The 72,089-nt window shown below is 35.3% G+C and overlaps 3 protein-coding genes across 5 annotated transcripts; 1 reads left to right on the top strand and 2 right to left on the bottom strand.

Moving 5' to 3' along the window:
- The first annotated feature begins 49,341 nt into the window (after positions 1–49,341).
- On the top strand, positions 49,342–53,709 carry LOC109793959 (putative E3 ubiquitin-protein ligase ZFP1). Of its 2 annotated transcripts, XM_020353432.1 has the most exons (7): positions 49,342–49,502; positions 49,754–49,836; positions 50,798–51,617; positions 52,329–52,726; positions 52,855–52,938; positions 53,061–53,228; positions 53,345–53,709. In XM_020353432.1, the coding sequence occupies exons 3-7, from the start codon at positions 50,828–50,830 to the stop codon at positions 53,489–53,491; spliced, it is 1,587 nt and encodes a 528-aa protein (XP_020209021.1). In that variant the 5' UTR covers positions 49,342–49,502; positions 49,754–49,836; positions 50,798–50,827; the 3' UTR covers positions 53,492–53,709. The 2 variants fall into 2 exon arrangements, with proteins under 2 accessions (XP_020209021.1, XP_020209022.1); XM_020353433.3 differs by lacking the exon at positions 49,754–49,836 and having other exon boundaries at positions 49,344–49,502.
- Positions 53,710–56,776: 3,067 nt separating this feature from the next.
- Positions 56,777–60,009, bottom strand: LOC145952805 (uncharacterized). Its single transcript, XM_083065817.1, has 6 exons — positions 59,493–60,009; positions 59,282–59,408; positions 58,912–59,193; positions 58,725–58,826; positions 58,145–58,617; positions 56,777–57,954 (listed from the first exon to the last, which is right to left on the bottom strand). Exons 1-5 carry the CDS (start codon positions 59,873–59,875, stop codon positions 58,150–58,152), a joined length of 1,362 nt encoding a protein of 453 aa, XP_082921943.1. The 5' UTR covers positions 59,876–60,009; the 3' UTR covers positions 56,777–57,954; positions 58,145–58,149.
- LOC109802631 (uncharacterized) lies at positions 59,949–67,488 on the bottom strand. 2 transcript variants are annotated; one of them, XM_083065815.1, is made up of 8 exons: positions 67,023–67,488; positions 66,685–66,750; positions 65,936–66,023; positions 64,324–64,395; positions 61,539–63,833; positions 61,158–61,448; positions 60,977–61,076; positions 59,949–60,902 (listed from the first exon to the last, which is right to left on the bottom strand). In XM_083065815.1, exons 5-8 carry the CDS (start codon positions 63,809–63,811, stop codon positions 60,093–60,095), a joined length of 3,474 nt encoding a protein of 1,157 aa, XP_082921941.1. In that variant the 5' UTR covers positions 63,812–63,833; positions 64,324–64,395; positions 65,936–66,023; positions 66,685–66,750; positions 67,023–67,488; the 3' UTR covers positions 59,949–60,092. The 2 variants fall into 2 exon arrangements, with proteins under 2 accessions (XP_082921941.1, XP_082921942.1); XM_083065816.1 differs by lacking the exon at positions 66,685–66,750.
- Positions 67,489–72,089: the final 4,601 nt, after the last annotated feature.

The following is a 72,089-nucleotide window of genomic DNA, read 5'->3' as shown; positions in this document are numbered from 1 at the left end:
AATTCATAATAAATATATCTATTAATGGCTATTCAATTATTGATCTGGCATTATCTACATTAAATCAATTATTGCATTTATTTGTCTTAATTGTGTGAAAATCAAATTATCACACCACTTTTAGTTTGGACAGGTATAATTTATAACAAACTACAATTCTCTTATTTTTTAGATTTTTTTATTATCAAAATAAAATATTTTAATTTTCTGCAAACATTTAATCATTTTATTACGTAATTGTTCTAATTTAACCAAAATTATCAAGTTTAAGTCTTAAGTATTATAATGACTTAGTAGGTTATTACACTTACTATAGTTTAGTTATTACGTAGCAGAAAAATTAAACAATAATCAACTAACTTAGGTTTATCATGTAATAGTCATCTGGATATACATGCAATAGTTATATGTATAGACTATAGAAAACGTAAAACATTTTCTGCCAATCAGAGTAGAAACATAAATCTTTTAAAATAGTCATATACACCTTATACATATACATATATACATACATACATATATATATATATACATACATACATACATACATACATATAACATACTAAACTATGCACAAAATAACTCCATCACCGATCAATGCCTCTAAACAATTACTATGCCACAACAACGTGACATCAAAAAAGCCCTAAAAAAAACACTCTCCATCAATCAGACAAGTCTATCTGTTAATTTAATTTTGTTTTACTCTCTTACCAATTATGATCATTGCAGCTCCAATCATAAAGAAAATAAAAGGTAAGTTTGTGAAAAGAATCAACATAACATCAACAGAGTAAATTGATCACATAAGCAACTTAAATAACAACATATGACTATCTCATAGTCATAACTTCAATTATCACCAACTGTCACACATACAACTTTCAACACAACATGTAGCAACTTTAGCATATCACGTTCTCAACATTAACATCAAAGGTCAATTTAATGTGTCATCACACATATCAACCACAGAGATCTCTTACAATAGAGGCGAGAGTTTAAGTTACTAGACCCTACCGAACCACGACATTTGACTTATAGGAAAAGTCATGACCTATGAAACAAACATCTATAAATGCCAATAATTTTTCAGAAAAAGGTTACGAACTCAATTGTGAAAAATTATCTTTACAATCACTTGGCCAAAATCATTTGCAAATATTATCGAAAGAGTTCTACTAGATCAAGAAAGTGTAAAATCCACTCTTAAAAGATAGTTGTTCTACTTCATTCATTTCATCTATTGATCTGTAAAGGAGAAAGTGTTGTTCTCCTTGGTGGTCTGTGATTCTCAACACAAGGAAAGGGAATTCCTAAGTGTTGGAGAATTTGAGTCTTGTAAAGGTTACAAGCATAGTGAAAAATCTCAAGTGGGAGACTTGAGGACTGGATGTAGGCAATGTTGGCCGAACCAGTATAAAATCAAGTTTGCAATTCTCTTTCCCTATACTTTTAATTTTGATTGTGAAGTTTTTGCACCATTACATTCAAATTGTTTATGATATTGAATTTATAAGAAAGAAGTTAGAAAAACTTAAAAAGAGAAGAAAAATTAGATAACTTAATTCACCCCCTCCCTCTTAAGTTATACGAGGCTACTTGACTAAGAAGTGGTATCAAGAGTAGGTTTCTTGTATAAGGCTTAAAAGCTTCAAGATTTGAAATGGCCTCATCAAATTTGTTATTTCCTGAAGGAAACTCTATTAATAGACCTCATATATTCAATGGGGTAGGGTATCATTATTGGAAATCTAGGATGCAAATTTTTATAGAAGCCATAGACTTAAACATATGGGATGCTATTGAAATTGGTCCTTTCATTCCCACTATTGTAGTTGGTCATGAAATAAAAAATTTGCCCAAAGATCAATGGAGTGAAGATGATAGAAGAAAGGTTCAATATAACTTAAAAGCCAAAAATATACTTCTGCTTTAGGAATTGATGAATATTTTAGAATTTCAAATTGTAAGAGTGCTAAAGAAATGTGGGATACACTTGAAGTAACACATGAAGGCACTAATGATGTGAAAAGATCTAGGATAAACACTCTCACTCATGAATATGAATTATTTAGAATGAATCAAAATGAAAGCATACAATACATGCAAAAGAGATTTACACATATAATTAATCATCTTGCATCTCTAGGAAAAGTGTTTCTTAATGAAGATCTTGTTAACAAAGTTTTGAGATGTTTGAGTAGGGAATGACAACCGAAAGTGACTGCAATTGCTGAATCAAAAGATCTGACAACCATGCCTCTTGCCTCATTGTTCGGAAAACTCCAAGAACATGAAATGGAATTAATGAGACTGAATCAAAATGAGGAAAGTGATAAAAGAAAGAAAGGGATAGCACTCAAAACATCATCATCTATTCAACAAGAAGATGAGAAAGAAGAAAATATTGAGGAAGATGGTTTAGAGGATGATGAGGATTTCAGTCTCTTTATAAAGAGATTCAACAAATTCCTTAGAAACAAAGGAAACCGAAAAAGATTCAACTTCAACAATAAGAGAAAAGGAGAAGACTCTTCTTCAACCCCAAAATGCTATGAATGTAATCAACCAGGACATTTGATATTAGAATGTTCAATCTATAAAAGAAAGATGGAAAAATCTAATAAGAAAAGTTTCAAAGAAAAGAAGGGGAAGAAAGCCTATATCACTTGGGAAGAAAATGACACAGATTCTACAAGTGACTCTGAAAATGAAGTTGTAAATTTGGGACTTATGGCCAATGACTACGAAAGCGAAGAAGAGGTAACATCTTCTAACAATGAAATCTCAATCTCATTTGATGAACTTCAAGATGCATTCAATGATTTACATAAAGAATCATTTAAACTTGCTAAATTAGTATCATCTTATAAGAAAATAATTTCAAAATTAGAAAACGAGATTTCAAAATTAAATAATGAATTAGATAATCTCAAAACTGAAATTAAGATGATTAATTCTAAAAATGAAAAACATGAATTTAAAACTAAGTTAGATACTAATAAAGCAAATCATCCATGTTTAACTTGCAATAAATTTAAGGAAGAAATTAGTAATTTAAGAAACACTCTTGCAAAATTTACAAATGGAAGAAATAATTTAGATATAATATTAGGAAAGCAAAAATGTATGTTTGATAAGACAGGATTAGGATATAATCCTCAAAAACAACAAAAGAAGAACAAAAATTTCTTTGTTCCCACACAAGTTACGAGTTTTCCTTTAATAACATGTTTTTATTGTGGGAAGCAAGGTCATAATTCTTCAAATTGCTATATTAGAAAGAATTTTAACAATCTCAAGAATTTGGTGTGGATTCCAAAAGGTTCTTTTGTTAATACTAACATTAAGGACCCAAAGAAAACTTGGGTACCTAAATCAATCCTTTCTTTGTCTTGAAGGATTCTAGCAACCAAACTTGGTACATTAATAGTGGATGTTCCAAGCACATGACAGGAGATACTTCAAAATTTATTGACTTCACTCCTAAGAGAAGTGGACATGTAACCTATGGAGACAACAACAGAGGAAAAATACTTAACATTGGAAAAATTGGTACAAATTTCTCAACCTCCATAGAAAATGTTTTACTTGTAGATGGTCTTAAACATAGCCTATTAAGTGTTAGCCAACTTTGTGATAAAGGTTTTTCAGTATCCTTTGATTCACAAAAATGTCTAATTGAACACAAAAACGATAAACAAGTCAAGATAGTGGGATTTAGAATTAACAATGTATATAAAATTAAAATAGAAAATAATCCTAAACATTCTCAATGCCTCATGAGTAAAAATGATGAATCTTGGTTATGGCATAAAAGAATTGCTCACATAAACATGGAACACTTAAATAAATTAATCTCTAAAGATTTAGTAATAGGATTACCAAAAATTAAATTTGAGAAAAATAAATTATGTGATGCATGCCAAAAAGGAAAACAAGTGAAAGTATCTTTCAAACCAAAGAATATAGTTACAACCACAAGACCCTTAGAACTCTTGCATATGGGCTTGTTTGGACCTTCTAGAACTATGAACTTTGGTGGAAGTTACTATAGTCTTGTCATAGTAGATGATTTCTCTAGGTACACTTGGACCTTATTTCTTGCTAATAAAAGTGATACATTTGGTGTCTTTAGAAAATTTGCTAAACTAATTCAAAATAAGAAAAACCTTAAGATTGTCTCCATTAGAAGTGATCATGGAAAAGAGTTTGAAAATAAAGATTTTGATTTATTTTGTGAAGAAAATGGAATTGAACATAACTTTTCTGCACCTAGAACTCCACAACAAAATGGAGTAGTAGAAAGAAATAATAGATCATTAGAAGAATTAGCAAGAACAATGCTTAATGATTCAAAACTCCCCAAATATTTTTGGGCAGAAGCTATCAACACTGCATGCTATACTATGAATACAGCCTTGATTAGACCTATTCTTAAGAAAACTCCTTATGAGTTATTCAATGGAAGAAAACCTAATATTTCACATCTTCACATTTTTGGATGCAAATGTTTTGTACTTAATAATGGAAAAGATAACTTAGGAAAATTTGATGCTAAATCTGATGAGGGGATATTTCTTGGATACTCTCTAAATAGTAAATTGTTTAGAATATACAACAAAAGAACTATGACTATTGAGGAATCAATACATGTTGTATTTGATGAAACTAACCTTGTTTGTCCAAGAAGATATGTTATTGATGAAATTATAGAAAGCTTTGAAGATACTCATATTAATGATCAAACTCACAAGGATGACAAAGATAAAGAAAAAGAGGATTCAACAATCCAAGAAGGTCAAACAAACATCAATCCTCAAAGAGAGTGGAGAATCTCAAGAAATCATCCTCTTGAAAATATCATTGGAGATATAACAAAAGGGGTAATTACTAGAAACTCTCTAAAAGAAGCATGCAACAATATGTCTTTTGTTTCTGAAATAGAAGTTAAAAATATTGATGAAGCTTTAAATGATGAACATTGGATTAATGCTATGCAAGAAGAATTAAATCAATTTGAGAGAAATCAAGTATGAGATTTGGTAAATAGACCCACTAATCATCCCATTATAGGAACAAAATGGATTTTTAGAAACAAACTTGATGAACATGGTTTAGTCATAAGAAATAAAGCTAGATTAGTTGCTAAAGGTTATAATCAAGAAGAAGGTATAGATTATGAAGAAACATATGCACCAGTAGCAAGACTAGAAGCCATTAGGATGTTACTTGCCTATGCATCAATAATGGACTTCAAATTATACCAAATGGATGTTAAAAGTGCTTTTCTAAATGGTTTTATTCAAGAAGAAGTTTATGTAGAACAACCCCCCGATTTTGAGAACTCAGAATTTCCAAACCATGTCTTTAAATTGAAAAAGGCTCTTTATGGATTAAAACAAGCTCCTAGGGCATGGTATGAAAGACTTAGTAAATTTCTTTTGGAAAAAGAATTTACAAGGGGGAAAGTTGATACTACTCTCTTTATCAAAAGAAAAATGAATGACATCCTTTTAGTCCAAATCTATGTTGATGATATTATTTTTGGAGCTACTAATGACTACTTGTGCAAGGAATTTTCAAATGATATGCAAAGTGAATTTGAAATGTCCATGATGGGAAAACTAAATTTTTTCCTTGGACTACAAATAAGGCAAACCAAAAATGGAATTTTTATTAATCAAAACAAATACGGTAAAGAATTGCTCAATAGGTTTGGAATGGAGAATGCTAAATCAATGGCAACACCAATGAGCACTACTTGCTACCTTGACAAAGATGAAGTGGGAAAATCCATAGATGCAAAGAAATATAGAGGTATGATTGGATCTCTCTTATATTTATCTGCAAGTAGACCTGATATTATGTTCAGTGTTTGTTTATGTGCTAGATACCAATCTAACCCTAAAGAATCTCATTTGAGTGCTGTTAAAAGAATTATGAGATATTTGTTAGGAACCATAAATCTAGGTCTATGGTATCCTAAAAACATGCCTTTCAATCTAGTAGGTTACTCCGATTCTAATTTTGCTGGGTGTAAAACTGATAGAAAGAGTACTAGTGGAACATGTCATTTTATTGGTTCCGCTTTAGTATCATGGCATAGTAAAAAGCAAAATAGTGTTGCTTTATCTACTGCTGAAGCAGAATATATTGCTGCTGGAAGTTGTTGTGCACAAATACTATGAATGAAACAACAACTATCTGATTATGGTTTATCATTAGATCATATTCCAATTAAGTGTGATAATACCAGTGCTATCAATCTCTCTAAAAATCCAGTTCTTCATTCTAGAACAAAGCATATTGAGATAAGACATCATTTTCTTAGGGATCATGTTCAAAAAGGAGATTGTGTTCTAGAATTTGTTGAAACAAAGAATCAATTAGCTAATATATTCACAAAACCCTTACCAAAAGAAAACTTCTTTTCAATTAGACAAGAATTGGGGATTCTAGACTATTCTCACATTACTTTTTGACTCTATAGTAAGAAGATACAATTTTAAGGATTGTAATCGATTACAGGGTCAGGTAATCGATTACCAGAGGGAATATATAAATGTTTTGAAAATTTAAACAATTGTAATCGATTACAAGGGCAGGTAATCGATTACCAGAGCGTATTTGCTTGTTCTGGCACACATGTAATCGATTACTCATTTGTGTAATCGATTACCATAGCGGGTTTCACTTTCTATGTAATACCCATTTTTTTTATTATTAATTATCAATGGCATTTTCGTAAATTTTTTAAAGGTATAGGGGTATTCTTGTAATTTTATTACTGATGGCATTTTCGCAATTTTAAAAAAATTTAAGGGGTGTTTTGGAAACTTGGAACGGGCCGTTCCAAAAGCAAAACGGGCCGTTCCAAGCTTAAAAATTATACTAAATTTTTTTAGTGAGAACGGGTCCAGAACGGGCCGTTCCAACTGGGAGTACGGGCCATTCTGGAGGGAGAACGGGCCGTTCCGGAAGGAGAACGGGCCGTTCTGGATGAGTCTCGGAACGGGCCGTTCTGATTTTAGAACGGGCCGTTCTGCTTTTTGGGAACGGGCCGTTCCGATTTTGGAACGGGCCGTTCCAGTTTAAAAATTTGCGTACATTTGAAAGATTCGGAACGGGCCGTTCCGAATTCAATACGGGCCGTTCCGGGTGACTCTGGTTGCCTATAAATAGGGGCCAGGGGGGGTGAAGAAAAATATACTGAGGGAAGTGAAAATCTTAGAGAAGAGAGAGAGAGAGAAAGAGAAGGGAGAAAGAGAGAGAAAGAAAAGAAAAGAGGGAGAGAAAGAGGAATCCAGTAGAGGAGGTTCTGCCAGGGGAGAGAAAAGAGGAGGGAGAAGAGGAGATTCTGCCCGAGTTTCGGTCCTTGCTTAAGGAGAGAGGTGGAGGTTCTGCCCGAGTTTCGGTTCTTGTTTAAGCAAGAAAGAGGAGAAGGTTCTGCCCGAGTTTCAGTTCAGGTTTATCCAAGTAAGGGTAGTGCTTATAAAATTAATCTAGTATATATGAGCATGATAGGAATAGTATAATTTTAATATGCTATTTTATGTGGAGATTTTCATTTCATATAGTATAATTTGGATCAATTGATGGTTGTTTTGGATATTTAATTATTTATATTATTATTATATTGACAAATTGGCATGCTTATGGTTATGTTTAATTATGGAATATGCTATGTGTATGTGGTTTGGAAAAGTAAATAGGACTTAAAGGAGTAAGGTTATGGTATGGATTAGATCTCTTGGTGAGATCAGGATATAATCTTTGGAAAAATATGGAATTTGGGAATCCCATGGTGAGGATTCCAATGTGGAACTTTTCCAAAGGTTATATAATAAACCACTTCAGATGTTAGGTGGATTCTGAAGTACTCCTCTAAGTATTCTATTTGCTACCGGTATGGGTCTAGGCCGAGTCATACCGATGGATGAGGTGGCCCCACCAGGGTTACGTGACGACGTAATCCAACTGTATATTTTTCATGAGAGGTTAGGCGTGGGACATGGGTTGCTGACATGTTTCACCGTATCAACACTTGGTTTGGATGGTGTTGAGGCCAACATTTGGTTTGGATGTGTTGGTTACATCATGGATTATACAGTGGTGTGACTTTGTTTTGGATATGGAATATGTATACATATGGTATGGATTGTATACATTGGTTATGGATTATTTTATTATCATAAAATATGTATACATTGGCATGGACGTGTATACATTATATTTTGGGTTGGTCTATATTTAGCTTGAAAATGACTTGTTGGTCTGGATAAATACTGTGGATAAATATTTGTTTAATGATATTTTATTATGATGTACTATGATTGGTTTTATATGTGCTAACCCTTATATTTCCATGATGTGGACTGTGATGATCTCACTATGTGGGGGAGCAGATCAGGTATGAGGCTTTGGGATAACAAGGAGTCTTTTGGATAGCTGCTTTGAGAAGTGGCTAGGTTTAGAGCTTGACCAGCACCTAGGGTGTCTTATTTTGATGTTTTCATGACATTGTAATTATATTATCTTTTTGGATTACTGTATAACTTTACTAAGGATGATGACTCTGCTATAGAAGATTATATTATATATTTTGGAAACAATTTATATGTTATTGTATAATTACACTCTAGCGTAGCTGGCTTTTGCTCTATTTTCTTTATTTTATATTATTTTATTTTGGTTGGTTATTGATGTGACGGCCTAGGGTGGGTCGTTACAATTTTGGTATCAGAGCTGGTCGAGTCTCTTTAGGGTTTGTGGGAAATGGTCTTATTATGTTTCTGTTGAGTGGAAATAGATTTTTTTGAAAGGAATTTCTTATGTGTTTTAGTGTAAACTCATGGGTTCCTTGATCTTTTATCTTTATTAGGATGGTTGGTAGGGGAAACCATTCTCATCCTTCTTCAGGTGTAGATGAGCGGCAGATTGCTCAGGCTATGGAGCTAATTGCTGTTGCTATTGGACAACAGAATACTTTGTTGACTCAGATGGAGACCAACCGGGCTGCAGCTGAAGCAGCTAGGACTGAAGTACCTGATGAGTATAGAGGCTTGTCAGAGTTCAGAAAAGGGAATCCTCCTCAATTTACAGGTGTTAATGGACCTGAAGTTGCTGATCAATGGATTGAGGAGATGGAGAAAATCTTTATGGTGATGCATTGTCCTGAGGAAAGGAAGCTAGTTTATGCTGTTTATATGTTGGTGGGTGAGGCTAGTTTCTGGTGGAAAGGTGCTCAAGCTATGATGGAAGCTAGAGGGGAGGTGATAAATTGGGAAAATTTCAAAAAGGTATTCCTAGAGAAATATTTTCCAGATAGCGCCAGATATGCTAAGGAAGCTGAATTTTTGAGATTGCAACAAGGAAATATGTCAGTACAAGAGTATGTGGTCAAGTTTGAACACTTGGCTAGGTATTATTCTCAAGCTATCACTGAAGCCTGGAGATGCAGGAAGTTTAGTGAGGGTCTAAGATTTGAGCTGAAAAAGACTATTGTCCCTATGGAAATTATGGAGTTCCCAGTTCTAGTTGAAAAGGCAAAAACAGTTGAGAGATTTGAAGGAGGAAATAGAGTGGCAAAGGGTCTAGAGGGATCATCTGGATTTGGGAGGGGGAAACATCCTCAAAAGAGACCATCTCAGTTTCAAATTGGAAATGCTAATAAGAAACCGATGGGGACTACTACCACAAGAGATGTTCAGAGTATTAGATGTTATATCTGTGGAGGCCCACATATGATGAAGGACTGTCCTACAAAGAACTATACGTGTTTTAAATGTGGCAAGGTGGGTCACATGGCTAAAGATTGCAATGTCAAAAATATTCCAGCTAGAGAGAACCAGAAAGTGGATCGGCCTACTGCAGCAGGTCGTGTCTTTGCTTTAACAGGTGCTGAAGCTGAAACGACATTTGAGCTGGTAAAAGGAAAGGGCAAAGCTGATGGTAATGATATTTCTATTTTATTTGATTCTGGTGCTTCACATTCTTTTATTTCTTATGAATGCGTGGCAAGGTTAAATTTAGTTGTGAGTTCCTTGTGTGTGGATCTAGTTGTTTCTACCCCAGCTTCAGGGTCTATTTTGACTTCTGAGGTTTGTTTGAGATGTCCAGTGGAGGTGGAAGGGCGTTGTTATAAAGTGAATTTGTTTTGTTTACCTCTATCCGATTTGGATGTGATTTTAGGGATGGATTGGCTTTCTGCCAATAGGATTTTGATAGATTGTTCAGAGAAGAAATTAATCTTTCCTACTGATGAACAGGAGAGATTTATTTCTAATAGACAGGTGGATGGGTTGTTGAAGGATGGAGCTCTTGGGTTTATGATCTTATCTTTTATTAGTGTAGAGAATGAAAAGTTGTTGAATAGTATTGATGTTGTTAGAGAATTTCCAGAGGTTTTTCCGGATGATGTTCCGGGATTACCACCAAAGCGAGAGTTAGAGTTTAGTATTGATCTTATACCAGGGGCGGGACCAGTGTCCATTTCTCCTTATAGAATGGCACCAGCGGAGTTATCTGAATTGAAGAAGCAGGTTGAAGAACTTTTGGAGAAGCAGATGATCAGACCTAGTGTATCTCTGTGGGGAGCACCAATATTATTGGTAAAGAAGAAGGATGGTGGTGTGAGGTTATGTGTGGATTACAGGCAGTTAAATAAATTGACAATCAAGAATAAATATCCATTGCCAAGAATAGATGATTTGATGGATCAGTTAAGGGGAGCTACTATTTTCTCCAAGATTGATTTGAGATCTGGGTATCACCAGATTCGGGTAAAGGAGGAGGACATACCAAAGACTGCTTTCAGGACTCGGTATGGCCATTATGAGTATGTTGTCATGCCTTTTGGAGTGACGAATGCTCCAGCTATTTTCATGGATTATATGAACAGGATTTTCAGACCCTTTCTGGATAAGTTTGTGGTGGTGTTTATTGATGATATTCTGGTTTATTCTAGATCTATGGAGGAACATAGAGAACATCTGAGGATAGTTTTGCAGGTATTGAAGGAGAAACAGTTATTTGCAAAATTGTCAAAATGTGAGTTTTGGTTATCTGAAGTTAAGTTCTTGGGTCATGTGATTTCTGCACAAGGAATTGCAGTTGATCCTACTAAGGTGGAAGCGATTTTGAGGTGGGAGCGTCCAAAATCAGTTACTGAAATTAGGGGTTTTGTGGGATTGGCTGGCTATTATAGAAGATTCATAGAAGGATTTTCTAAAATAGTTATGCCTTTGACACAGCTGACCAGGAAGGATCATCCTTTTATATGGACGGAGGAGTGTGAAAGGATTTTTCAAGAGTTAAAGGAAAAGTTGACTTCGTCTCCAGTGTTGATTCTGCCAGATCCTAATAAATCTTTTGAGGTTTATTGTGATGCATCTCATCAAGGTTTAGGATGTGTTCTTATGCAAGATAGACAGGTTGTGGCTTATGCATCTAGGCAGTTAAAGACTCATGAACGAAATTATCCTACGCATGATCTAGAGTTGGCTGCGGTGGTTTTTGCTTTGAAGATTTGGAGACATTATCTCTATGGAGCAAAGTTTGATGTGTTTAGTGATCATAAGAGTTTGAAATATTTGTTTGATCAGAAAGAGTTAAATATGAGGCAAAGGAGGTGGATTGAGTTTTTGAAAGATTATGACTTTCAGTTAATGTATCATCCAGGTAAAGCAAATGTGGTGGCAGATGCTTTGAGTAGAAAATCTCTTCATATGTCTTACATGATGGTTAAAGAGATGGAGTTAGTAGAGAAATTCAGGGATATGAATCTTAATGTTGTGATTGCCTCAGATTTTATTAGTTGTGGTATGACTACCATTACTAGTGATTTCTTGGAGATGGTGAAACAAAAACAAGTTCAGGATATGAGATTGAATAAGGTTAGAGAGTTGTTGGGTTCTGAGAAAGCTGAAGGATTTGAACAAGATATGGATGGAATCTTGAGGTACAAGGGTAGAATTTGTATTCCACAAGATGAGGAGTTGAAGAAGTTGATATTTGAGGAAGGTCATAAAAGTAAGTTGAGTGTACATCCGGGTATGACAAAAATGTATCAAGATTTGAAGAAAATGTTCTGGTGGAATGGTATGAAGAGGGAGATAGCTGAGTATGTTGCATCTTGCATTGTGTGTCAAAAAGCTAAAGTAGAACATCAAAAACCAGGAGGTTTGTTACAAATGATGGAAGTGCCAGAATGGAAATGGGATAGTATAACCATGGATTTTGTTGTTGGATTACCAAGGTCTGCTAAGAATTGTGATTCTATTTGGGTGATCGTGGATAGATTAACTAAGTGTGCTCATTTCTTTCCAATGAATATAAAGTGGTCCTTGGAAAAGTTAACTCAATTGTATATTAAGGAGATTGTTAGATTACATGGTGTACCCTCCAGTATCATCTCTGATAGGGATCCTCGTTTTACATCCCAATTTTGGCAAAGTTTGCATCAAGCGTTAGGGACTAAGTTGAGGCTCAGTTCTGCTTATCACCCACAAACTGATGGGCAGTCTGAGAGGACTATCCAATCTTTGGAGGACTTGTTGAGGGCTTGTATTTTGGATCATCTAGGGAATTGGGAAGAGATGTTGCCTTTGGTCGAGTTCACTTATAATAACAGTTTTCATGCAAGTATAGGAATGGCACCATTTGAGGCTCTGTATGGGAGGAAATGTCGAACACCTTTGTGTTGGTTTAAAGAGGGAGAATCAGTGATGGTGGGGCCAGAGATCATCTTACAGACTACTGAAAAGGTGAAACAAATTCAGGAAAGAATGAGAGCTGCTCAGAGTCGGCAAAAGTCTTATGCAGACAAAAGGAGGAAACCTTTGGAGTTTTCAGAAGGAGAACATGTGTTTTTGAAAGTAACTCCTACCACAGGTGTGGGAAGAGCTATCAAAGCTAAGAAGTTGAATCCTAAGTTTATTGGGCCGTATCAAATTCTCAAGAGGATTGGACCAGTGGCATATCAGATTGCATTACCTCCATTCCTTTCTAATCTGCATGATGTGTTCCATGTTTCACAACTGAGGAAATATATTCACGATCCAAGTCATGTATTGGAATCAGAGGCAGTACAAGTTAAGGAGAATTTAACTTTTGAGAAACAGCCAGTTTCAGTGGCAGATAAGAAAGTTAAACAGTTGCGAGGTAAATCTATCAATTTGGTGAAAGTTATTTGGGATGAGATTACTAATGAAGCTACTTGGGAGTTGGAGGAAAGGATGAAGGATCAATACCCATATCTCTTTTAGAGTAAGTGAATTTTCGAGGACGAAAATTTTTGTTGTTGGAGAGAATTGTAATACCCATTTTTTTTATTATTAATTATCAATGGCATTTTCGTAAATTTTTTAAAGGTATAGGGGTATTCTTGTAATTTTATTACTGATGGCATTTTCGCAATTTTAAAAAAATTTAAGGGGTGTTTTGGAAACTTGGAACGGGCCGTTCCAAAAGCAAAACGGGCCGTTCCAAGCTTAAAAATTATACTAAATTTTTTTAGTGAGAACGGGTCCAGAACGGGCCGTTCCAACTGGGAGTACGGGCCATTCTGGAGGGAGAACGGGCCGTTCCGGAAGGAGAACGGGCCGTTCTGGATGAGTCTCGGAACGGGCCGTTCTGATTTTAGAACGGGCCGTTCTGCTTTTTGGGAACGGGCCGTTCCGATTTTGGAACGGGCCGTTCCAGTTTAAAAATTTGCGTACATTTGAAAGATTCGGAACGGGCCGTTCCGAATTCAATACGGGCCGTTCCGGGTGAATATGGTTGCCTATAAATAGGGGCCAGGGGGGTGAAGAAAAATATACTGAGGGAAGTGAAAATCTTAGAGAAGAGAGAGAGAGAGAAAGAGAAGGGAGAAAGAGAGAGAAAGAAAAGAAAAGAGGGAGAGAAAGAGGAATCCAGTAGAGGAGGTTCTGCCAGGGGAGAGAAAAGAGGAGGGAGAAGAGGAGATTCTGCCCGAGTTTCGGTCCTTGCTTAAGGAGAGAGGTGGAGGTTCTGCCCGAGTTTCGGTTCTTGTTTAAGCAAGAAAGAGGAGAAGGTTCTGCCCGAGTTTCAGTTCAGGTTTATCCAAGTAAGGGTAGTGCTTATAAAATTAATCTAGTATATATGAGCATGATAGGAATAGTATAATTTTAATATGCTATTTTATGTGGAGATTTTCATTTCATATAGTATAATTTGGATCAATTGATGGTTGTTTTGGATATTTAATTATTTATATTATTATTATATTGACAAATTGGCATGCTTATGGTTATGTTTAATTATGGAATATGCTATGTGTATGTGGTTTGGAAAAGTAAATAGGACTTAAAGGAGTAAGGTTATGGTATGGATTAGATCTCTTGGTGAGATCAGGATATAATCTTTGGAAAAATATGGAATTTGGGAATCCCATGGTGAGGATTCCAATGTGGAACTTTTCCAAAGGTTATATAATAAACCACTTCAGATGTTAGGTGGATTCTGAAGTACTCCTCTAAGTATTCTATTTGCTACCGGTATGGGTCTAGGCCGAGTCATACCGATGGATGAGGTGGCCCCACCAGGGTTACGTGACGACGTAATCCAACTGTATATTTTTCATGAGAGGTTAGGCGTGGGACATGGGTTGCTGACATGTTTCACCGTATCAACACTTGGTTTGGATGGTGTTGAGGCCAACATTTGGTTTGGATGTGTTGGTTACATCATGGATTATACAGTGGTGTGACTTTGTTTTGGATATGGAATATGTATACATATGGTATGGATTGTATACATTGGTTATGGATTATTTTATTATCATAAAATATGTATACATTGGCATGGACGTGTATACATTATATTTTGGGTTGGTCTATATTTAGCTTGAAAATGACTTGTTGGTCTGGATAAATACTGTGGATAAATATTTGTTTAATGATATTTTATTATGATGTACTATGATTGGTTTTATATGTGCTAACCCTTATATTTCCATGATGTGGACTGTGATGATCTCACTATGTGGGGGAGCAGATCAGGTATGAGGCTTTGGGATAACAAGGAGTCTTTTGGATAGCTGCTTTGAGAAGTGGCTAGGTTTAGAGCTTGACCAGCACCTAGGGTGTCTTATTTTGATGTTTTCATGACATTGTAATTATATTATCTTTTTGGATTACTGTATAACTTTACTAAGGATGATGACTCTGCTATAGAAGATTATATTATATATTTTGGAAACAATTTATATGTTATTGTATAATTACACTCTAGCGTAGCTGGCTTTTGCTCTATTTTCTTTATTTTATATTATTTTATTTTGGTTAGTTATTGATGTGACGGCCTAGGGTGGGTCGTTACAATTTTGGTATCAGAGCTGGTCGAGTCTCTTTAGGGTTTGTGGGAAATGGTCTTATTATGTTTCTGTTGAGTGGAAATAGATTTTTTTGAAAGGAATTTCTTATGTGTTTTAGTGTAAACTCATGGGTTCCTTGATCTTTTATCTTTATTAGGATGGTTGGTAGGGGAAACCATTCTCATCCTTCTTCAGGTGTAGATGAGCGGCAGATTGCTCAGGCTATGGAGCTAATTGCTGTTGCTATTGGACAACAGAATACTTTGTTGACTCAGATGGAGACCAACCGGGCTGCAGCTGAAGCAGCTAGGACTGAAGTACCTGATGAGTATAGAGGCTTGTCAGAGTTCAGAAAAGGGAATCCTCCTCAATTTACAGGTGTTAATGGACCTGAAGTTGCTGATCAATGGATTGAGGAGATGGAGAAAATCTTTATGGTGATGCATTGTCCTGAGGAAAGGAAGCTAGTTTATGCTGTTTATATGTTGGTGGGTGAGGCTAGTTTCTGGTGGAAAGGTGCTCAAGCTATGATGGAAGCTAGAGGGGAGGTGATAAATTGGGAAAATTTCAAAAAGGTATTCCTAGAGAAATATTTTCCAGATAGCGCCAGATATGCTAAGGAAGCTGAATTTTTGAGATTGCAACAAGGAAATATGTCAGTACAAGAGTATGTGGTCAAGTTTGAACACTTGGCTAGGTATTATTCTCAAGCTATCACTGAAGCCTGGAGATGCAGGAAGTTTAGTGAGGGTCTAAGATTTGAGCTGAAAAAGACTATTGTCCCTATGGAAATTATGGAGTTCCCAGTTCTAGTTGAAAAGGCAAAAACAGTTGAGAGATTTGAAGGAGGAAATAGAGTGGCAAAGGGTCTAGAGGGATCATCTGGATTTGGGAGGGGGAAACATCCTCAAAAGAGACCATCTCAGTTTCAAATTGGAAATGCTAATAAGAAACCGATGGGGACTACTACCACAAGAGATGTTCAGAGTATTAGATGTTATATCTGTGGAGGCCCACATATGATGAAGGACTGTCCTACAAAGAACTATACGTGTTTTAAATGTGGCAAGGTGGGTCACATGGCTAAAGATTGCAATGTCAAAAATATTCCAGCTAGAGAGAACCAGAAAGTGGATCGGCCTACTGCAGCAGGTCGTGTCTTTGCTTTAACAGGTGCTGAAGCTGAAACGACATTTGAGCTGGTAAAAGGAAAGGGCAAAGCTGATGGTAATGATATTTCTATTTTATTTGATTCTGGTGCTTCACATTCTTTTATTTCTTATGAATGCGTGGCAAGGTTAAATTTAGTTGTGAGTTCCTTGTGTGTGGATCTAGTTGTTTCTACCCCAGCTTCAGGGTCTATTTTGACTTCTGAGGTTTGTTTGAGATGTCCAGTGGAGGTGGAAGGGCGTTGTTATAAAGTGAATTTGTTTTGTTTACCTCTATCCGATTTGGATGTGATTTTAGGGATGGATTGGCTTTCTGCCAATAGGATTTTGATAGATTGTTCAGAGAAGAAATTAATCTTTCCTACTGATGAACAGGAGAGATTTATTTCTAATAGACAGGTGGATGGGTTGTTGAAGGATGGAGCTCTTGGGTTTATGATCTTATCTTTTATTAGTGTAGAGAATGAAAAGTTGTTGAATAGTATTGATGTTGTTAGAGAATTTCCAGAGGTTTTTCCGGATGATGTTCCGGGATTACCACCAAAGCGAGAGTTAGAGTTTAGTATTGATCTTATACCAGGGGCGGGACCAGTGTCCATTTCTCCTTATAGAATGGCACCAGCGGAGTTATCTGAATTGAAGAAGCAGGTTGAAGAACTTTTGGAGAAGCAGATGATCAGACCTAGTGTATCTCTGTGGGGAGCACCAATATTATTGGTAAAGAAGAAGGATGGTGGTGTGAGGTTATGTGTGGATTACAGGCAGTTAAATAAATTGACAATCAAGAATAAATATCCATTGCCAAGAATAGATGATTTGATGGATCAGTTAAGGGGAGCTACTATTTTCTCCAAGATTGATTTGAGATCTGGGTATCACCAGATTCGGGTAAAGGAGGAGGACATACCAAAGACTGCTTTCAGGACTCGGTATGGCCATTATGAGTATGTTGTCATGCCTTTTGGAGTGACGAATGCTCCAGCTATTTTCATGGATTATATGAACAGGATTTTCAGACCCTTTCTGGATAAGTTTGTGGTGGTGTTTATTGATGATATTCTGGTTTATTCTAGATCTATGGAGGAACATAGAGAACATCTGAGGATAGTTTTGCAGGTATTGAAGGAGAAACAGTTATTTGCAAAATTGTCAAAATGTGAGTTTTGGTTATCTGAAGTTAAGTTCTTGGGTCATGTGATTTCTGCACAAGGAATTGCAGTTGATCCTACTAAGGTGGAAGCGATTTTGAGGTGGGAGCGTCCAAAATCAGTTACTGAAATTAGGGGTTTTGTGGGATTGGCTGGCTATTATAGAAGATTCATAGAAGGATTTTCTAAAATAGTTATGCCTTTGACACAGCTGACCAGGAAGGATCATCCTTTTATATGGACGGAGGAGTGTGAAAGGATTTTTCAAGAGTTAAAGGAAAAGTTGACTTCGTCTCCAGTGTTGATTCTGCCAGATCCTAATAAATCTTTTGAGGTTTATTGTGATGCATCTCATCAAGGTTTAGGATGTGTTCTTATGCAAGATAGACAGGTTGTGGCTTATGCATCTAGGCAGTTAAAGACTCATGAACGAAATTATCCTACGCATGATCTAGAGTTGGCTGCGGTGGTTTTTGCTTTGAAGATTTGGAGACATTATCTCTATGGAGCAAAGTTTGATGTGTTTAGTGATCATAAGAGTTTGAAATATTTGTTTGATCAGAAAGAGTTAAATATGAGGCAAAGGAGGTGGATTGAGTTTTTGAAAGATTATGACTTTCAGTTAATGTATCATCCAGGTAAAGCAAATGTGGTGGCAGATGCTTTGAGTAGAAAATCTCTTCATATGTCTTACATGATGGTTAAAGAGATGGAGTTAGTAGAGAAATTCAGGGATATGAATCTTAATGTTGTGATTGCCTCAGATTTTATTAGTTGTGGTATGACTACCATTACTAGTGATTTCTTGGAGATGGTGAAACAAAAACAAGTTCAGGATATGAGATTGAATAAGGTTAGAGAGTTGTTGGGTTCTGAGAAAGCTGAAGGATTTGAACAAGATATGGATGGAATCTTGAGGTACAAGGGTAGAATTTGTATTCCACAAGATGAGGAGTTGAAGAAGTTGATATTTGAGGAAGGTCATAAAAGTAAGTTGAGTGTACATCCGGGTATGACAAAAATGTATCAAGATTTGAAGAAAATGTTCTGGTGGAATGGTATGAAGAGGGAGATAGCTGAGTATGTTGCATCTTGCATTGTGTGTCAAAAAGCTAAAGTAGAACATCAAAAACCAGGAGGTTTGTTACAAATGATGGAAGTGCCAGAATGGAAATGGGATAGTATAACCATGGATTTTGTTGTTGGATTACCAAGGTCTGCTAAGAATTGTGATTCTATTTGGGTGATCGTGGATAGATTAACTAAGTGTGCTCATTTCTTTCCAATGAATATAAAGTGGTCCTTGGAAAAGTTAACTCAATTGTATATTAAGGAGATTGTTAGATTACATGGTGTACCCTCCAGTATCATCTCTGATAGGGATCCTCGTTTTACATCCCAATTTTGGCAAAGTTTGCATCAAGCGTTAGGGACTAAGTTGAGGCTCAGTTCTGCTTATCACCCACAAACTGATGGGCAGTCTGAGAGGACTATCCAATCTTTGGAGGACTTGTTGAGGGCTTGTATTTTGGATCATCTAGGGAATTGGGAAGAGATGTTGCCTTTGGTCGAGTTCACTTATAATAACAGTTTTCATGCAAGTATAGGAATGGCACCATTTGAGGCTCTGTATGGGAGGAAATGTCGAACACCTTTGTGTTGGTTTAAAGAGGGAGAATCAGTGATGGTGGGGCCAGAGATCATCTTACAGACTACTGAAAAGGTGAAACAAATTCAGGAAAGAATGAGAGCTGCTCAGAGTCGGCAAAAGTCTTATGCAGACAAAAGGAGGAAACCTTTGGAGTTTTCAGAAGGAGAACATGTGTTTTTGAAAGTAACTCCTACCACAGGTGTGGGAAGAGCTATCAAAGCTAAGAAGTTGAATCCTAAGTTTATTGGGCCGTATCAAATTCTCAAGAGGATTGGACCAGTGGCATATCAGATTGCATTACCTCCATTCCTTTCTAATCTGCATGATGTGTTCCATGTTTCACAACTGAGGAAATATATTCACGATCCAAGTCATGTATTGGAATCAGAGGCAGTACAAGTTAAGGAGAATTTAACTTTTGAGAAACAGCCAGTTTCAGTGGCAGATAAGAAAGTTAAACAGTTGCGAGGTAAATCTATCAATTTGGTGAAAGTTATTTGGGATGAGATTACTAATGAAGCTACTTGGGAGTTGGAGGAAAGGATGAAGGATCAATACCCATATCTCTTTTAGAGTAAGTGAATTTTCGAGGACGAAAATTTTTGTTGTTGGAGAGAATTGTAATACCCATTTTTTTTATTATTAATTATCAATGGCATTTTCGTAAATTTTTTAAAGGTATAGGGGTATTCTTGTAATTTTATTACTGATGGCATTTTCGCAATTTTAAAAAAATTTAAGGGGTGTTTTGGAAACTTGGAACGGGCCGTTCCAAAAGCAAAACGGGCCGTTCCAAGCTTAAAAATTATACTAAATTTTTTTAGTGAGAACGGGTCCAGAACGGGCCGTTCCAACTGGGAGTACGGGCCATTCTGGAGGGAGAACGGGCCGTTCCGGAAGGAGAACGGGCCGTTCTGGATGAGTCTCGGAACGGGCCGTTCTGATTTTAGAACGGGCCGTTCTGCTTTTTGGGAACGGGCCGTTCCGATTTTGGAACGGGCCGTTCCAGTTTAAAAATTTGCGTACATTTGAAAGATTCGGAACGGGCCGTTCCGAATTCAATACGGGCCGTTCCGGGTGAATATGGTTGCCTATAAATAGGGGCCAGGGGGGTGAAGAAAAATATACTGAGGGAAGTGAAAATCTTAGAGAAGAGAGAGAGAGAGAAAGAGAAGGGAGAAAGAGAGAGAAAGAAAAGAAAAGAGGGAGAGAAAGAGGAATCCAGTAGAGGAGGTTCTGCCAGGGGAGAGAAAAGAGGAGGGAGAAGAGGAGATTCTGCCCGAGTTTCGGTTCTTGTTTAAGCAAGAAAGAGGAGAAGGTTCTGCCCGAGTTTCAGTTCAGGTTTATCCAAGTAAGGGTAGTGCTTATAAAATTAATCTAGTATATATGAGCATGATAGGAATAGTATAATTTTAATATGCTATTTTATGTGGAGATTTTCATTTCATATAGTATAATTTGGATCAATTGATGGTTGTTTTGGATATTTAATTATTTATATTATTATATTGACAAATTGGCATGCTTATGGTTATGTTTAATTATGGAATATGCTATGTGTATGTGGTTTGGAAAAGTAAATAGGACTTAAAGGAGTAAGGTTATGGTATGGATTAGATCTCTTGGTGAGATCAGGATATAATCTTTGGAAAAATATGGAATTTGGGAATCCCATGGTGAGGATTCCAATGTGGAACTTTTCCAAAGGTTATATAATAAACCACTTCAGATGTTAGGTGGATTCTGAAGTACTCCTCTAAGTATTCTATTTGCTACCGGTATGGGTCTAGGCCGAGTCATACCGATGGATGAGGTGGCCCCACCAGGGTTACGTGACGACGTAATCCAACTGTATATTTTTCATGAGAGGTTAGGCGTGGGACATGGGTTGCTGACATGTTTCACCGTATCAACACTTGGTTTGGATGGTGTTGAGGCCAACATTTGGTTTGGATGTGTTGGTTACATCATGGATTATACAGTGGTGTGACTTTGTTTTGGATATGGAATATGTATACATATGGTATGGATTGTATACATTGGTTATGGATTATTTTATTATCATAAAATATGTATACATTGGCATGGACGTGTATACATTATATTTTGGGTTGGTCTATATTTAGCTTGAAAATGACTTGTTGGTCTGGATAAATACTGTGGATAAATATTTGTTTAATGATATTTTATTATGATGTACTATGATTGGTTTTATATGTGCTAACCCTTATATTTCCATGATGTGGACTGTGATGATCTCACTATGTGGGGGAGCAGATCAGGTATGAGGCTTTGGGATAACAAGGAGTCTTTTGGATAGCTGCTTTGAGAAGTGGCTAGGTTTAGAGCTTGACCAGCACCTAGGGTGTCTTATTTTGATGTTTTCATGACATTGTAATTATATTATCTTTTTGGATTACTGTATAACTTTACTAAGGATGATGACTCTGCTATAGAAGATTATATTATATATTTTGGAAACAATTTATATGTTATTGTATAATTACACTCTAGCGTAGCTAGCTTTTGCTCTATTTTCTTTATTTTATATTATTTTATTTTGGTTGGTTATTGATGTGACGGCCTAGGGTGGGTCGTTACATTCTAGGTAAAAGGTAATCGATTACCATGAATTGTAATCGATTACCAGTAGCGAAAATGCACAAATCTGAAAACGTGTAATCGATTACCATATGCGTGTAATCGATTACACGACATATCTGCACTTATATTCGTGCAGTTTCATCTTCTTCCTCACGAAAACACCCAAAGCCTCCGCGCCCTAACCCTTTACAAATTTCCATATCTTCCTAAAATCTCAACGAAATCGAGTCCCGTTTGTTCCATTCTTCATCATTTTCAATTCTCTTCAATTCTACCGATTTTATTTTTCAAAACAATCACTCAAATGGTGGAATCATCAAAATGTCGTAAGGGTTCTTCACGTTCAACCACCGCCGGCCGCCATCTACAGCCTCCCTCCGACGACACCCCTACTCCTACGAATCCCATTCCATACACTGGACTTGCTCTCGCTCTATTCTCCACAGACGAACAACGAGATAGGTACTACCAGTTATTTTCTGAGAGAAATACTGTTGATCCCAAATATATCAGTATTGATTTTTTTTAGGGTGAATCATTTGAGTGTTATACGATTTTTAAGAATTCTGGGTTAGTGGATTTTATGGCTATGAAAAAACCTGTTTATCCAGAATTAGTCAGGGCCTTTTACAGTAATTTGGAAATCAGGGATGGAGTCCTTCATAGTGAAGTTAAAAAAATTCCAATAGTGATAAATCAGTCTCTGTTTTGTGATTTATCACAATTAAAAGATCAGGGTACTCTGTTTGAGGGAACCATTCCGGATACATGGAAACCAGAATATTCCCATCCCAATGCCCAAAGTATGATTTGTGTGGATAATGTTGACATGACTGGAAGATTATTGGCTGGATCAATAAAATTTGATTATAGAATCATGCATGACATAATTGTTCGGGTACTGCTTCCCCGCACGACTAACCTTGCACAGGCTTTAGAGGAGGACTTAATTTTGATATGGGCTCTAATCACTGGCTGGGAATTTAGCTGGGCTCATCTGATTAGGAGTCGAATGAAGAAGGCCTGTAGACACCCAATTTCATTCGGGGGCATACAAACAAGGGAATGGACCTCTGTTACGAAGGGAAGGAGCTCCCGAAGCATGCAAACGACAAGATATGACTTTAGAAGGCCCATTAAGCTAATTTTAAAAGACTGGAACGGGCTGTTCCGAAAACCGGAACGGGCCGTTCCAAGTTTTTAAAAGAGCCATCAACCATAATTTGGAACGGGCTGTTCCTAAATTGGAACGGGACGTTCCAAGATTGGAACGGGCCGTTCCAAACTCTTCAAAAGAGGGCTAAACCTATAACTGGAACGGGTCGTTCCTAAACTGGAACGGGCCGTTCCAAGTTATAAAACAAGCCTAAAGAACCTTGTCCGGAACGCCCATTCCAGCACAGCCAAGTATGTGTTAATTATGTCTCTGGAACGCACCGTTCCAATTTCAGAACGGGTCATTCCAGTTACAAATTTAACCCACAACGGCCATATCCGGAACGGGCCGGTCCGATTTTGGAACGGGCCGTTCTGGACCCTTTCTGAAGTCTATAAATAGACAGTTGGGGCTCATTTCTCAGGACTCCAAAATTTCGTCCAGACTCCCTAGAGCACGAAATTTCTCTCTTTTTCTCTCTTCCCCTCTCTTTTGTATTTCTTGAGATTTTTGTGAGGTATTGTAGTGCGAAGGGTTGCCAAAAAGCACCCAAATCTCCATCTTTGAAGATTAATAGAGCTCGTTCAAGAGGTATTTCAGCTAATTTTCTTCTCTCTCTTTTATTTCTTATTTTTAATAAATATTATTTATAATAAAAATAATCATGTAGACATTTTAGGATTAATTGTATAATTTAAATTTCAAACATGTAAATAATTGTTAATAAAGGGGATTAAATATTTTAATTATTAATTCTTATTACGTTATCTTCATCATAGGGTACCGATTTAGGGCGTTGTAGGGGTGCTTAATACCTTCCCTACTTGTAACCGACCCCCGAACCCAATTCTGGTTATCAAGACCATTATTAGACTTTTAAAAACCTTTTCTTTTTCCAATTTTTTGAGTAAAACATTGGTGGCGACTCCATAGAACTTATTTTCAAAACCATTAATTAAGGATTAGTCTGGTGTCCGGGCATTCCTTAATTGATGAGATTTTTTAAAAGGATGTCTAAACCATTAGTCGCGAGATCGGAAATATTTTTGGGTTGCGACAGATAGCGACTCCGCTGGGGACGTTTAAAGAGGATCAGGCCCATTTAATTGATGAAGTTAATAAAATAAAAAAATAATAATTTAAATATTTTTCCCCTTTACCTTGTTTGTTTTCTTTGTTTGGCTTTGATATCTGTTTGCTTATTTAAATTCTGCACCTGTTTGAAATAAAATTGTACACAAACCTTTGCACACAACAATTCCCCCTACACCTGAGGGCATGAGGGTATTAAACATAGGGAGTGGTTGACGTACGACCGGCCCAAGTTTGGCCTTGGAGCTTGCGAGCCTTGTCGTAAATCACACTCAAGGTGATAACCGGTTACTCTAGCCCGAAATAATGCGACAAACCGTAGAGTTTGCCAGGTGACAGTGACAGAGATATTGGGTCCCTATAATGAGGGCACCTTGGGGGCCTTAAAGACCAGTGAGATTAGAACCATCCTATACAAAACACTTTTCTTGACAGGGACCACAGACTAAGGATTTGATCATGATCGTTCGTGGGTGTACGTTGATTGAGCATATGTGTGTGCATTTGTTTGTATTATTTTGTTCTAATAAGAGTGGATTGAAATTTTAAAATAGGCAAACAAATAATATAAAAAAATAATAATAAAATTTTATACCCCTTTGTACATTCTTAGGTCAGCATTCCATTAACATCATATAGGTAGTTTCCTTTTTGTAAAAAAAAAAAGAATCAATAAAAATCAATATAGGTAGTCTCATCTTTACCATGCATCATTCCCCTTTAGATAATAGAAACATGATAAAGATTCGGCAAAAAAAAAGGACATGCATTCTAGATTAGCTCATTAATTTCATTCATTTTATTTTATTAGCTAAGGAGGATTAGGTTGTCGTATGTGTAGAAAGTTAAGAAAAGTGAATGCTCTAATATACGACAGTATCTGCTTTATAAAGAAAAAGCCCAAATCAATTTTTTAAAAAAATACTATGGTTGGGCCCTTGCTTTGATATGTTTGTTGAAGTAAGTCTTCTTAGAATCTAATATAGATTCTCACTTAATACTGTTGAAATCTATTTGAGCATTCACAAATAAACAAATCAATGAGACTGATATTTATTATTCTCAACTTTCTCTACATTCTGCATTACATTCATTTAGAACATATCCCTCCTTGTAAAAGAATAAATAAGAATAAAAAGGGAAATTAACCTATGTGCGTTAATCGGAAGTAATGGAAACAAGCCATGCATAAAGAGTTGAGGGTAAAGAACTCCACAATCATTAAGACGCCAACTCTTACCCTAAGAGGATAAAGTCGTGTCGTGCAACCGTGAAATCCAAAGGGAATGGATGGATCCACACTCTTAACGAGTTGCAAGCTAATAAAGAGAATCTGAGGATGACGAATCTCTCAAATACTAAGGCAAAACGATTAGAGCTTTCTCAAAAGGTGATTTCAACAAGAGAGAAGCATTGCTTGTTAAGAAGCTGCTAGAATGAAAACCCGCAAAGGGCGTTCTAGGCAAAAAAAAAAAAGGCAATGTTTGTTCGAGCTGAAAATCGAGAGACAACTTGAATGTTCCTCTTCAGATTTCATAGAAAGCTCTATCATCGCTTCTACCCATTCCTACATCTCAGGAAAGATACGGGTTGAGAAAACCTTCATGAGAGAAGAAGCCAAAGGCCCTCCCTCTACACGAAATCTTCTGAAGCGCCACATCCAAGCAAGTGGAGGACTAGCTCTACAGTTAGATGGCCTAAGCCTCTCTAAGGGGCAACCTTTTTCTTTTTCTTTGTGTACGAATCACGAACTTGGGGCATGCCCGGACTCTCAAGCTACATTAAATGGGCACGTGTAAATTGACAATTCTATTTTGATACCATACACTTTTCTACTTCATTTCTCTTCTCCCTTTTATCTACTCTAAGCCTCGTCAACAAACCTTAAATGAACAAGTACATTTGAAATAAGGACGTCATCAGAAACAATGGCTTAATACGCAATAAAAAACACATAAACATCAATCAAATTGGGCATGACTCATGGATAAAAGTCCAAATGAAATCAATGCAAGGGGCATCCCCCTTTAATGAAGGAATGAAAAATGATCATAAATGCTGCAAAGACAAAAACCCACAAGAAACTCACTGAGGGGCAACGCAAAAATTAGGGCAAGGTCCGCTAGGAGACCCACAAACAAAAGGGTAGCCTAGGCAAAAGTGAGGATCAAAAAGAAAATGTACGCTAGGGAACACACCTCAAGTAACCTAGGCAAAAGTTAGGACAAAGCAACATCCCGAGCTGAAAATCGAAAGGCGGCTCGAGAAGATCATTTAATCAATATGCAATCCCAAGTCGTTGCTTAATTTTGAAGGAAATAATGAGCTATTGCAGAAAATGATTTCCTCACTTTAAACGTGCTTGTTCATCAGCCTAAACCACTAGCCTACCTCGGCCAGCCATTCTTCTAAAAACCATTTTTGCAAAATCCTTTCTAACAAAACTTCTGCAAAAAAATATATGTATATATCTTCTTCCTCTCTTTCTTCTTGACCTATATGGCATTAAGATAAATTTGAGAGATACACGGAGTATGCACAGTGAACACTCACAAGGAAAAGATGGAGGTGTCCTAGCACAGAGTCTAGGTACACCTGATCCAAGGGCTAACATATCATATCCAGTACAAGCGAGAGGGTTGAACTAAACAAACCTCAAGTTCAGGAAGCAACACTTGGAATGAATTCGACACGGCTAAAGGCTAACAATCCATGTCATTGATTAATGCGCATAGATTAATTTCTTGAAAGTAAAATCAATCTGCATTTAAGCATTAGCATAGAGGCATAATTGCATAGCATGCATAGGGCACAAGTGTGCACAAAAGGGTATAAGTTCAAAAAAAAAAATTTGAAAAAAATCCAATGCATTCCTGCTTTGCATTTTCTTTTGCATTCTTGCATTCTTTGTGTGTGTCTATCCATCCCTTGTCAGAGGAATCAAGAGGCCAAAGCACTCGTAAAAAAGGATCAATAACTAGACAGTGCCTTAAAGCCAAGATCATGTCAAAAAGCATAGCCCCAACAAGGGTATTCCATATAAGTGGTTTCATATAGCCACCAAGAAACAAAAGACATGTCAACAACAAGACGGGATAGAACCGGACGAGGAAGAATAATCAAGTCCACAAGCATGAAGAGGCCATCACGCCTTACTCCTCAATTGAATGAAGGATGATTCAAGAGAATGCCAAGACTAGGAATGGTTTCCTTACCAAAGCTAGAAGTGGCTTCCAAAATAATACTCGTCAATAAATATTAAGCAGATAACATCATCATAGGATGGGATCCCTTCACCAATGATGATAACAAAAGATAAAACAGAAAAAAGGCAAGCTTCATACATGTTAAAAAGTCGAAGCATTTAAAAAAAATAGCAGAAAAAGGCAAGCTTCAAATGTGAAAAAAGCCGAAGCTAAACAAAGAAATGAAAAAAACCTACAACAAGAAGACGCCTAGAGAGGCATCACAATACTCACATGGCAGGGGAAACACCAGGATCCCTATCACCCATCTATCGCCCATCAACACAGGGGCACATCAAGTACATCTTGCCCATCCTCCTTGGGGCATTTTCCATCACAAGTCAACAACGAGGGTACCGTCGAGTACCTTAAATCGAAGAAGGATCACTGTCGAGTATCCACCCAAGATTTCAAAGGTCCTCCTTTAAAGAACATCAACAATCATCCAAACCTCAAAGGACATCAACAATCATCCAAGTCGAGAGCCGCCATCGAGCCGCTCAAATCAATGAATGACAACGAGGGTACCGTCGAGTTCCTCAAAGTCGAAACTGGGATGTCGCCGAGCTCCCACCGTAGGTCAGTTGAAGCCGTAAAATCAGCCAAGCTTGATCAAGAGCCGCCATCGAGTTTCTCAAATCAATGGATGACAACGAGGGTACCGCCGAGTTCCTCGAAGTCAAAATTGGGATGCCACCGAGCTCCCACCGTAGGTCGGTTGAAGCCTTAAAATCAACCAAGCTTGATTAAGAGCCGCCATCGAGCCGCTCAAATCAATGAATGACAACGAGGGTACCGCCGAGTTCCTCGAAATCGAAATTGGGATGCCGCCGAGCTCCCGCCGTAGGTCGGTTGAAGCCTTAAAATCAACCAAGCTTGATTAAGAGCCGCCATCAAGCCGCTCAAATCAATGAATGACAATGAGGGTACCGCCGAGTTCCTCGAAGTTGAAACTGGGATACCGCCATCGAGCTCCCACCATAGGTCCGCTGAAGCCTTAAAAATCAGCACAGCTTGATCGAGAGCCGTCGTCGAGCCTCTCAAATCAGTGAGCGACAACGAGGGTACCGCCGAGTTCCTCAAAGTCAAAATCGGGACCGCCGTCGAGCTCCCACCATAGGTCCGTTGAAGCCTTAAAAATCAGCACAGTTTGATCGAGAGCCGCCGTCGAGCCTCTTAAATCAGTGAATGACAATGAGGGTACCGCCAGGTTCTTCAAAGTCAAAATCGGGATTGTCATCGAGCTCACACCTGTGGGCTGGCTGAAGCCCTAAATATCAGTCCATCTTGGAGAGGCTGAGCTCAGAATATACTTCCTCTTAAACAAGCTAAAAATAAAGGGACACATTATCACAAAGAAACAACACAGAAGCATCAAAGAGACGAAGAGAAGACCCGGACGAAATGTCTACGTCTTTCCTTGCCTTTGGAAAAGCAACACATTACTATTCCAAAGGACAAGTAAAGAGGGGCAGCTGTAGACACCCAATTTCGTCCGGGGGCATACAAACAAGGGAATTGACCTTTGTTACGAAGGGAAGGAGCTCCCGAAGCATGCAAACGACAAGATAGGACTTTAGAAGGCCCATTAAGCTAATTTTAAAAGACTGGAACGGGCTGTTCCGAAAACCGGAACGGGCCGTTTCCAATTTGGAACGGGCCGTTCCCAATTTGGAACGGGCCGTTCCAAGTTTTTAAAAGAGCCATCAACCCTAATTTGGAACGGGCTGTTCCTAAATTGGAACGGGCTGTTCCTAAATTGGAACAGGCCGTTCCAAGATTGGAACAGGTCGTTCCAAACTATTCAAAAGAGGGCTAAACCTATAACTGGAACGGGCCGTTCCTAAACTAGAACGGGCCGTTCCAAGTTATAAAACAAGCCTAAATAACCTTGTCCGGAACGCCCATTCCGGCACAGCCAAGTATTGTAGACCCCTAAAATTGTCTGGGTCGGAAATAAAGCTTGAAGACTCTTGAGGACTGAAGGAAAGTCAGCCAGAAGGACTCATGGAAGGCCCTAGGAGGATTCTCTGTAGGTCTAGAGGTCTTGTAATAAGCTCAAAATAAGGAAGTGGAGGGAATGAAGCCCAATACGGCCTCCCAAAAGTTCAGTACGGCCGTATTGAACATTTTGAACTACAATACGGCCGCACTGAACTCAATACGGCCGGATTGAAGTTCACTACGGCCGCACTGAACTCAATACGGCCGTATTGAGGTTTTTTGAACTTCAATACGGCCGTACTGAATTCAATACGGCCGTACTGAATTCAATACGGCCGTATTGTAGTTCAAAAACTCAATACGGGCCGTATTGACCCCCAGAGGCCGTACTGCGCCTCATCCCTATAAATATGACGTCAATTGGACGTCATTTGACACTTTTACACTGAGTTTTAACCCTCTTCTTGAGTATTCTGGGTTTTTTTGAGCAGTGCTCTGCCTAGAAATCACTCGGAGAGTTGATCCGACAAAGTTCTCGAGTTCTGAGCTTTTTGCTTGAGTCTCGAACTGAGTCGAAGGGAAATCCTCCGGATTTCCATAGTTAAAATTTTCTAGGAGGGAGCGAGCGGGCTTGTAGAGCGAGGGAACGCCAAAAAGCTTCCCAGTTTTACTTGAATATAAAAGCACGCTTCAAAGGTTTCTTCTTAAGACCTTCCTTTTACTGCTTTCTGTGTGTATATTTAACTGTCATCATGTAGATAGTTAAGTTATAATTGTTTAGAATAAATAGGGGTAATTTAGTAATTTCGCACTATTATTTTTAGAAATAATCTGTCATAGGGAACCCGAAAGGGGCGCTGTGGGGTGCTAACACCTTCCCCACGCGTAACCGACTCCCTTACCCGACTCTGGTTGTCATGGCCGAAGTCGATTTTTGAATCGATTGCCTTAAACTTCTTTTTCCAATGTTTTGAGTAAAACATTGGTGGCGACTCCATGAACCCTTCCTCTTTATGAAAACCGCTAATCCATGGAGGGTCCCGCTTGGGATTAACATGGATTGGTGAACCTTTTAATAAAATTGCTCGTTTGACAAGGTCTCAGTTTGAGAATAAGTCATTCTAGCAATCCATATTTTTAAACAAATAAAAGAGTCCAACCATCCATCGCGAATGCCGAAAGCTCGTTTCGGGCCGGTGGCGACAGATGGCGACTCCACTGGGGAAGCCTCGAGAGTCAGTCCCATTTAGTGATGGATTCTTTTTAAAATAATAGTTTAAAAATTACTTTATTACCCCTCACTTGTATGATAACATGCTTTATTTATTTGGCTTTAATAACTGTTGTTTGTTTAATTTTCCGCAATTGTTTGAAATATAAATTGCACACAAACCTTTGCACACAACAGTTCCCTCTATACCCGGGGGCATGAGTGGTAAGCCATAGGGAGTGGGTGTTAGTACGGCCGGTTGTCGAATGGGTCTATAGGTGCCCGTAGACCGTTGTCGGAAAGCATCACTCAAGGTGATAACCATGAACTCGAGTCCGACAGTGCGTTGGAGCTTTCCATCGACTTACGACGAGAGGAATTGGGTCCCTATAATGGGGGCACCTTGGGGGCCTCAGACCGGTGAGAACAGTTAGAACCACCTTGAATATGCACCTTTCTGCAGGAAACCCCTACCTCGTGATTCGCTCGTGACTGTTCGTGGATGAGTGAATTGTTTGTGTAAATGCTTATGTGCAATTGTTTGTGCATTAATAAATAACCTCGTGATAAGGTCTAAGAATAAATCCCCATGCATGAAAATGCCATGACATGAGAGAAAAGACCATGTGTGAAAATATAATAAAAAGCGAGGAGCATGTACATCATTGCCAATAAGACCTCATGCATCCTCATCAATTATTCATTTTAGGATCACCAATACCCTCTCGATGTGAGTAAAAGGGACCCATGACTATTGAGATTCTCCGTTGGGGAGAGATCATAGGCTAGGGAGGGTGATAAACCTTCATCTTAAAAAGGCAGCGCCTTAAAGATGGAGTCTTATCAAGCTCACATCGAGAGTGTATTCATACCATGAATAAACTAATTAGATTAAAACATTTTAGAAAGTGGCTGGTCATCTCTCTGTCCTCACGCGCGCGCAGAAAATCAAGAAGATGGACGCGTTGGAGGAACAATATAAGAAGCTTACAGCCGAGCTCTCACAGCTCAAGGAGCAAATGGCGCAAATGATGGAACTCATGCGTCACCACAACATACAAGGGGCTGAGCACAGTGACCATGAGTCCCATCATGTTGGAGGAAGAGTGGAACAAGAGCTGAAAAGTGGGAAGCTAGCTAAACCTTCCCAATCATTTAAAGCTAAGAAGACCTTTGGGAAGAAGAAGGAGAGAGGAGTCAGTGCCATAACCATTTCCTCATCTTCCTCTACTTCGAAGTCAGGAAAGTCGCAATACAACTCTGTGAAGAAGTTTGATAAACTTCCGACCACATATAGCGACCTCCTGCCGAAGCTAGTGGAAGCACGTCTTCTAGCTTACGTTCCACCAAGGAAGATGGATCCACCTTATCCCGAGTGGTACAAACCACAAGATAAATGCCTATACCACTCGGGGGCACCAGGGCATTCAACAGAGAACTGCCTAGCTCTCAAACACAAGGTCCAAAGCCTTATTGATGCCGGGTGGATCACTTTTGATTCAACAGCGCCCGACGTGAGCAAGAATCCTCGGCCAAAGCAGGAATAGAGAGAAGAACAAGCCACGATTGGGCCCCTCCATATTATTCTTTTAGGGACTCATGATCAGTACCCGAGATCATGAGAACCTTTTCATGTAAATAAGGGTTTTTGTACAGTTTTAATACATATCAATAAAGAGGCATTTTTCACATATCATTCTCTCTTTTGTTCTTTTCTCTCTTTCCTCATTAACATTAATAATTCTAAACCTAAACAGAACCAATAAAATAATTATGTCTGTAATTGTTTGCTCTGACCGGGATCCGGAAGTTGAGGATGAATGGGTTGAGTTGGACAGTGATGAGGAGGCCATCTCTCCGGATCTGCAAAGACCGCTAGATCAAGAAGCTCGTCTACTCCAACCGTGTCAAGAAAAATTGGAGACTGTGAATTTGGGGTAGGGCCGAGAGATAAAAGAGGTCAACATTGGGACCCATATCAGTGATGAAATAAGGACATATGTTTCCGCTATGATTATAATGAAATCATTCTTTTTGCTTCTTTTCTTGCTTATAATAAAATTCTAAACCACATTATTTTTAACCCTGTTTGAATAAACATGAATGAGGTTAAAATCATCTTAATAATAATAAACCCACATCATTTTTTATGTGGAAGTGTGTGTGACAACTTGGAGCACCTTCCCTTGGCCTCGACAAGTGCCATCATGGATAAAAATAAATCCTTTAAAATAAAAGAAGCTCGGCAGAAAACCCAAAAAGGGGGGATGCGCAAAAATAAGAGCAAAGAACCCGCTAGGAATCCCACGAAAGGGTGACCTAGGCAAAAATTAGGGTTGCAAAATAAACAAAAAAAACAAAAGTCCGCTAAAACACCACAAAAGGGTGTTTCAGGCAAAAATAAGGACAATCAAAAAAAAAAAAAAAAAAAAAAGAAATCCATGATGGTACCACGAGCCGAATTCAAGAAAGGTTCAAGGGAAGCTATCCAAGTTGTCGAATCACAACACGACTTTTTAACTTCATAAGTGTTTAATCAAACAAGCCTAAACACATAAGCCTACCTTGGCCATCCATTCTTACAAAAACCATTTTTGAAAAATAAATCCTCTCTAAAACACAAACTTCAGAACAAAAATATCTTTCCTTTCTCTTCTCTCTTGTCCCAAAAGATTTTAGAATAATCTAGTGGAAGCATGGAGAAATAAATCATCACTGAAAATGGATCTAATTTGAATAATAAAATGGTGGAAGAACTGTGCCAAGAATTCAAGATCCAACACCATAACTCTTCCCCATATCGGCCAAAGATGAATGGGGCAGTCGAGGCAACCAATAAGAACATCAAGAAAATAGTGCAAAAGATGGTTGTCTCATTTAAAGACTGGCACGAGATGTTACCCTTCGCTTTCCATGGTTATAGGACTTCTGTACCCACATCTACAAGAGCTACTCCATTCTCCCTCGTCTATGGGATGGAGGCAGTGCTACCCGTCGAAGTCGAAATACCTTCCCTAAGGGTAATCATGGAAGCAAAACTTTCCAAAGCAGAATGGGTTCAAAGCCGGTATGACCAGTTGAACCTCATTGAAGAAAAACGGCTGAACGCCATATGCCATGGTCAAGCCTATCAGAGGAAGATCAAAAAGGCTTTTGACAAGAAAGTCCACCCTCGAGTCTACCATGAGGGAGAGTTGGTAATGAAGAAATTGCTACCAACTCAAAAGGACAAAATCGGAAAGTGTGCCCCAAATCACGGAGGACCATACGTGGAAAAACGAGCCTTCTCAGGAGGAGCTTTGATCCTCACAGACATGGATGGAAAAGAACTTCGATACCCAGTCAACGCTGACGTGGTAAAGAAGTACTATGCTTGAAGACATTGCTTGCATAGGCCCGCTAGGATGAAAACCCAAAAAGGGCGTCCTAGGCAAAAGTTAGGGCAAAATAAAAAGCCCGCCAGTACAAGGGTACTAGGCAAAACAAAGGCGAATTTATCCCCGCTAGGATATGTCCTAGGCAAAAATTAGGGGCAAAAGAATAAGATACAAAAACAAAGCAAGCAACGATCACTTGAATCGAAAACCGAAAGGCGGCTCAAGTGATTATCTTCTAGAAGCAAGCGTCTTGCAGCATCTACACTCCTGGCTCAGGCATCTCACCCGAAGCAACTAGGGGAATGTAAAGAGCAACAATTACAGATATAATTGTTAAGCCCAATGTATATAGCCTACCCTGGCCAGCCATTCTTCAGAAATTCCTTCTGTATATCTTTCTATAAAAACACTTGTGAATATCAATAAAATATCTATTCATTTTCTCTTCTCTCTTGACCATGTGATTATGCCTCTAAAATTGGTATTTCATAAAAATTGTACGAAATTCCTTTAATAATCAGTCAATAAAGAAAATTGGAGGGGTTCCTATAAAATCCGTAATCTCCTGCATAAAAGGCTCACAAAAATCCTCCCTCGCGTCTATGACAGAAACTCCTCCAAAGAAGAAGAGGATAGGGAGAGCCATTCATTTTCTAAAAAAAACATCAACAAAATTAACTTGCATTTTTGTGCATCACACACACATTAGTTGCACATTCAAAGACCTTATCATGAGGCAATTGCATAAAATAGAAAAAATAGAAAATTGCTTGTGTATGACAGCAGTCAACAAAGGCCAAAAAAAACGACAAAAAGGCAAAAATACAAAAAAAAGCCAAAAAATCGACAAAAAAGGCAAAATACAGAAAAAGCCAAAAATCAACAAAAAAAGGCAAAATACAGAAAACCCAACAAATTGTACAGAATAACTGAGCCTGGAGAGGCTTGCCGAAATAATACTCTCTCAGAAATAACTGAGCCTGGAGAGGCTTGCCGAAATAATACTCCTTCTTCATACAGAATAACTGAGCCTGGAGAGACTTGCCGAAATAATACTCCTTCAGAATAACTGAGCCTGGAGAGGCTTGCCGAAATAATACTCCTTCAGAATAATTGAGCCTGGAGAGGCTCGCCGAAATAATACTCTCTCAGAATAATTGAGCCTGGAGAGGCTTGCAGAAACAATACTCCCTCTTAGAATAATTGAGCCTGGAGAGGCTCGCCGAAATAATACTCTCTCAGAATAACTGAGCCTGGAGAGGCTCGCAGAAATAATATTCCCCAAAGAAACCTCAGCTTAAGCTCATGGAACAAATCCCCAGCGAGAGCTATCAAAGCAAGATCGTCAAAATCCCCAATGGAAGCGCGATCATCCAAGCAAAATATTCAGTCAAAGGACTTGAAACTTCCTCAGTGGAAGATAGCTCTCTGACTCAAGCGCTGAGTGAGGCTAAGCCTGCAGAGGCTTCCTAAATAATACTCTGGGATACATAAGATCCCCAAATCCCCAGTCGCCTACTCAAGAGGCACCCCTACAAAAGGAGAAAAATAAAAAATATCAATAAATATTCCCCAAGCGGAATTCGGCATCCAGCCAAAACACCGAACATCAAGATGATTTGCCTAACAGAAGAGGCCAGTCAAGAATTGAATGACAGAATCCCACAGCGGATAACAGCCTACACAGAGGCAGCAAAAATCAGAAAATCCAAAAGAGATACCCGAATAAGGATAACCGGGATACTCCACCAACGTCAAAGGACGTCAGCCAAACATAAGGCATCGCTCAATTCAAGAAGAGCATCTGTGTCTGCACCCCAAGGAGTCAGAAATTCCCCATGGGTACCAACTATGCAAATGCAAGTTGGGGCACAAGAACCTATGAATGACTGCACATCCCCTAGACGGATCCCTGCGTTATCCAGCCCTCAGTGGCACAAAATCAGAAAAACCATCGAAGCAGCATAGTGGACTGTGGAGACAAAAAATCATCTCAGATCCCTGGAGAGGGTAAACTCGCATTGCCGAAGTGATCAGAAGACACGGACACAGACCCTGGAGAGGGCAAACTCAGTTGCCTAGGTCGTCAGAGACAACCGAAGCAAAGTCTGGAGAGACGGTACTCAAAGTCTGGAGAGACGGTACTCAAAGTCTGGAGAGACGGTACTCAAAGTCTGGAGAGACGGTACTCAAAGTCTGGAGAGACGGTACTCAAAGTCTGGAGAGACGGTACTCAGAGTCTGGAGAGACGATACTCAGAGTCTGGAGAGACGGTACTCAAAGTCTGGAGAGATGGTACTCAAAGTCTGGAGAGACGGTACTCAAAGTCTGGAGAGACGGTACTCAGAGTCTGGAGAGACGGTACTCAGAGTCTGGAGAGACGGTACTCAAAGTCTAGAGAGACGGTACTCAAAGTCTGGAGAGACGGTACTCAGAGTCTGGAGAGACGGTACTCAGAGTCTGGAGAGACGGTACTCAGAGTCTGGAGAGACGGTACTCAGAGTCTGGAGAGACGATACTCAAAGTCTGGAGAGACGGTACTCAGAGTCTGGAGAGACGGTACTCAAAGTCTGGAGAGACGGTACTCAGAGTCTGGAGAGACGGTACAAAGAGTCTGGAGAGACGATACTCAAAGTCTGGAGAGACGGTACTCAGAGTCTGGAGAGACGGTACTCAAAGTCTGGAGAGACGGTACTCAAAGTCTGGAGAGACGGTACTCAAAGTCTGGAGAGACGGTACTCAGAGTCTGGAGAGACGGTACTCAGAGTCTGGAGAGACGGTACTCAGAGTCTGGAGAGACGGTACTCAAGGTCTGGAGAGACGGTACTCAAAGTCTGGAGAGACGGTACTCAAAGTCTGGAGAGACGGTACTCAAGGTCTGGAGAGACAGTACTCAACCATCAGCGTCGTCAGAGGCACGTTGGTGTTCAACTTCCGGCTCGGGCGTCGAGTGAAGTTGACCCTGGAGAGGGTAAACTTAGCTACCGAGGTTGTCAGAAGCGCCGAGGTATGCAACAACCTGGAGAGGCTACTCAACAATTTTCCACCGGAAGACGCTACAAGTCAGAAGGTTGGCACATCACCCGGACAATTGGGTCAACTCCTTTACTTGTCAGCCGGTACACCAAAAGGCCGTCCGACTAAGTAAAGGGGGGGCAACTGTAGACCCCTAAAATTGTCCGGGTCGGAAATAAAGCTTGAAGACTCTTGAGGACTGAAGGAAAGTCAGCCAGAAGGACTCATGGAAGGCCCTAGGAGGATTCTCTGTAGGTCTAGAGGTCTTGTAATAAGCTCAAAATAAGGAAGTGGAGGGAATGAAGCCCAATACAGCCTCCCAAAAGTTCAGTACGGCCGTATTGAACATTTTGAACTACAATACGGCCGCACTGAACTCAATACGGCCGGATTGAAGTTCACTACGGCCGCACTGAACTCAATACGGCCGGATTGAAGTTCACTACGGCCGCACTGAACTCAATACGGCCGTATTGAGGTTTTTTGAACTTCAATACGGCCGTACTGAATTCAATACGGCCGTACTGAATTCAATACGGCCGTATTGTAGTTCAAAAACTCAATACGGGCCGTATTGACCCCCAGAGGCCGTACTGCGCCTCATCCCTATAAATATGACGTCAATTGGACGTCATTTGACACTTTTACACTGAGTTTTAACCCTCTTCTTGAGTATTCTGGGTTTTTTTGAGCAGTGCTCTGCCTAGAAATCACTCGGAGAGTTGATCCGACAAAGTTCTCGAGTTCTGAGCTTTTTGCTTGAGTCTCGAACTGAGTCGAAGGGAAATCCTCCGGATTTCCATAGTTAAAATTTTCTAGGAGGGAGCGAGCGGGCTTGTAGAGCGAGGGAACGCCAAAAAGCTTCCTAGTTTTACTTGAATATAAAAGCACGCTTCAAAGGTTTCTTCTTAAGACCTTCCTTTTACTGCTTTCTGTGTGTATATTTAACTGTCATCATGTAGATAGTTAAGTTATAATTTTTTAGAATAAATAGGGGTAATTTAGTAATTTCGCACTATTATTTTTAGAAATAATCTGTCATAGGGAACCCGAAAGGGGCGCTGTGGGGTGCTAACACCTTCCCCACGCGTAACCGACTCCCTTACCCGACTCTGGTTGTCATGGCCGAAGTCGATTTTTGAATCGATTGCCTTAAACTTCTTTTTCCAATGTTTTGAGTAAAACATTGGTGGCGACTCCATGAACCCTTCCTTTTTATGAAAACCGCTAATCCATGGAGGGTCCCGCTTGGGATTAACATGGATTGGTGAGCCTTTTAATAAAATTGCTCGTTTGACAATGTCTCAGTTTGAGAATAAGTCATTCTAGCAATCCATATTTTTAAACAAATAAAAGAGTCCAACCATCCATCGCGAATGCCGAAAGCTCGTTTCGGGCCGGTGGCGACAAGTATGTGTTAATTATGTCTCTGGAACGCGCCGTTCCAATTTCAGAACGGGTCGTTCCAGTTACAAATTTAACCCACAACGGCCATATTATTTTATTTCTTATTTTTAATAAATATTATTTATAATAAAAATAATCATGTAGACATTTTAGGATTAATTGCATAATTTAAATTTTAAGGATGTAAATAATTATTAATAAAGGGGATTAAATATTTTAATTATTAATTCTTATTACGTTATCTTCATCATAGGGTACCGATTTAGGGCGTTGTAGGGGTGCTTAATACCTTCCCTACACGTAACCGACCCCCGAACCCAATTTTGGTTATCAAGACCATTATTGGACTTTTAAAAACCTTTTCTTTTTCCAATATTTTGAGTAAAACATTGGTGGCGACTCCATAGAACTTATTTTCAAAATCATTAATTAAGGATTAGTATGGTGTCCGGGCATTCCTTAATTGATGAGATTTTTTAAAAGGATGTCAAAACCATTAGTCGCGAGATCGGAAATTTTCGGGTTGCGACAAGGCCTTGCGGGTTAATGCTTCTCTTCCATACCCACATTTTGTAACTACTATTTTGGAACATTTTAAAGTTCCTCTGGAAGATGAAACATGGGTTCCAGTTAAGAGGGTCTTTGAGATTGGGGCAAATGCAATTGCTTCCTTTGGGTACAAGAAAACACTGGAAAACACCTGGGTCAGGAAGCGGGATTTTCAAGCAGTAGACACTGATGATAGAACTCCGTCACCACCTCCTCAAGATCCTTCATCAGCACTTCTCTCGGATGTTCTCAATGAAATTAGAGATCTCCGGTTCTATGTTGGTGAACGTTTTGATTCTCTTGACACTCGCATGACTCGTCTTGAGGAGGAAGTAAAATCTCTTAGACACCCTTCCGAGTAGCTAGTTGACTGTGTTTCTGATAGTTGTTCTCTTAGTTTACCTTATGTTTTGGGCTATTTTTAGTCAATTTCTGAACTTTTGATTAGTATGTTCTAGGGTAATTCTGCTTGCTTGACTCTGACTATTTTGCTATTAGGACATATTTTACTTTTTTTTTCTGAATGGTGTTTGTTTCTCTTATTCTATTTTTTATTTATTGTCTCATTCCTTTTGATGTTGCCAAAGGGGGAGAGGAAAGGAAAGAAGAAAAAGGGACAATTTATTGCTGATCAAAATTTGAATATTTTGATTTGAACAAATTAATCTGATCACTACAACTGTCCATTTGAATTCAATTTTTTTTATATAAAATAAAATTTACATCAAACAATGATTTATTAAGGGAGAGACTAAGGGGGAGTGATCGATATACACTGTTTTATGTTTCTTTCCATCTACAATATGTTGTCATCATCAAAAAGGGGGAGAATGTGGAAGATCGTATGTAAAACATTTTGATGATGCCAGAGAAGTTAAAGAAAACAAGAGGTCAAGTTAAAGCAAGGTGATCAAGAAACAAAAATCTCAAAATATTTTAGATAAGTCTTGTCAACCTAGCTTAATATGTAAACAGAAATCTTTAGAAATATTGCATAAAGTTCTTGGTCATTTAAAATAAAGAATTTCAAAGAAAACCCAAATATAATTTTTTAAAATAAGATTTTGAAAATAGAAGTTTTTCTAATCTTAAGTTTTAACAGTCTGGTAATCGATTACCAGTACATGTAATCGATTACCAGAGGATGGAAACTCATATGTTCAAAATTGACTTATTAAAACGTGCTCTGGTAATCGATTACCCATTGCCTGTAATCGATTACCAGAAGATATAAACTTCAAAATTTGAATTTAAATTTTACAACGTTTCAATCATTTTGAACTTTAACCGTTGTAATCGATTACCAAGTCTTGTAATCGATTACCAGAGCCTATTTTCTGAAAAATTTTAGAAAGTCACAACTCTTCATGAAAAGTCATGACCTATGAAACAAACATCTATAAATGCCAATAATTTTTCAGAAAAAGGTTACGAACTCAATTGTGAAAAATTATCTTTACAATCACTTGGCCAAAATCATTTGCAAATATTATCTAAAGAGTTCTACTAGATCAAGAAAGTGTAAAATCCACTCTTAAAAGAGAGTTGTTCTACTTCATTCATTTCATCTATTGATCTGTAAAGGAGAAAGTGTTGTTCTCCTTGGTGGTCTGTGATTCTCAACACAAGGAAAGGGAATTCCTAAGTGTTGGAGAATTTGAGTCTTGTAAAGGTTACAAGCATAGTGAAAAATCTCACGTGGGAGACTTGAGGACTGGATGTAGGCAAGGTTGGCCGAACCAGTATAAAATCAAGTTTGCAATTCTCTTTCCCTATACTTTTAATTTTGATTGTGAAGTTTTTGCACCATTACATTCAAATTGTTTATGATATTGAATTTATAAGAAAGAAGTTAGAAAAACTTAAAAAGAGAAGAAAAATTAGATAACTTAATTCACCCCCTCTTAAGTTATACGAGGCTACTTGACTAACAATAATTATAAATATAGGTAGATAAAATCTCAAAAATTAATTTTGTTTGATAGAAAATTACTAATAATTACTTTCAAGTAAATATGAATTTTCAATTTTTCATATTTTGAAATCAATTTTTTTAATAGTCAAACATACTTTTGATCGTTTTAGATACAATGAAATTAATTAAGTCTAGATATATTTAATGTAAACCAAACACACCTTTGTTGTTTTCATATGAAAATATATTAAATAAAAACTTAGCTAAAATCGATGCCAAGACAATTTTCCCTATGCTATTTTCCAACTCTGATTTTGTCCTTATTAGAAACTGATTTCAAGATTTCTCTTCATTAATATTTAATGTTAACAATTAAAAACAAAATAAATTCAACCCATAAATTTTTTTTTATTTCCATGTTTGTGACATATGGGACGTATATATGTATAAAATGTTTTTTTTACTAGAAAAATATAGATGTTTTGTTTTTATAAACATATATAACAGTAGGTAAAATAAAATATTACTTCTCTTATCTATACATATTTAGTGGAAGTAAAACTCAATTAAATTAAGCCTTTTTTCTTTAATGGTTGTAAGCAGTGGCCGAGCTTCTAAGAAGCGGAACGCAGTTATGACCCCCAAATTATTTTTTCCCTATTAAATAGTTATTTTTTTTTATATATTATATTATAAATAATTTAAGTTATACATATTTAAATATTTTTTCCTCCTCAAAATATTCTCTTAAGACCTACCATTGGTTGTAAAGTCTGCAAAAGCCGAGTTTGATTTTTATCTATGAAAAGTGATGTTTGATTAATGAAACTACGTCTTATAAGTACAAATTAATTTTTAATTGTAAATTTTGAGATATTAGGCAACTTATATTCATAGACAAAAAAAAAAATTCAATTACTTATACTTATAGTTGTTTTATTGAGATGAAATCTAAAAAATTGTTATTACAAAACTTACATGATAGACATGTAGACATTTTGCGATTAATATAAAATCAACATTTACTTACAAAATTTTATTTTTTGAAGACAATTTTTACATATCAATATTAGTCAATTTTGATCGATACCTATCAAAATTAATTTTTTATTTTGTTTATTTATTTTTAATGGTATGCCATTTCATCATTGGTTGTATCCGGTAATGATAAATTGAGTGTGTCTACTAAATTTAACTTTCCAGACACATGATTAAGAATAGAAGCGTAAGTAAATTAAATAATACAATATATATGTCAATAAAAAATGAGTTAATCATCTATATATTGTCAGTGTAAAATATTTTTACACTGGCAATCAATCATATCTCTTAATAGTGTCATGTTATTTGTTCATTTAATTAAATAAAAATAAAATAAAATAATTTAAAAAATATGATTGGTTGTCAGTATAAAAAACTTTACATTGACAGTATATGGATGATTAACTTATAAAAAATTATTTAAATATGGCTAAAAACCTATTTTGGTCCCTTATAATAATTGTTTGTTTCAATTTAGTCTCACTTTTATTTTTGGTCTCAATTTGGTCCCTCCTAAGTTAATTGGTTTTAATTTAGGACTTCCGTCCAAATTATTTAAACGAAGTTAACTGTTGGCCATGTGGATGTCACATAGATGCATACGTGGATACCACGTGGACGCCAAATTTTGTGAAAACACCTAGAACCAGAACCAAGACTGAGAATAAAATATTCTTTATTAATTTTATTAAAAAAATATAATAATTTTGAAAATATTTTTTTATGGTAAAAATTTTAAAATTATTTATTTTTATAAAATACAATTGTCTTATAAATAGAGTAATAATTTTTTCTTTTTCTCTTTCTATCTGAAGAAATATTTAAGTGTCACTTTATAATTTTTTGTAACTTATTTAAAATTAGAGGAATAAAATGATAAAAATTAATAGGATAAATATAATAAAATTATTTATTTATTTTCTTTTAGTGTACTCTAAATTTTTACATTCATTTAAAATAAAAATATTTTATATGTTAATTTGAATTAATTTAACGAAGTATCATATGATTTTTAATTTTCTTAAAAATTTTATAAATTTGATCTATACATGAAAAATATTTTAATTTAACAATTAAATTCTTAAAAATTTGATATAGAACATTAATTATTAAATAAAATAAATCTATCAAGACTTACTCTTGAAGTAAGTAAATTTTTTCTTCATTAAAAATGAAGATAATTTTACCAACAAATAAAAAATAGTTAAACAATAAAATAAAATATAAAAAAATATTAATATATTTATTATATTAGATATAACAACATAATTAAAATATAATTAATAATATATATTTTATAAAATTATTAATATTTTATATATAAAAAAAAGAATGAAAAAAATTTTAGTGGGAGCAAGTGTCCCCACTATGATTAACTTAAATATGTCCCTGCATATGATTGTGGTGAAATGTTAGTCCTATGTATCCTCTTCCTTTACTTCAGGTTCTACCTCTTCAAGAACAGGTTGTTATTGTTGGGGCACATCGTTAATGACTTCAAGAAAAAATACTATGTTATTTCATCATTTACTGTATAGTGTCAATTTGGTAGTAAGTGGTTCACTATAGTTTCAAATGAAATAAAATCTGCTACCATTGTCTTTAGTGATACATTGCATTGTCCTTAATAATACACTGTATAGCCTAACTGTTTAACAATTGAAGTTATCAATTTTCATTGACAATATTACCAAATTCAGTGTTTGAAATGCTTTGTACCTTGAGTCTTTTTCCTTCCATGATTCACAACTGTGAACCATAATCATTGATCTTTTATGCTTAGCAGTCTGGAACCAGAACGGCCCGTTCTGGTTGCACTTTTAGTTTGTAAATTTTGCACCTGGAACGGGCCGTTCCGGATGCAAAATTAGCACACCAAAAGTGTAACCAGAACGGCCCGTTCTGGTTTCAGAACGGGTCGTTCTGGTTCCAGGTGTTTTCAAAAAAATTGGCATCCACGTGGCATCCACCTATGCATCTACGTGGCATCCACGTGGCCACACAGTTAACTCCGTTTAAATAATTTGGACGGGAGTCCCAAATTGAAACCGATTAATTTATTAGGGACCAAATTGAGACCAATTAATTTATTAGGGACCAAATTGAGACAAAAAATAAAAATGGGACTAAATTGAAACAAACAATTATTATAAGGGACCAAAATAGGTTTTTAGACTTTAAATATATATCAATATTCATAACTATATTAATATATCTTTGAAATATTTATATATGTACATATTCATAAGGGTGTTTATAGATCGGGTTTTTGAAAAATCCAAATTGAATCAAACCGATCCATTTTATAAGAGTGGATCGGTTAATTGATCCGTTTTTTATAAAGTAGATCGGTTTAGTTTTTTTTTTTTAAATATGGATTGATTTTTTAGAAATTGGATCGGTTCAGTGTGGTGCGGTTATCTATTTTTTACTCATATATGGATTGATTTTTTTTTTAAAATCAAACGAACTGGACCGACCCACTTTGTAAAAATGGATCGGATAATTGAACCAGTTTTATAAAGTGGATCAATTTGGATTTTTTTTCAAAATGGATCGAATTTTTTAATACGGATTGGATCGGTTATGAATCGGTTCAGATCAATTTTGATTTTTTGCACATTCCTACATATTCACTAATATATATTTATAAAAAAATTAAATAATTAAAAATACCTTAATTTTTTTAAAAAATTCTATGAAATCAACCCTAATATTAAAAAATATTAAAAAAAAGTGAAAAACGAAATATACACAATTGATGTAATAACTAGCTAAAAAATATCAAAGAAATAGTAAAACGATATGAATCGAACTAGCTATCTGGCCTAGGATTATATTTTCATATTTTGTTCAGTTTTTAAGGGTCAACCCTAATCACAAATCACAATCATCCTCGATCAAACTAATGTCTGTCTCACGTTTGTAACATAGCTCAACTTGTGGTTCTGACTTTGTTATGGCAAAGGAGCAAATTTCAAAGTTGCTTTTGCATGCTTTAATCAACACTACATGCATGGTACACCAGTGTGTGATATATTGCTCAAGAATGCTTAACACACCGTTTTGTCAACAGAAGACACTGGTTGCTTCAAAGGGGAAGAAGTGAACGCTGCTAAAAATAATTATTTTACCATATCAGCTCTACACTTCTGATGTACGTGAACGTTGTGATGCTTCTTTCACTGTTTTCATGTACCAAATCATAGAGTCTGATGGTTATGTATTAATAGTATAATGAGTTAGCATTATATAGCTATAAATATTTTATTATCACACACGTTGTGTTGATGTTCAATTCTCTATTTATTATAAAAATGAACAAATTTATCATACAGACCATAGTTTATAATTAAATGATAATGCATGATTTATTTTCTCATATATAAATATAAGTGACTAATTCAAATTAAAAGTTATTTAACGATTACACGATAATAGTTTAATTTTGATATAAAATTAAAATTAGTTGTCAAGAAATCATATTACATGAAATTTTATGATGAACATGTTATGATTTGATATGATAATAACTGTCTTCGCTCTTCTCACCCTTTTATGATAGAAGTCTTTTCACTGTTTGTATGCTCTCTCACTCTGTTGGACTAGCACTAGAACTGTTGTCAAAGAGAGCTTGGCATTGTGTCACTGTTGTTTTGATGCGAAGGGAATGTAATTTGGCTGAGAATCCTATATATTTATATGATGTAAAAGTGCATGTACCTTTTGAAAAGAAAAAAAAGAAGAATAAAAATGATGTAAATTTGTTTCAATGGGAATTCAAGGTTTGGTATTTCTTTGAGCTTATGCTAGGAATATACTTTGTTGTATCTCTACCTGTATTTTAATTTTGCATCATTTAGCAACTTTTTGTAATTACTAAACATATGGAAGACATGCATACTTGCATGTTGCCGCAGGAATCTTTCTATTCTATTGGTTGCAATAAGAGATTTAAGGGCGAAGTAATGAATTGTAGAACAACCTCAAAATGGTATTTATTTATTTTATATATTTTATACTTTCATTTAGAATGTGGGAATCTATTCAGAAATAACTTGTAAGAGAGAACCTAGCTAGATGCACAGACTTGTAATCTTCTGTTTAAGGAAAACAATTAATTAAACAAGTTGTATTAAGGTTATTCCAATAACTCGGTTTTGTCTTTCTGCAGCGATCAAGAACAAAATTTGCCAAATTTGGATTAATTCAGGATTTTACTTGTGGCTTTTCTGGTAAATGATAATTGGCCATGCTAACAAGAAACATGAAAGTAATTTTTTTGGGTACCTTTTTTCTTCTTCTTTTTTTAGAATAAGGAACGTTTTGCCTTTTTTAACATTTGTATTCATGCTCATTCCGATTGCTTCATCATATCCACTAGCGTTCATACACGTTTTCATTTTATACAAAACTATGTAAATACAATAAAAGCTATCATTATTTTATTTCATCTTAATTCGCGTGTCAAACAATATGAAATAACATGAAAACATTTTTGTATTTCAAATGCTGTTAAATTACAAATTGAGAAAATGAAATTTCATTTCAAGACATACTATGTTACTGTACTACTTAATTATTACATTGCTTCCGGACAACAAAACTGCATTAGTATTTCTTATTCTTATGTATATATAAAACGTTAGAATAAGTAACGATAATACTAATAATATTATAATAGAATATAATAAAAAAAGTTTCTGGTATTGAGAATTGTATATAGTCCTTGGGCGCACATGGGATGTGACGACGGTAGTTTAGGACAAAGTGAGAATAATGAATTATTGTAACAAAAAAATTGAAACAAAACAAAGGAACAAAGCAACGAACAATTGAAACAAAAGTTTCATATATTTCAAACAACAATGAATCAAAACCACTAAACTCGTCTAATATATACATGCATGAGAATTCAAGGTTCCATTAATAAAAAAAAATAAAACAATCACCCTTTCTTCCACCATCTTCAACCAAGGGCATGAAGCTTCACCAGCACCACGTCCACCATCATGAACACACACTATCCACAAAAAATTCAAAGAAAAAGAAATGAAAAAACTTTGTAGGGACACGAGAAGAAAGAGAATACCCACGTTAATCATTTGTTTGCGGCTGGGGGAGATAGGACCCACTTCAAAATGTTTGTGTCATCTTTCCACGTGTCATTAGAAAAAAAAAATATATAACCAAAATAAAAAAGATAGAGAAAGAATATACTTTGGCACTTATGCTATACTTTTCACCCATCCCTTATATATTTGATTTGATTACATGATGTGTTCTAACCATCAAGGACACCTACCTTTTTGTGGCCACTATTTCTTCATCCCACACCAAAGTTTCACGATTTTAACGTCACATAACAGTTCGATAAAAAAATAATACATATTCTTTTATTTTAGTTAACATGACAAAATACAAATTTATAGAAAATGACATCATATATAGAAAAACAAAACATCATCCTAAACATTAAAAAAAAAACATGTTTTTGGTTTATAATATAGGAAGTGGGTGTGTGTTTATCACGGCCATGCCACACTGCATGATTGGATTGGAAACCTAAAATACCTAATCTCGTCTTGAGGGCCATAGCCAGTTTCTTACGATATTTAAAAATAATTTCGAAACATAAGCAAACAAATAGTAGTATCATTATCAATTTGATGTAATTAGAAAATTAAATGCTTCACTTATGACAATTTTTAATCATGCATATTACATGAGATAGCAACTAGCATTTTTTTATAGTTTCATTGGTAAAGTTGGTTGTGAGGTGAGTGGTATAGTACTTTGGATAGTTTAACAAAAACAAACCTATTTAAAGCCACAATAGGAATTAGGAAGTCAAATTTGCAAGAATTTAGTTGATGAATTATTACGTACCTTATTATCTACACATTATTTGGATGTGATAAATTTTCTCATTTCTCTTTTAGCTACCCTTTTCATAAAACCAACAAACTAGTCTAATTTTCAAATTATTACCATATTTATTTAGCTTTCATAATCACATTAAAAACGAAAACCCAGCTTTCTTAGGTAACCACCCACTTCGTCCTAGGTCTACTGTCATCAATTTAATTACTTTCATTTTTTTTTCTTTTTTGAAAAAGAAAATACTGCCTCATTGGCTCATATATTCATAACAAAAAGTAATAATAGGTTTAGCAAGTACTATTACAAAGATTAAAGACGTTTTTCTTTGTCAGAAGAAAAAGAAGTTTAATTAAACAATGTCTGCATTAGTTACTTGCCTTGCATGTCAAATCACTATGTCTATTGGTTGAAGAAACCCACGTAAGATAAATAAAAACGACGTTAATTTTTCTGAAACGCAAAAGAGACATTAATTTAGTCAATGTTTAAATTAAAAGTTAGAAATTTAAGTTTGAATGATTTTAATTTTGAAAACTAAAATCGGAAAAATATCTCTTCGTTTCCTTTTATTTCAAGTTGAATTTCAAAAAACAAAATTTAGTTTATTATTGGATTAAATGAAAAATTAAACAAGAAAATTTTAAATATTTTACTTTTTGAACATATATACCCGAGTATTTCAACGGAAAATCAAATACTAATAGATGCTATTTTTCCTTCTAGATTTCAATATTTTTAATAAATAATTATAGTAAAAAAAAAAAAAGAGATGTATTAAAATGTATTAAATGTAGTCATTGTCTTTCCTGAATTGCCCTTCCTGAAAAATCGTTTACGTTTGCTCTTTCATTTATAAAAACAAGGATGTATGATTGTACGATGAATTTCCGTAACTGGGAGACTTAAAAAGTACAACTTTTTTGAGAGATTAAAAATGAACATTACTTTATTTAAAAAATAACTAAAAATATATTAATTTATTAATTTTTTACATAAATTAAAATTAACTCATATATTTCACATGCATTTGGATACATATTTCTAATCTTAAAAATCACGTTCACTTGGTAAAAAATAAATCTACCATTGATAGTTTGTCTAGATAAAGAAAATCATGATAAATAAGTAGCCAATCACACAAAATATCTTTTATAAACAAAAATAATATATATTTTTCTGAAAACTAATATAAGTTAATTTTTACTTATAATCCCTAATCTGTTTTTCATTGCCCCCCCATATAATTGCAACAATAATTATTATCAAGGAAACCACTTTTTTTTAATTATGCTATTAGTAAAAAGTACTATAATCAAAATTAATTTCTGAAAAGCAATAAAATAAAATACTTTGTGCTCGCATTAAAAGAAAAAAATATATTTTTATTTAATAACTTTTTTATATTGGACAGTAATTTTTTATTTTTGTAATTATACGCTGCTATTGTTAAAGATAAAATAAGTAAAAACAATGTGAACACAAATGTGGGCATTAAATAAGGTTATTCTTTTATTATTAGAACAGATAATAAAGATTAAAAAAATAGGAAAAAGAGTATTAAATTTATTTCTTTTTGTGTTATTACAAAAAGAGATGAAATTTTCTCCAATGAAAGACATGATCCTCTTCTCCATATTCATTCCTCTCTCTCTCTCTTCACCGCTCGCGCTCTTTCTCTCTCCTCCTTCCTCTTCCCCTCTCCGATCCTTCGATCACCGATTGTAACATTCATCGCTCCCTTCGGTTTGTCACTTTGGTAATTCAATTTTCCTAGGATCAATTTCTCAATTTTCTTTGCCCAAGTTCCGTGCCTTTTTCATGCTATCTAGGGTTAAAATATTACCATTTTTGTTTTATGATGAAAGAAACGAACTTGCATTCTGGGGTTGTGATCACATTCACGCGATTCTAATTTCTGGCATTTTCCGTTTGTAAATTTGTTTGTTTTTTTTCTTTTTTGCAATTTTTAGTTTTAAAAACTTAATCTTTTTTGTGAATTTTCAACAGAGTTGATTTTGGGGGTGTTCTTCGTAAGTTATATTGATCTCTGATACTTAGAAGCCGCAAGCTCTTGTTTTGATGATAATAAGGTACGGCTAGTTATCTGTTTTTTTTGGTGTTGTTTGGTGGGTGATGAATTTGGGAAAATGATATGATGTGGGTTTAGTACTTTCTTGTTCGGTTTGCAGCCCTTGAAAATGGTTAAAGAAAGGAAAGGAAAAATCAATTTTTGTTTTAAATGTTTGGGTCCGTTGATTTTATATTTGTTTACGTGTATGTATTTTATGATTCTTATAATTCATAGGGGGTTCTGAAATTCATTACTTGAACTTCACAAATTTTAATGAGTATAGGCCTTCATACTTCACATATTTTAATTGATTTACAGGGCCATTGTTGACACCCCTGAAGGAATTTTATTAGGTGTGGCTAGTTTTCCGCTGGGAACGATATTTTTGTGGGTGTTTTTTGGTTGTGGACTCGGAATGTTTATACACTAGTGTTCTATCTCTTGAAAAGATGAGGCTGCATCTTACATGTCCATTGAATGTATCATGATTATTTCACATATTTGTCAAAGGGATTGGTTAGCTACTAACCAATGTCAGAATAAATTTTCATTACTTATGTAATGCCTGTTCCCTTTCAATTAATTGGGTGTTTGTTTTGCTCCCTCCACAAAAGCGACAATATATAGATTCTTTGTAATTAAAGGAAATTGTTGTGATTATATTAGCGAATGTGTGGATTGGACGCGTGTCCAAACACACTAACTTTAATCTTTTGGTAACATTTTCTTGATTTTAATTTTGAAAGAAAATTTATCCGGGAAAATAACCATATAAAGGTGAGTATTGGTATATTAAAGGAAGGAGTATGTAAACACAGGGTGCTGAGAAAATTTCCCTAATGTTGATATGAAATATTAGAAATTTGAAAACTGCAAGTTTTATCTTGTGCAAAATGCTTGCTTTGTTATTTATCTATTTGGTTCTAAGCTTTTATTTCCCTTATGTGTCTGACTGGTTTTATTCACTCTGCATGGAATAGGATTGATTTGCATCAACAACTCTCTACATTATGGAACAAATGACAGATTCAGAAATTGATCAACGGAGACAAGGCTATCATCATTCTGAACCCTGTATCCTTATGAGAGGAACCACCAGCATCTCACAGCCTAATAATATTCATGCAATGGTGAGAGCTTCAGGGAACACAACTAATGTTGAATCTCACTTTTTGCCAGATGCTTATGACAATGCTAGGGTGTATGGGGTTCCGCAATACAATGGAATTCAGCCTCCACATAACCTTGAGATGGGTGTACCAGCTGCAACCAACTTATATTATTCTGGCATAAATCCTTCTTCTGGTACTGGTGTTTTCCCCCTGCCTCTAAATCACAGAGCCTCTGATCAGTTGCCAGGTTCCAGCACATTTGCAGTTGCTGGAGTTTCTTCAGATAATTTTGGGAGAAGTTCTGGTTACATGGATGATGTTAGAGGTCCATACAAAAGGAAAACTGCTGAAGGGATTAGAGGAAGTCACCAGTATTTTAATGGTTCATCTAGCTCTTCAATTGGTCCCCCTAATGCAAGACACACTGATGGGGTTGCTATGATGGATAATGCATCATTTTCATTCCGCATCCCTTCACTTGTGGAAGTAGGACCACATGGTAGTGCATGGAGCCGGGCAGGTGAGTCTATTATGGTGCATGACCATAATCATTTGATCCATGGAAACTATTTAGGGCAGCACTTTCAGCCAGCTGCTCCTCCCTGGTTGGACCAGCAGTTGAGTAGTAACAATAATGATGGTCATACTACACCCTGGAATCAGTCTCTTCCTATGCCTTATGTACAAGGTAAGTTCTTTTTTCTTTTTTTTTCTTCTTTACTTGATTTGTGCTTCTCCTTTCAGCTATTTACTATCATTACTCTGATGTTCTGTAAGTGAATAATTTGTAACAACATACAAGAAGCTCTTTTCAAGTTTCCTCATGAAATTGGTAATTACAGCTTCTTGCATGTGATATTTTCAACCAGGCAATAAATTTATGAAGTCTTGATTTAATAACACTCAGTTTGAATCTAAGATTGGAGTAAATGCATAGATTTTTTCTGTGTATGATCTGTCTGCTATGCTGTCATTTAAGTGCCTAATAAAGCGTAGGGTTTTAAATAGCATGCTATATAGGGACCAAATAGTGGTGCTATATGTTGTTTCCAAGAAAGCCCTCTGAACAAAGAAGTTAGGGGTGTTTTGGGATTTCAATGTCCAAAAATGAAATCTACTGCTGTAATAGTAGTCGAAATTTTAAAGACAATGACTTGGATTTGGAAGACAATGATTGATGATTCTTGTCTTAAACTCTTTTGACTTTTGTTGTCATTTACTTGTGTGTTTTGTTTTAGACACCTATGACTTTTTACCGCTCTTGTGTTTTTGCGTCAATCTGCTATGCACCATGATCTTGGGGTTTATAACTATGATGAAGTGCTCATATTTTTCTTTGAATTTGTTATGTTGGTTATGAGTTTAGTCTGTCTGACTGTCTCTCCATATTATTCTCCAGCACCCAATGTTAATGGAAGTTCATTAGAGAGTGCAAGTATGGGTTTGCATAGATACCATGATCCATCTGCGAACCGAAATGGCCTCAGGTTTCCTCATCCTCTTCCTGTCAACCAACAGCACCATAATTATCATCACCCAGCACTGCCTATGCAAGGAGTAAGAGGTCACAATATCAACTTTCACCCTGCTGCAGTAAATGCAGCTTCATATAGACTTCCAACAAATCCTTCACGCGGTGTTGCGATCCCAGCACAGACTGGTTTTGAGATGGGTCCTAGGCATGTTGGCCCCGCCCCACAACCTGGCCTTCGGATTTACCGACCTCATAGAGGTGTTGTGCCTGAGACAACTCTTGGACATCGAACTCTTCCCCCTGTGGGCTTCCTGCAAGTTGATGTAATATTTCCTCTTCTCTTAATAATTACTAGTTTACAGTTACACCCAACATTGTCCTTGTGTAGAAAGAATAATACTTTCTTTACATTATAAATGCATAGAGTTTCTTATCAATTAAACTTGTGTAGGATGTTGCTTTAATTGATGAAGTGGGCCATTATGTTGACCATCACAGAGATATGCGCTTGGACATAGAGGATATGTCTTATGAGGTAAGTACACAAAGATTGACATTGTATTTTCTTGTTAATGCAGACATGTGAAATCTAGGATACCAAAGTTTTGATGTTGTAGTGTAAATAATTTACACTTGAAATTCACTACACTGCTACAGGATCTCCTTGCATTGGGTGAGCGGATTGGCAATGTAAGCACTGGTTTATCAGAGGAAACAATTACAACTCAACTGAAGACAAAAACTTATTTAATGCGTGCTACTGCTATTAATCTGGAGGAGGAAGCCTCTGATGACCAGGAAACAGATTCTTGTATAATATGTCAGGTATGAACTTACAGCAACATGTTTCATTCAAATTTTCAGTTACATAGTCTAGCTTTGTGTTCAAGTTTTGCCTTTGATGTGCTAATTAATTTGACTATTTATATAAAATTCCGCAGGATGAATTTAAGAACCAAGAGGAAATTGGAGTTCTTCGATGCGAGCATGAATATCATGCAGATTGCTTGAAGAAGTGGTTGGTTGTCAAAAATGTCTGCCCCATTTGCAAATCAGAAGCTTTGACTCCTGGAAGGAAGGATGGATAGGAAATGAAATGAAATGAACATCTCTTTCTCTTCCTCCTTGGATAATTTATTTTTGAACAGAATTCATATTTTGTTATATGTATTTTGTATATGTACTTGCACATATATAGACGGTCAATACTGCCCAACTCATTTATCGTTGGCACCAGAACTTGTATCTATCAACTTGTACAGACTTTGTTCTGTTTGATCAAGTAAAACTTCAGGTACTCATATCACCGATGCTTTTCATACCATCATTTAGATATTTATGGTTGCTTGCTTTGTGTTTTATTTTGCATATGATTGCTTCGTCTATTCATGTGGAATTCAATGTCCCGTTATGTTCAACTATAATTTTGCATTTTAAATTCGTAATACTTTGTATTGTTCAACTTATGGTCATGTTGAACTAGAGTTTTGCATTTTTAAACTCAATACTTTGTATAGTTCCACTAATGTTTTCATTGACGTGGTGCTAGTGAGTTCATCAATCATGCACATGGTTGACTTTCCTATAGCACATGCGAAGTAGATAATTGTCACGTTTGCAAAATGTGTAAACGCGCTTCTCGTTGACGATTGACCGTGTCAATGAAAGTCTTTGTTGACTGCTTTTGCATACACGACAATGATCACATTTTTTACATGATATTCTCATTTCTCAAGTTAGCCAAAACCTTTTTAACTCTGGCGGAGGTACAGGGTTTTTTTTTTATTTTTTTTTAAGTATAAACAAATTAAGAGCAAAAGACTTTTTTATTTTTTTTTACTGATGATATACTACAATTTTGAAAATTAGAAATTGCCAAATGAATTTTGTCTTTCTCAAGAAAGGATATGTTTGAGTAGTCGTTTTGGCTTCTTCAACATATTTTTAGACCACTAAACTTAGTTTTTCATTATATTTGATTGCATTCAAAAGTCGTATTTTTTCTTCAATATTTAGCCAAAACTGAGTTTGAATTAGAAGTAACAAATGAGTTGCTTTTGAAAATTCATTTTTTGTTGGTAGTATTTATTCAAAACCATCAACTAAAAGTGCTTTTAATTAGTATTATCTAAACAAAATTTATTTTACCAACATATTTTTTAACAAAAACATATCTAGGCATAAGCCGCGTTATAGTATATTTTTTTTAATCATACTTGAGTTTATAATGTACTTTTGTTCAAAATTATATTTGAAAACTTTAAATCAAATACAGTTTTTTTTTTCTTTTCTTTCATGTATATGGTTAAAAATCAAATTCCGCTAATATATTTAAAATAGTCAAACTATTTACTTTATTAAATCTTGTTAGTAGCATGTAAATTGTTTTAGGAAGGTGTATTGGATTAGGATTTTAAAGGACTTTTTTAGTTAAAAAAAATCATGCGGATTTTAAAAGACTTTGTAAGATTTTCATGACTTTTAAGATTTTGCAGGATTCTACAAGACTTAAAATCAGGATTTTAATGGATTCTGCAAGACTTTTAAATCAAGATTTTATTGGATTCTATGAGATTTTGTGGATTTTGTAGAATTGTCGTGGATTTTTTACATTTGATAAGATTTCAAAAAAAAATTTTACATTCAAATTTAAAAAGAGTCAAAGATAAAAATAATAATAAAATAATAATGTCTAGATAAATAATAATAATAATAATAATTTTTCATAATATTCTATCCTCTTAAATAGCATTCACCAACATATTCATAGCTATACTAGTCCTCCAAGCATTAGCCTCTTTTCGCTCTTGCTCCTGGGTTTGAATAATAGGCTCAAAAGTATGATCTTCATTAACTGGTAACATTGAAGATAAAGGTTTATCCACTGCTTCAATTGGAAATTCATCGGAATGACATTCTTTATGTAGAAAGTTATGTAGTGCTGCACTTACTAACACAAGTTCTACTTGTGTCTTAAATAAAAATGGAGGTGCTGACTTAAAAATTGTGAACCTTAATTTAAAAATACCAAATATTTTCTCGATCACATTCCTTAAAGACGCATGACAAAGATTGAACAATTCTTTCTCATTTTCAGGGTCATTACCCTAACCTGCAAAATCTTGTAGATGATATCTTACACCTCGAAATGGAGCTAAAAATTAGCGTCGATTAGGAAATTCACAATCCACCAAAAAATATTTACCTAATTACATATGCAGTATATATAATATTAGTATAATAATAATTATAATTATAATTATAATTATAATTATTATTTAAAGAATAAGAATTTAGATATAGAGAATATATATATATATATATATATATATATATATTATTTTAGTTATATATTTTTAACGATATTTATAAATGTAAATTATTTTAACAAATATTTTAACAATATTTTCTTTTTTTAAAAATAAGCTAATGAAGGCATAAATCCTAAACCCTAAAATATTAGATAATGTTAATTTTCTTTTTTTAAAATATAAAAAATTCCTAATTTTACAATATAAAAATAAAAAGAAAAATTCATAGTAAAAAAAATAAAATAATTGTTGAGTCATAAAAGGAGGAGGAATAAGAGTAACAAACTTAAGAGAAGGAGAGAGATCGCAGTTTTTATGCTGAGAGGGTTCTTCCCCCAACTAAGATCCATTTTCATCTCATTCTACTCATAAAAATCCTAACAAATTCATCTTATATATATATATATATATATATATATATATTGTAGAGATTATGATATCAATTTCATCTTTCACATTTTTCTTTTCTTGACGTGTGTTATAAAAAAAATTACGACTTAAGAGTTGAAATTTCAAGCATTTTTTGTGTTATATAAAGGAACAAATTCAACTACATAGAATAAAATAAAGCAAGTCAATTAAAGAGAACGAACAGAAAAATAGAATGTAATATCCCAAAATTTTATTCAAATGAAAAGAGTTATTTATTATGTGAATAAGTATTTCACTACTAGAATTTTTTCTATTACCTAAGGATTTTCCTAGGAATTTTTCATTAAAATTTGTAGGAAATAAGTTTTTTGCGAATTTTTCTACAAATTTATTTTCGCAGCTAATACCTTCGTGGATAATTGTTTCTTGCCAATTTCAAAATTCGCAAAAAAAATTCTTATGATTTTTACTAAAAAAAAATCTATAGAAAACTTTCTTGCAAAAAAAAATGGCAGCAAACTTTCTTCTGAAAAAAAAATTCTTAAAAAATTTGCAAAAAATATTTTACAAATTTTAAAATCCACAAAATTTTTGCAAGAAATTTTCCACGAAAATTAAAATTTGCAAGTAAATTTCTTGCAAAATTAAAATTTCCCAAGTAAATTTTCTGCAAAATTAAAATTTTGTAGGTAAATTTTCTGCAAAATTTCAAATTCGCAAGTAAATTTCCTAGGAAAAATCGCAAGTAATATTTTATAATGGTTTACACTTCTTCCCCTCCAAATTCCCCCGCCGTACTGGAGGGACTAAAATTAGATGAATGCTCCTTTCCTAAAGATTGAACGAAAGAAGAAAAATCATGAAACTGCCTTCCGTCCACTCCATTCTTTTCCAACTAAAAACCATGACAATCACGATTTTATTCAACTTAAAGAAAGAAATAATTATACTGACCAAGATCAACATTGCACCAATAAAAACAATTTAATTCAAAATGGGGCCCCAAGCCTTATGGACGAACAATCACAAAGCCTTGTGCCATATTTAAAACTACTGAATTGAAAACAAAATCTGAAAAGCAAATTTAGTAGTGATGTTTTTGCATCAATCAGTAGGGAATCGTCATCGGTTCCAACAAAAAATTGGTATACCTAATAGGGCATACCAAATGAGTTGAATAAAACATACAATGTGCATTTCGGCTCAAATTCCAAATAGTGAAAACAAAAATATATAAAATCTATCACATTAGCCACCGAATTCCAATTCATCCAAAATATCTCCAAGCATCATCAAAGTACTGAAAGCAGTAGCATAATGTTATCTTAACCAACTACCTGGAAAAATGAAAGACACCAAACCTCCAAAAGAAATTCAGATCATGGCACAACTTATGGCCATTGGATCACTGACAGCATATCAGAAGACTCGGTGAAGACTCGGTGACTGTAGGTGACCCAATGGCCTAACAGCAAATATCTTCTTTTTCTATGCCAACTTTTGTGTGAATAGCAGTAGTCCAATATAATTTCAACCAAGCATCAGAGTTAAAAATAAAAACAAAAATGATTCAATGCAGCTGAATGCTAATTAAGCTCAAACAAAAGCCATGCACAGCATTAATAACTGGAGTATCAACATTGATGATGTACTTGATAATGTGTGTCATCACATTATTAACCAAAATCAAGTAAAGAAACTAAACAATGACAAGAACCTTCTCAAATTTGGATGACCAAAACTTTCCTGAACTCTTTAAGTTTAAACCTATTATCATCATAATCAAAACTAAGCAAAACAATGACAATAACCTTCTCAAAGCAGGATGGCTGAAACTCTTCCAGTCTAATTCCAGTCCATGTTAGTTCCTGATTTATAAACATAAAAGGTCAAAGATCTCATTTAACATCATTATAACAATGTCATCATAAAAAAACCACTAAATTAAATAACACTCAGTTGGAAAAAAAATAAATACTAAAGATTTAATCTATTGCATTCAAGACACAAATCAAATATGTTAGGACAAGAAACTAAATAGAATAAGAGGTAATACACCTTTTTCAAATATCACCCTCCTCATCACTATCTTCTTCATCATCATCATTGTCAACATTTCCATAGCTACGTTCCAGTGATGGAGGTGGATGAGAAGAAGAGCCAACAAATCCTAAATGTGTCATTAAAGCTACTAAATGTTTCCTTGTCTCATTCAACTCTTGTCTTATTTCTAGCTTATCCTTTTCTTGTCTTTGCAACTCTTGCATCATGGCTAACTTCTCTTCCTCTTGTTTTTGCAATGATTCATTTAATGCTTGAATTTGACCCCTTAAAGTACACACATCCTCATATTTAGTAGAAAATCTTGATGGAATCAACATTTTGCCTAAAGATCCAAGACCAGGGATCCTTCCATTTTTCTTTCCAACTAAATCTACCCATATATCCAAGTCAGAAGGCATAGATGATTGGCTATCAACTCCATCCTCCCTTTGAGATGATAACTCAAATTTCCTCTGTTGAAATTTGTCCTGCCAATGAAATTTGTATAATAAAATTAACTTGAACTAACAAAAAGTCTCCACTTCTCCTTTATCCTTACTCCAATATTCTAAAAAATCAGCAACAAAAAACTTACAAATGTTAATTCTGCATGATGACCCACCCAACTTTTATCCTTTTTTCGATGTGTACGAAAATAAAACTCACTTAATGATGGATCCATTCCTTTTTCCTGTTTCTGCATTGATAACAAAAAAAAAAAAGATTTAGTGACATTAATTTCAAGAACTAAATTATAAAAAAAAACAATAAATTAATAATACCATTCTTTTCCAATGCAAACGGTGAGGAATTGATCCACCGGTATGAAGAGATGCACCATTCACAGATTCACGATTTCTTTTATTTACTTCTGACTTTTTCTTAAAACGTAAGGATCTCCAGTGTTCCTTCAAGTGTGCCCATACATCTTCTCCTATCCAAATTGGTTTTCTCTCTAAATCCTTTCGAACTTCTTGCATTAATTGAGACATTTTAGCTGCACCTCTTTTCTCAAAATTACGTCGCACCATGTCATTATATTCAGGTTGCCATGTAAATTTTGACTACATTGGTTTTGATAAAAATGAAAAAAAAATATTAGGCAAATATTCAAAATGGAATCTTTTTAATAAAAGTTTAAAGTTTGATTACTTGAAGCATATCAAACCACGAATCCCTTTGACCGATAGATAGCTTCTTCCATGATGGTTTTGCCTCCCCCAAGTTGCTTCGTATGATTGAAGCAAGTGCCCCAATTACCAACTTGTGTTGATCAAACCTATGTAAAATAATAAAAAATGATAATTAATTAAAATATCAAACAAAAATTCATATCATATGCCAATAAATTAAAATGACTCACCCATCCCCTTCTGGGAGTATCAAGATTTTGTTTCCATTATTGTCTCCATTAACATGACTAGATGAAGAAGATGGAGTTTCATTAACTGTTGGATATTCGGGCATATGAATGACTTGAACAGAGATAGGTTGAGATTGGGTGGGTTGAGGTGGAGGTGGAGGTGGAGGGGGAGGTGGAGGGGGAGGTCGAGGGGGAGGAGGTGGAGCTTGAAATTGATGTGGAGGTAGAGGTTGAGAATAAGTGGGTTGAGGTTGATTAGCATAAGCTTGTAGACTAGATGATGGTATAATCAATGGTATATTAGCTTGTATAGGTTTTTTTCCTTTAAACTTTTTTCCTTTAAACTTTTTGGTTGAATGCATAAATCTCTTAGAGTCTGACATCTATTTATTAAGTATTATAACAAGAAAAGTTAGTACACATATAAACTAATTCAAACAAGCACTAAAGTGAAAACTTCAAACAAATTAACATCATCCCTATAAGTAATTGTCAATAGTATGCAATATAATGCTAGAATAACATCATCTAAATTCACATTGTGATACTAGAATAACATCATAAAACCAAACCAATTGAAACAAAAACTATCATTTGCTTTTAATCTTCTTCTTCTTCTTCTTCTTCTTCTTCTTCTTCTTCTTCTTCTTCTTCTTCTTCTTCTTCTTCTTCCTCCTCCTCCTCCTCCTCCTCCTCCTCCTCCTCCTCCTCCTCCTCTTCCTCCTCCTCCTCCTGATCTTGCTCTTCCATGAAATCATCTTCATTGTTATTGTTAATGAAATCATTTTCTAGCATTAAACCCAAATCAACTTCTTCACCATCAATCTCATCATCTTGTAGGTTATAAATTGGGTCATCTTCAATTGTTGCATTAACTTGCGATTCAGGAACTTGATAAGCAACTTCTAGAGTGTGTCTAGCATCAACAACTCCCCTTGGCTTTGTTTTGATAACTACCAACCAATCAGTCTTATCTCTTTGTTTATTAGGATAAGGAGAATAATAAACTTGAGTTGCAGCTTTTGGAAAAATATACGGATCAAATTTTCCATACTTTCTCCCTTTTTTAACTTCTACAATCTTATACTGCTTATGTATCCTCATCCCGCGATTTGAAGGATCAAACCAATCACAATAAAATAAAACTATTTTTTTTGTTGTTTGACTTGGCCATTCAAATTCTAGAATCTCTGTGAGAACACCATAATAATCATTGGAGGATTCATCATGTCCAACTCCATTGACACATACCCCACAATTATATGTTGTTTTGCCTTCATTCCAACTTGTAGTGTGAAACTTGTATCCATTCACAAAATAAATTGGCCAAGACCTTGCTAGTCTTAAAGGCCCACTTGCTAAGTCATACAAATCAGGATTTTGAAACCTAAACTGGTCATTCTTTCTCACCTAGTTACATCCAAAAAAAATGAATAAATAATGAAAACTAGTATTGAAATTATTTTTTAAAAAATAATGCTTACATATTCTTGAAACCATCGTGGAAAATCAGCTTCTATTTGTTCATCAATGATATCATCATTGAGATTTCCATATGTAGCTTTCAAACTTTGTACATATATACTACACAAGAGGATATTTATTTAAATTAAATGGCTATTGTTAGATAAATTAATTAATATATATGTAGTGTTTGATACTTACTCAATGAATGACTTAACCTCGATACAATTCAAGAGAACATGCAATTGAGCAGCCAACAATTCTTTATCATTAAGCCACCTTTTAGTAAATTTACCAGCTGTTTGTCCAAAAGGTTTAAAGATAGACAAAGTTGGATGTATCTGGCCTTGATGAATTTCCTCATTTGAACAAATAGGAGACACAAAATAATGGGAACTAAAATAAGACGTCTCTTGCAGCAAATATGCTTCACATATAGATCCTTCCACATTTTTTTTGTTCTTCACAGTTTTTTTGATTTTATTTAAAAACCTAAGTGAAAAAAAATGCAACACCAAATTATTAAGTAAATTAAATACCAATAATGTTGACCAAAAAATCTAATATCAATTATATTTATACCTTTCAAATGGGTACATCCAACGATATTGAACTGGTCCACCCATCCTAGCTTCATAAGGCAAATGAATTGGTAAGTGCTCCATAGAGTCAAAGAATGCAGGTGGAAATATACGCTCCAACTTGCATATGATTACGGGAATGTTTTGTTCCATTTGCAATAAATGATCATCCCGTAACATTGTTGAACATAAGTCTCTAAAGAATTGACTAAGCTCAGTTAAGGGCTTCCATATTGGTTCAGGAAGACCACTCAAAGCTATTGGAAGTAGACATTCCATAAAAATATGACAATCATGACTTTTCATTCCAAATAATCTCATAGATTTTGTATCTACACATCTAGAAATATTGGAAGCATAACCATCAGGCATTCTTAACCCTTTCACCCATTCACACACTTCCTTCTTTTGTTCATTTGATAAACAAAATTTTGCTTTAGGTTTTATATATTTCCCATTAGGTTTTGTTTTCAAAAATAACTCTTTTCTATGACAATGCTCTACTAAGTCTAATCGTGCATTTTCATTGTCTTTAGTTTTCTCTTTATTGTCCATAACAGTATGAAACACATTGTCAAAGACATTTTTTTCTATATGCATAACATCAAGATTATGTCTTAATAAATTGTGTTTCCAATATGGCAAATCCCAAAATATGCTTCTTTTGGTCCAATTATGGTATCTTCCATGACCTGGAACTTTGCATACCCTCACTTCAGTAGTCTTAGGAATGTTAAAAATCATTTCCCACACTTGTTCACCACTTAGCCTAGAAGGGGGCTCATCTTTCTCAATTCTATTTTTGTAAAATGCATCCTTATTTCTCCTGAAAGCATGATTGAGAGGTAAAAATTGGCGATGACAATCAAACCAAGACAATTTGTTTCCCTTATCCAGTCTAAAAGCTTTTGTTTTTTTCATGCATACTGGACATGCATATTTTCCAGCTGTACTCCACCCAGACAACATCGCATAAGCAGGAAAATCATTTATTGTCCACATCAATGCAGCTTTCAATTGAAAATTTTGCTTTTTTGAAGCATCATATGTTATCACACCATCATTCCATAATTGTTGCAATTCATCTATCAACGGTTGCAAATACACATCAATTTTGCCTTTTGGATTATGTGGACCTGGAATGATCAAGGTTAGAAACATATATGGAGTCATCATACAAAGTTCTGGAGGTAGGTTATATGGTGTTACAATTATTGGCCAACAAGAATATTGTGTTCCTAGTTGGTTAAAAGGAGTGAATCCATCAGCACATAAGCCAAGTCTAACATTTCGAGGTTCATTGGCAAATTCAGGATACAAATGGTCAAAGTGTTTCCAAGCTTTCCCGTCTGAAGGATGACACAACACACCTTCTTCCCTACGATTTTCATAATGCCATCTCATGTGCTCAGCAGTTTTCACAGAAGCATATAACCTTTGTAGTCTAGGGATGAGTGGCAAATAATGCAATCTTTTTTGGGGAACATCTTTTGAATTTTTCTTGTGTGCATTGCGTGCTTTATATCGAGGCTCTTCACAAAATTTGCATTCCTTCAAAGTACTATCATCTTTGTAATACAACAAGCACCCATTAATGCAACAATCTATTTTTTTACTCGATAAACCGAGCCCTACTACAAGTTTCTTTGTTTCCCTAAAATTAAAAGGAATGACATTCTTAGGGTGGCTTGACTCTTTCATAAACTTCATCACATCATTAAAACAAGCTTGTGACATGTTGTGCTTAGATTTTAAACTCAACATTGTAATAGCTGCGGACAACTCAGATGTATTTTCACATCCTGGCCATAATGGTTGTTGAGCTGAATTCAACATTTCGTAAAATTTGGCAGCTTCCATATTTGGATGTTCCTCTTCATTTTGTTGCTCATGATTAAGACCAGCAGCATCAAATACCATGTCTTGATGTCTATTAACATCTCCATAACCCCATTGTTGACTACTGCTAGAAACTGAATGCATATCAACATCAACGTTTGTACGAGGGATTCTCTCTCCATGGGATGTCCAATACCAATATCTAGGTGTAAATCCTCTTTGAAGAATATGAACATTCACTTCATCTAGGGTTAAATAAGCCTCATTTTTACATGACTTACAAGGACACCTTATTTTTCCTTCACTCAAATAAACTGGTTGTTTACGAGCAATAGCCATAAACTCTTCAAGGCCATTTAAAAACTCAGTTGTATATCCCCTTCGACCAGGAAGAAGCCTATTATACATCCATGCTCGATAAGTGGCCATTTCCATTTTCAGCTTGACTCCAAAACAACTAAGAAATATGAATCAAACAATAAAATTAGACATACAACTTATAAGGAATATAATTGAATATTCCTTATATCTAATAATAATAGTAATTAAAAGCAACTAATAATGGAACAGATTTAGTTAGCTTGACAGCTTCAGATTTAGGTATAATTATATCAACATATTGTAATATAATTAAATCTTCTTCTTGATAAGATGGGAACAGATTTAGTTTATGATATAATTATTAAAAATTAAGATTTAACTTGTACATAAAAATTTCATTTATGATTCATTTGTTACATTACAGTAAGCTGTTATTGTAATATCAAAGATCTAGTAGTCACACTTGCTACAACACCAACCTATCATTTATGATTCATTTGTTACATTACAACTTGTACATAAAAATTTCATTAACATGTTCATTATTAGAAAACATATATACAACAGTCATGGGAACATACAAATACACAAGTGATGGCCACAAGTTAGGCATGAATTATTCTTACTTTGAATTCAAATGAGTTGTCGTGCACCCAGCAGTGAGTAGAACAAAAGCAGCCCACTGAATCTCACTTAATCTGAACAAGAACACAATCCAAAACAGCCTCAAGAACCATGAATTTTGGTGATGTAGCGGACCATATTAGTAAGATTAGTACAGATAGTTATCAAGCAATGGTCTCAAAACTTAAAACTAATGCAAATACAAATAAATAGTGAGAAAGCATCAAAGAAAGGAGATTTTGTCTTAATTCAATCACTCCGTGTCTTATATCCGATCCCTAATAGTTGGTTCAGATGTTGTTTGTGTTTGTAATAATATTTTTTTTTGTTAATTAACAATTCTGCAGTAATGTGATCATTTACGATATTAACCCAAATAGGCATGCAGTAATTTTCTCACATTAAAAATATAACGCATTATGCATACTATTTTTACTTTTTAAAAAAAACCTATAACCCTTATAAAAACGTCATTAAATGACAAACCATTTAACTTTAGATAAAAGACTATTAACAAAGACGATCTAACTTCTATGCTGACAATATCTGATTGTTACTAAATGACAAATTAACATAAATATATTAGAGGCATGTTTTAGAAGTGTATGTACAATATATATTAATTAAAGACATTGAGTTTGGTATCTGGGTGGGGGAAAATGTGATGGTGATCCATGTGAAAGCATATTTTGTTTTGTATCTATTAATTTGTGAAGATAAGGACAAGGTTTTTGATGATAGGGAGGTGGTGTTTCGGTCCCTAGCAAGGTTCAGTGAATGGAATAACTGGATGTTTAGTTTTCACTTTCAACGGTCCGAGAATGAATAGATTCCCATGCCCGCATGCTGTGTTTCAGGTTTTTCGTCAACAACTTTTTAGTACTTCCACTTCCAATTTCCAAGACAAGTTCAACAAAATTTGAAAATCAAATAAGATTTCTCAGCGTTAACAGGTGAAAAGAAGGTGAGTGTATTTGTTTGGAAAAAAAAAATAGACAATAAATAAAATGAAAATATATATTAAAAAAACACAGAAATAGAGACATCAGGTAGCTAGGAAAGTAGAAATAAGGACAATGGGACATTTGGTAAGACAAGTAGTTTGCATTTTCCTAGAACAGAATCCTCTGCATAAAACTTGGAAGTCAGCAAGAAAGCTTCAAAAAATAAAATAGAAAACTTCCTCACATCAGATCTGGAGTCTACAACAATTCCTAGAACAGAATCCTCTGCATGTAGCACATACTGAGTAAAACAAAATAAATCAGAATACAGAAGAAAACAGAATAGCATTGTTCTGTTCCTAGAGGAATAAACATTAAAATCCTACCTTGTATATAACAAGTAGGTAACTTACATAACAATTCAATGTTGAAAAAAATAAATAAATTTTATACGCATTAGGAGATAAGTTTTCTGGAATAATGCAAACTGCTAACAGTCAAAAATCAGCATATTAATAGCATTTACTTATAGCAATTTGACAGTAAATTCATATGGCAGTGAGAAAGAAGCATATTAACCACTAGCAGTCAAAAATCAGCATTGTCATTTCAGTCAAAGCCACACCTTTACACATTAATAGATAGATCATGACCACAGTATCATACTCACCCTCTTCAGAGAATTTTCAACCCAGTACTTATTAGGCTTTGGAAACCTTAGTCTGCCCGCCTTTCATTACAGAAATCACATCACCGTCCTAGAAAATTGACATAAACGATAATCCATTCTATTAACATCATTGAACAGACAAAAAAAATGCAAGAACTATCATCATGTATTATATCCGTTTTGTTTAAAAATGCTAAATGAGGAGATGAATCAACAATACAAATTCAAAAGCAAGACACCATGAAATTTCACGTTAATGAAATTTATGAGTTCTGTATCACTTCATCCCTACACAGAAGAAGAATTGCCACTTCATAAGTTCCAAGAGATTTAAAAATTTCAGAGCTGAGCATATCTGAATATGAACCGCATCTAGCATACATATAAACTAAAAACAGATAATTAAGGAACAAACATAGCATCCTTAAATCAGTTATTGTTGAAAATGAAGGGTGTTGCGTGTAACCAACTAAAAAATGTGATAGATGGGAACTAGAATGTTAATGTGTGTTATAAGATTCTATTCGGATATAAGTTTATAAATAGTTTTGCTAACTTCTCTGTCGAAAAGTATTTTTTATTATCTATGGAAAAGTTCTCAAACAATTGACAATGATTAAAATTTGTCAAACATTATGTGTCACTGTTTACAGATTGGAAAGCTGAAATTGATGTCTAGAAGTGAATAAACATGCAAAATCTATAGAAGAGGAGAAAAATCTTCCATTAACAATGCCAAAATCAATTACTCATTAACTGTAGAATCAATCTCCTTTGTATTATCAGTTGCATGCTCATTCAAAACATTCCTTGACCTAAAAATTAGTAAAGTAAAAAATCAATTACACTACACAGAGTAGAACAACCAAAATCTTGGTAAAAGGAAAATAAGATAAAAACAAATTACAAATTACAAAACAAAAGATAAATTAGGAAAATGAGAGACAAAACAAAAGGAGAGTTTGTCTTCTTCTTTAACCTATGAAGATACATAGAATTCGAAATAAGATAAATTACAAATAACAACGAAGAAGCACGAAAAGAGTAAATAAATCACCGCAAATCAAAAGAAAATCATTATATTTACTTGAGCAAGTCACTGGTGCGATGCGATCTAAAAGGTGACGGAGGAACGATCTTAAGAAGTGACAGAGGAATGAGTTTCTCTACGTGGTGGATTTGTATGCAGTGTGGTGCGGTGGGTTTCTCGTGTTTCTCTAAGCTGTGGTTACGATGCGTTTCATAGGCGGTGGGTACGGTGCGGTGGATTAACACAACTAAAACTTTTTAATATGCGGTGGGTACGGTGCGGTGGATTGCATAGGAGGACTGAAATTAATTTTGAATAAACACAACATGCTGTGCGTGGGTTTCTTGTGGGTGGATTTTTTGTGGGTTTCATACTAAAATGAGTTTTTTTTTAGTTTTTAAATTAATAAAAAAACTATAAATAAATAAATTAAATTAAATATATTTTCCTGCTAATTTAATTTATAAGAAAAATTACAGAAAACATATTTTGACATTACTTAAAAATTTAACAGTTTTTACAAATTTATATTCTAAATAAAATTTGAAGGAAATTCCTGCGATTTTTTCTAGAAATTTTTATTGGTAAAAAAATTCATAAAATTAATAATTTTGGTAGAAAATTTTGTAAGAATTTTCTGCAAACTTAAAATCACAAAAATACTCATAACAATTTCTGAAAATTCTTTTTTGGTAGAAATTTTCGTAGCAATTTCATGCGAATATTTTTTTGCATAAAATTTTGTAGGAAAATACTATATTTCTAGTAGTGTTTTATTCCCGTATTTTACTATTCATGTATATGTATTTTACTATTTACATATACGTATTTTACTATTTATGTATACGTATTTATGAATAGTATTTTACTATTCATATGAATAGTAATTTTGAAAAAAACGTAAGCACTTACGTAAAAACTCAAATTATTTGGATGAATAGTATTTTACTATTCATGAATAGTAATTATATTATTATTTTAATGAATAGTGCATAGTGCATAGTAACTTCAAAATTTCTATAAATAGGGACCTAAGGATTTTGAAAATTCATAACTAGAGAGAAGAAAAGTTTAGAGAGAAGGAATTCTAGAGAGATAGAAAGAGAAAATAAGAGAGAAGGTTCTGCCTAGGTTGTGAAAAGAGGAGGAGAATAGAGAAGGTTCTGCTCTAGTTCCGGTTCCGGTTTAAGGAGAAAGAGAGGAGATTCTGCCCAAATTCCTATTTATCCAGGTAAGGGGGGAGTGGGAAACCTTGCTTGGGGGTGTAGAAATAATTGTTAAATAGTCTGTTTGTTGGATTGGCTCCCGATCCCTTGTCTGTTGTTTGATTATTTGAATATATATTATTACTGTGTTTTGTTTGTACTACTTGATTTTCTTGTTGCGGTAATTAATAATTATAATTAATGGATAACTTCACTTTTACTATTCTAAAATATTCATTGAATGGAAGACTAAGCCTCCTATTAACTTATAAATTAAGACTTATTATCTAAATGGAAGGCCGAGCCTCCTTATTTTCATTAAGCTTCCTATTTTACTTAAGGATATAATTATACCAGGAAATATAAATTATATGATCCCTAAAGACCTTTGAACTATTGGACCCTTGACTTAATGACCTTGGACTATTGAACTGTTGGACTGTTGGACAATGGACTATTGGACTATTGAACCTTTGGACTATGGGACTATTGAATTATTGGACCTTTGGACTATTGGATTAATAAAATATAATATAAGTATGAATTATGCTTATGATATGGTATATTATAGGAAATTCTGTAACATGTTAAATGTTAAGTTTATGATTGTATGACATGCATCATATGCATATATACTCCAGGTGTGCCGCTGAGGCCGCATACCCACGACTAACAAGGTGTACCTTTGAGTCACCCATGATATGCTAACAAGGTGTGCCTTTGGGTCACCAATGATGTAACCAGGTGTTCCTTTGGGTCACCCACGATATGCTAACTAGGTGTGCCTTAGGGTCACCAATGATGATATGTGAACTTCCGTATGGCGCCACATGCATATATTTATGAGTTGAGTCTATGACATCATTGCATAATAAATAATTATTATATATGATAATGATTATGTGTGTGTGCTATTTAACTTTTATTTCTTCATCTACAACTGAGTGAGATGTTTCTCACTCCCTTGTTATTTTTTTTGTATATGTTTAAATTTATGTTGCAGGTGATCATCATCATGAGGATGTTGGTGATGAGGCCTAAAGGCTTCTTGGGGCATGCTCTGATAGGATGTGACATCGGGTTTAGCTAGGATTTCTCTTATGTCTTTCTTGTTCTAAAAATATTTTCTTTTCTTGTGTAATTTAATAAATTATAAATTGATTCCTAACTAGGAGGCACTGCCACCTTTACTGGGATTAATTTATAATCTTTGTTTTATAATAACTTCTTAAGTTTGATATTTATGTGTATGAATTTATGAATGTGCATCTTCTACCTTATGATACTTATTGTTTTATATCATTCTATGAAAATCTTTTATAAATATAGTTTATGTTTATTAATGATTTTGGGGTAGAGGGTGTCACATTTAGTGGTATCAGAGCCTGGTCGATTTTATCGGCCGTGAGTTATGTGTCTACTATATTTATTGATAAATGAATTGATTGTGAGATCTATTATGTTGATATGATGCTTGCCTATGTCTATTAATTGTATTATTTCTTTAGAATATGGCTGGTAGAAATGATCGTGCGATTGCTGATGCTCTCCAAGCATTAGCCCAAGCTATGAACAACAATAATATGAATGGAGTTGCTCCTAACTGGTTGGAGCAATTTCAGAGGAATAATCCACCCACTTTCAAAGGAGGTTATGACCCAGATGCCGCCATGAATTGGTTATCAGAGATCGAGAAAATCTTTAATGTTATGGATTGTCCCCTTACAGAGAGAGTGAAGCTAGCCACCTTCATGCTGACAGCTGATGCTTACTTTTGGTGGGAAGGAGCACTTCGGAGGATAATTGATGGAGGCGTACATTTGAATTGGGAGAACTTCAAGAGGGTCTTTCTTGAAAAATATTTTCCAGATGATGTAAGGAGTAGGAAGGAAATGGAATTTCTTGAACTAAAACAAGGAAACGATACGGTAGAGGTATATGCTGCAAAGTTTGATGCTTTGGTCCGCTACTGTACACACTATCATGGTGAAGGTGGGGAAAGGGCCAAATGCATAAAGTTTGTAAATGGTCTGCGTCCTGAAGTGAAAACAGCAATCAACTATCAGGAGATATATCATTTTCCCACTCTGGTTAATAAGTGCAGTATTTATGATCGTGACAACCGTGCTCGTGCTGCTTTCTATAAAGGAGCTGGAGGCCCTGCTCGTACAGTGAATTCTAATACTTCTGGTAGAAGTAAGCCTTATTCCAACCCTACAAGATTTCAAGGGAATATGACTACTAATAATAGAAGTAAGTCCTTTACTAGAGGAACCACTGTAAATACTACTGGAAGTGTTGGAGGATCTACTTTTTCAGGGAGATGTGGGAAGTGTGGACGTGTTGGTCATAACAAGTCAGAATGTCGTGACAAGGAGATTACCTGTTTCAACTGTAGTGGTAAAGGACATATTAGCACTCAATGTTCTGAACCACCAAGAACACGTGTCGTTGGATCAGGATCGCAAACCGAACGACCAAAGACTGTAGGAAGAGTATTTGCTCTTAGTGGTGTTGAAGCTGCTCAGTCAGAAAATTTGATACAAGGTACTTGTTTCATAGCTGAGACTCCTTTTGTTGTACTATTTGATTCTGGTGCAACTCATTCCTTTATTTCCATCTCTTGTGTCCAAAAACTGAAATTGCCTGTGTCTTTGTTAAATTTTGATTTAGTTGTTGAAACCCCTACTAATGGTTCTGTAACTACATCCCTAGTGTGTTTAAAATGCCCTTTGACAATTTCTGATAAACAGTTTCTAGTTGACTTAATCTGTCTGCCTCTTAGTCAATTAGATGTAATCCTTGGTATGGATTGGCTATCTTCTCACCATGTTCTTTTAAATTGCTTTGATAAATCCATTTCATTTGGTGAATGTAAGAGTACGGAATTTCTTAGTGCTTCTGACATTAAAACTTGTTTAAAGGAAAATGAAAGGGTATACATGATCTTATCTTCATTAACAGTTGAGACTGAGAGTAAGCTAGATGAGATTCCCTTAGTGAGAGAATTTCCAGAAGTATTTCCTAAGGATGTGTCTAGTTTACCACCTGAGAGAGAGATTGAGTTCAGTATAGACTTAGTGCCAGGTACCGCACCCATATCTATAGCACCCTATAGGATGTCTCCTAAAGAGTTAGTTGAGCTTAAGAAACAGATAGAGGAACTACAAGAGAAACAATTCATTAGGCCTAGTGTTTCACCTTGGGGAGCGCCTGTTCTATTGGTCAAGAAGAAAGATGGGAGCATGAGATTGTGCATAGATTATAGACAATTGAATAAGGTAACCATTAAGAATAAGTATCCATTGCCTAGAATAGATGACCTTATGGACCAGCTAGTTGGGGCTTGTGTGTTTAGTAAGATAGATTTGAGATCAGGTTATCACCAAATCCGAGTGAAATCCGAGGATATCCCAAAGACTGCTTTTAGGACCCGCTATGGGCACTATGAGTATTTAGTGATGCCTTTTGGTGTGACTAATGCACCTAGTGTTTTCATGGACTACATGAATAGGATCTTTCACCCTTACTTGGATAGATTTGTGGTGGTCTTCATAGATGATATTCTAGTATATTCTAAGAATAGGGAGGAGCATGCTGAGCACCTTAGGATCGTTCTTCAAACCCTTAAGGAGAAACAGTTGTATGCTAAATTGGCAAAATGTGAATTTTGGTTGGAGAGTGTAAATTTTCTAGGGCATGTGATATCCAAGGATGGGATAGCTGTAGATCCTTCTAAGGTAGAGGCGGTTCTTGAATGGAAAACACCTAAGTCAGTTTTTGAGATTAGGAGTTTTCTAGGACTAGCTGGGTATTATAGGAGATTTATAGAGGGTTTTTCTAAATTAGCTTTACCTTTGACCAAATTGACTAGGAAAAACCAACCTTTTGTGTGGGACTCTAAGTGTGAAGAGAGTTT

The sequence above is a fragment of the Cajanus cajan genome, chromosome 10 (genome assembly GCF_000230855.2).
Source record: "Cajanus cajan strain Asha chromosome 10, NIPB_CcT2T_4, whole genome shotgun sequence".
In the NCBI taxonomy this organism is placed as follows: Eukaryota; Viridiplantae; Streptophyta; class Magnoliopsida; order Fabales; family Fabaceae; genus Cajanus; species Cajanus cajan.
This window is presented reverse-complemented; position numbering and strand designations above follow the sequence as displayed.

Excerpts from the sequence above, each read along its gene's own strand:
- LOC109793959 (XM_020353432.1), top strand. The coding sequence starts at position 50,828 with ATGGAACAAATGACAGATTCAGAAATTGATCAACGGAGACAAGGCTAT. Across the intron at positions 51,618-52,328 it reads TCCTATGCCTTATGTACAAG|CACCCAATGTTAATGGAAGT; the intron begins GTAAGTTCTTTT and ends ATTATTCTCCAG. Across the intron at positions 52,939-53,060 it reads TAGAGGATATGTCTTATGAG|GATCTCCTTGCATTGGGTGA; the intron begins GTAAGTACACAA and ends ACACTGCTACAG.
- LOC145952805 (XM_083065817.1), bottom strand. The coding sequence starts at position 59,875 with ATGTCAGACTCTAAGAGATTTATGCATTCAACCAAAAAGTTTAAAGGA. Across the intron at positions 59,409-59,492 it reads ATACTCCCAGAAGGGGATGG|GTTTGATCAACACAAGTTGG; the intron begins GTGAGTCATTTT and ends TATTTTACATAG. Across the intron at positions 59,194-59,281 it reads CGTGGTTTGATATGCTTCAA|TCAAAATTTACATGGCAACC; the intron begins GTAATCAAACTT and ends AAACCAATGTAG.
- LOC109802631 (XM_083065815.1), bottom strand. The coding sequence starts at position 63,811 with ATGGAAATGGCCACTTATCGAGCATGGATGTATAATAGGCTTCTTCCT. Across the intron at positions 61,449-61,538 it reads TGGATGTACCCATTTGAAAG|GTTTTTAAATAAAATCAAAA; the intron begins GTATAAATATAA and ends TTTTTCACTTAG. Across the intron at positions 61,077-61,157 it reads GAGGTTAAGTCATTCATTGA|TATATATGTACAAAGTTTGA; the intron begins GTAAGTATCAAA and ends CCTCTTGTGTAG.